The following is a 57,603-nucleotide window of genomic DNA, read 5'->3' on the forward strand; positions in this document are numbered from 1 at the left end:
AATGGCCATGATAATGCACTAATTAGTAGAGAGGGGCAAAGGCACATGTGCCTACCTGAGAAGTCAGCAGTAAGCGCTCCAACTTTACTCTTTGTGTCTTCTATTTCAAAAGGTTCCTCTTTACAATACTATTTTGTTTCTCTTGACCTTGCTGTACTGAACACTCCTATCTCATTTTAAGAATCTAGAGGTTTTTGTACTGATAGCCTGACACTTGGAGTTGTTATTGGTGGAGATGGGCAATCCTCTGAATCTGTCATTACTGCATTCAGAGAGTTCACAGGATCTAGCCAAGCACAAAGAGTTGTGTAAATACTGATACCTCATAGAGGGATGCATTGAAATAATGGAAAGTAGTTTCTTGAGTAAGCTGTAAGGCTGGAAGTAAAAGACAGAGGAATCACCATAGAAAATAGTTGGAGACTTGTTAAACTACATAGTACCTGATTTTGAACAAGAACATTGTTCTGACTTTTTTTTATAATAACATTGTTCTGATTGGCTCTGGGCAAAACCCATGCTGAAGTAGTTTTTATTTCTTTATCTGCATTGCTAAGTTCCCAAATCAACGATTTCAAGTCATCTGTCCAGTTTCCGACCTGCCAAAGCAGCAACCAAAAAGCGACAGTGAAGATGCCACGCACAGCAACCAACGAGTTAACAATTCGACTGATGTACATCGGTGGCATCAACCATTTTATTTAACATTATGCTAAATACAGTGCAGGCTAGGGAATATGTGAAAACTACTATGTTACTTAATCTGCTAAAGGGGATCATAAAAACCACAAAAATTAATCACCTACATCCATAAGTTGGTAACTGCCACCTTGCTTATGGATTCATGAATCATACAACCACATAGTCTAAATTTGAATCATAGTTAAATCAACCTGAGTTTGGAAATAATATTAAGACAGTAAGATGGTTTGGTGCACACAAAATAATTAGCTAATTAGACTGAAAGTCTCATAATACTAAGAAAGGTAGATCTTTTCTAACAATCAAATAATGTTTGACTACGAAAGGGTTAACAATAATAATTAAAGTTAATATCAACTAAAATATCTTGAATATGTTTAGCTTAAATATAGCTTGAATGAAAGCTTTCTAAAATCAGCAGCAAAAATGGTAGATTGCCTTCTGGATAAAGCTCTAATAAAATAAATCCCGCACCAAAATAGAATCAAAGCAATTCAAACATATATATATACAGGTACCGATTAGGATTCCAGATGCAGATCAACAAAGGAAAGACAATGGTATAGGCAATCATACCTATCTTCTGAAATTTGTGATTCCCCTTAATATGACTATATGAGTCAATCTGTTTGCAAAGGTAATAGACTGAATAGGCTAAGTACAGAATCTGAACTGAAACTACTTACATTTTGTACTAAAAAATAAGTAAGAGTGATAAAGTGTAATATGTTTAGTCTACTTACTTAGCTGAGTTATGAAATGAGCATGCAATTCCTGCAGGATCCATAATGACATATATATTGTCACCTATGAAAAAAAACTCCACCTCTGAAAATAAAGAAAATATAAGTAGGGGTCAGAGTATATGTGATAGGTTTCGGTATTGGCAAAAATGCATGACATTTGTAAATAGCTTTAGTATTTCCTTCAGTCTTCCCATAGTAAGATAGGTGTAAAATGCATCCCATGTGTATAACCCAAACCAGATTAGCAGTATGGAATCTGCAAGTTGAAAGTTCAGAACACGAAATAGAAAGCAACACAAATTCATATACTATTTCTCCAAGTAACATCTCACAACCTTATTTTTTTTAAGAGAAAATATCTGCAAGTGCCTCTCAAGTTTCAACAGCTCTGCAACAAGTTGATCTGCAAGAGCTTAAACAACTATCTGCATTTTCTATCATTTAAATGGCAATAGAACATGATTGGTTACTCATGAAGAAAAAGTTGAGAGCACATAGCTGTCACTCCAGTTTAGACCCCCAAACCAAAGGAAACAATGGAATCCACCTCAAATTCAATAAAAAATTGTCGAGAAACCACTACCTTAAGGGCATTTTTGCGAACACTGGTGGGCATCATCCATGTCAACCTGAGCCAATCGATGACTTCCTAATAGCAGTGCTCGAGGAAAAATCTCCTCAATTCCAAGCAGCGATCTAAATAGACAAGCAACTTGCAACCCATCCACGGAAGAAGCTGTGTGATACTGTGATATAAGTATCGGTCGATCTAATCCAGCCCTAGATTAGAACCTAAATGGATAATAAGAAACCTAAATGGATACCCCCATGAAGCATGGACTTGGATGGCCTGGACTAACCTGGATGCTGAAATCACCACCGAGGGAGTCCTTGTGGGATCCCTTGCCCGCAGCGAAGAAGTCCCATGTGGCAGCGTTGGTGGCACCGGGGCTTCGGGAGGCCTCGAGCATCACCGGGAGCTCCCTGGTCGAGGTCAACGGCAAGCCTGGTGAGATGTCGAACACAGAGAAGAAGGGGCCCTGTAGGGCGGTGTTGACGCGGTGCAAGGCGAAGAGCTTCCCCTCCTGCACCTTGCTGTACAGCAGCCCTTCCATTCTCATGGTTAATTCCTTCCTTTGTTGCTGCGCTGATCTGGGTGGGGGTAGTCGCGGCTCGGGCGGGCGAGGACGCGTACGTGGAGAAGGCCATCGGAGATCGAGAGGAGCGGGCACCGGCGCGGCCGCTCGGGCAGCGAGCTCGCGGCGGGGGGCGCGGCCACCGGCGTGCGCGCGACCAGCGGGCTCACGGTGGCGAAGGGGCGGCCACCGGTGTGTGCGCGGGCTAGCGACGGACGGAGCGCGGCCACCGGCGTAGGCGCGGCTCGCGGCGGGCGGCGGGGTGCGGCCTGTCTGCGGCCACTGGCATAGGCGCGGCTCGGGCAGCGGGCAGGCCGCAGCCAACGGCGTGCGCGCGGGGCGCGGCTCACGGCGGGGCGCGGCCGACAGCGCGTGGCGCGGCCACCGGCGTAGGCGTGGCTCGCGGCGGGCGGGGCGCAGCCTCCGGCGTGCGCCGCGGCGGGCGGATCCGGCGTGCCTGCAGCTGAGATGCATTTGGCTGAGATGCGTTTGGCGCAAGGCGCGGATCGAGAGGAGGAAGAGAGACCAGAAAGTGCGCGTGTTTCCTATAATATGCGGCGTGAGGCACGGGTCGCAGGTCAGGAGTGGCAGGCTGACGAAAACCAAAACCGCACCAAACAAATGTCCCAGTTTTAGTCTTTTTAGTTGTAGGAGATATGGCCTTTGATTTTAATGAAGATGATTTTTTGGGTACAATTTATTTGGTACATATAGTTGGACTCTTTCAGCGGGGGACGCAACATGAGGTGCACCAAGCATTGTTTTGAGTGTTCCATTATAGTAAAGATAATGACTTCCACGAATATTCTTATTTGATTTTAGTGATCAATTTTTTCTCCGTCTAGTTATGATTTATTTTTTTGTTTTTCATATGACCTCCAGGAATATTCTTATTTGGTTTTAGTTACCAAATTTATTCTCCTTGTAGTCATGACCACTAGGAATGTAATTCTTGAAAAGTAGTAGTAAATATGCTCAAGAAATTAAACTATTGTTCGTCCAATCATATCGTTTAAACACCATAAAAATGGTACACTATTATATGTTGTTTCTATTTCGGCCTTGTTTAGATTCAAAAAGTTTTTAGATTTTGACAATGTAGCACTTTCGTTTTCATTTGACAAACATTGTCCAATCATGGAGTAACTAAGCTTAAAAGATTTGTCTCGCGATTTACATGCAAATTGTGTAATTAGTTTTTTATTTTCATCTATATTTAATGTCCCATGCATGTGCCGCAATATTCAATGTAATGGAGAATCTTGAAAAGTTTTTGGTTTTGGCTAAACTAAACAACGCTGAAATATCATTTGTGTACGGGGGAGTTCAGCTAGGTCTTGTTTAGTTCATCCCAAAAACTAAAAATTTTTCAAGATTTTCCGTCACATCAAATCTTGCGGCACATACATGGAGCATTAAATATAAACGAAAACAAAAACTAATTACACAGTTTGCCTGTAAATCATGAGATGAATCTTTTGAGCTTAGTTAATATATGATTAGACAATATTTGCCAAATAAAAACGAAAATACTACATTACCCAAAACCAAAAAAATTTTGGAACTAAACAAGGCCCTACTCTAGTTATTATTATTGTTGTAGATATAATAGATAGGATAGCCCACGGAAAAGGTATAACAATCGGATATAAAATGATATTATGTTAGTTTTAGTGGAAGTTTTTTTATATATTTGATGAGATGAGATAACCCACGTACTAGAAAAGTAATGATATAATTTTATTTTATAATACCAACATTAAATACGTAGGACACGTTAGGTTTACGGTCGAATTACACCGCACATTTCACACCACAGTTTCCGCGTCCGTTTGGTTAGGTGCCGCACCTACGGTATGTCATGACATGAGCACAAGACCTATACCACACCTTATCAAAAAGCTCCATGAGAAAAATAGCCGCCACGGTCTTGCGCTGCCCCTGTTGTGGCTCGACGCGCTAGGCGCAGACTAAATTATAGTTATTCAGTCTTTTAGCGGTTCAACCGCCAGTTCGGTCGGGTCCTAATAACTGGGGGCTAAATAGGCTCGTAGACACGTGAAACTGAATAAAACTGTAAAACGTAAAGTCTTTGATTTACGTCACCGTCCAAATTCTAATCTAGCACCTGAAGATGTATTCATATATATCTAGCACCTGGAAGCTGGAATGGTACAATCTTTCTACTCCAGTGTCAGGCCGGGGAAGGCCCTACACGGACCGAGCTGCTGCCTCTGCCTGTATGCGGCAAACTTTTTTTTTTTTTTCCTTCGTCCATCAGACCATCACCGCCCCAGCGTTCTCTCGCTCGCTCGCTCTCGTGGGCCGTGGCGACGACTGGGCGGTCGTCGCCGCCGCCTAGGCCAGGTGCCCAGGTCTTCTCCGCCCCCTTCGCCGGCGAAGAGCACCACCTGGTACGTCCTCCCCTCGGTCTTCCCTTCCTGTTGCGCGAAACGGTGCACAACCCAAACCCTAACTTGGTATTCGTATTCGGATCTGATCTAGTTACGAGCGTATATGCATATATTACGGCTACGAACTTCGATTGCCTTGCAAAGAAATATGTATCCCCCTGTTTTCACCGGGGAGATGCTCTGAGATCACGTTGAAATGAGAAATATCATGCGAAGTGGAGTTCGGTTGGCAGAATGGCAGCACAAAGTGTGCTGTTCGTTGTATGATTGGCACCATTTTAGCCAGACCATTGGTTGAATCTACATCTGTTGGGAAACAGTTTTGATCCATCATGGGGAATAGGAATTATCTGTCAATGGAATTGGAAATGCATAGATGTGATCCTGATGATGGAACTGATCATAGTCTTGAACCTCTATTACCAACTTGTGAAGCAAAGGTTTATCCCTGCAGTCTTTTTTCGTTGGGGAAAACTTGCTTGGGACTTTCCTGCTTCTATGCAGATGTGGTGATTGGCTGATTGCATCGCTAACTTGGAGTTGGAGTAGAAATGGAAAGTGAAATAAAACTGCACTGAGAGATGCACACTAGCATACCTGATGGATGCTAAAATAACAAGTATTTGCTGTCCAAAAATGCTGATTTGTCCTTGATGTAGTCCAGTGATCTAAAATTGGAGATAAGGTTGGATCGGTTTAATATCTAACATGCGAGTGGTCAATAGTGCATTGTAAATGGTAGGGAGGGAGGCAAAGCATATTGATTGCGTACCATGCTTTGTTTCTTTTTTTTTTTTAATTTAGAACTTGTGAATTCAATATGCTTGTGCACCTTTTACTATTTCCGCCTTTAAGGTGAGTTTATTTTGATGCATGATCATTTAATATCCATCATGATAGCCCCGTACTGTTTTCCACTATGAATAACCCCCCCCCCCTTTTTTTTCCGCGCGTGGGGGTGTGGGGTGTATCATCTTCGTGATTCATAGAGCCTTGCATCTGTAGTACAGAGCATCTCCAGCAGCTCCCCAATACAATCCCTCATCCCCACAACCTGTCATATTGGGGGAGACGGGGTGATTTCATTGCTCCAACAGCTCACCTCAAATAGAGGGGGAGTTGCACCTCCCCCAATACTGTGGACCCCATGATAACTGTCACTTTTCTTGTTCCCTGCACACTGCCCACACCAGACCGCCATGGTCGCCGTCCTCCAAGCTACTCGGCAAACCAGGGGTTTGGACAACCGTGTGCGCCAGTATTGTATGCATGTGGCCAGCTCGTGGATCTGAACACTTCCTCGCCCGCGCCGCAGCTGGTGATGAGGACGCCTCCGCTCGACACCTTGTCTGCCGGCGACGGAGATAAGGCAGCAATGGCGATGAAGATAGGGCCGGTGTAGGGTGCGGGTGAGCAGGGAGCCAGCGGAGTCCGCGAGGACGAGGAGGTCCAGGGAGGGGAGGATGCGGAGGGCCACAAGCCGGAGGAGGAGAGTGCGAGGAGGGCTGGGCGGAGGAGAGCGGGGATCCCTGGGATGCAGCGGTGAAGTGGAGGAGGAGGGCGGCGGCCGAGGGCAGCGTGAGGGGCAGGAAAGTGCTAGCGGGGTGGGGAGCAGCAGGGAAGAAACACCCTGCCAGAGAGAAAGAGGAAAGAAAATAAAAAAATGTAATCTGACATGTGGGTCCTATATATATATTAGGCAAGAATATTGGTGATCTGCTGGACCATCTCCCCCAATATTCGAAAAAAGCAGTATTTGGTGACCATCGATACCATCCTATTGGGGATGAATTATTGGTGAGCTGCAGGAGATGCTCTTCGACTTCTATATCCGTTTCTGGAAGAAGTTTAATACTCTTTATTGCTTCATCAAAGTGGTGCATCCATAATGGTTTTGATGTTGGTTAGAACATGCCGGTGCGCATTTGATTCTGTATTTGTGTTCTACGTTTACTTTCAGTCATTTACGAATGAATTCACATAGCAGTACCAAATCCATTCCCTTATGATGTTAACTGCTCTAGTGGAAACTTTTATGTTGAACACTAAATGGCATATTTTTATTTCAGTACAATTTTGTATCAGCAAGCCAGTCTTTTTTTTGTTGCATAGTGATTACTGACCAAACCTTTACCTTGGACAGAATTGTAGATTGCATCCTTGGCATGGACTCTAACAATGATGATCTTGATAAGCAGAATGAAGCAATGGAAACTCAAATATTCATTCCTCAAGACGCCCAAGGGATTATCCTTGCTTTTCTTCCTGGCAGGGATGTTGTCAAGTCCCGCAGTGTATGCAAGTTCTGGCGAGACTGTGTTGAAGAACCTAGTTTTGTGGACCGTCACCTGAATAATGCTTGCCGCTTCCACCAGTCCATTGCTTGTTTCACCTCGCTTGATCATGGCCTAGTCCACATGTACACATTTGATCCTGCCACAATGAATTTCAGAAGCGTGGAGCTTGTATTCTCAAGTAGGTTTAACATGTCAGGCCCCTGCAATGGCTTGGTGTGTGCCTATGATATAAAAGGCGATGCTGAGGTCTTGAATCCCACAACAAGGAAGCATTTTAGGCTCCCAGATTCAGTACTCAAGGTACAGTCTCTTTACTCTGAATATTTTGTTGGATTTGTGCCCTCCACAAAAGAGTACAAGGTGGTCTCTATCCGCCACCATGTGCGGTTCTTGACATTTGAAATATGCACTATTGGTGCACTGTCGTGGAGGACATGGAGGACGATACATGAATCTGCAGAGCTCCTAAAGGCAACAAAGGCAGTTATTGTTAATGATGGCATGTATTGGCTACTTCTTAATGAGGCTTCCTCCCATTTGTGTCGAGAAATCCTGACGCTCAACCTGACAGATGAGAGGTTCTCAAAAATTCCCATCCCAGATGCTGTAAAAAACCATAATTTGGAACTGTTTGAAGGGGAAGGAAAGCTTCGTTTGTTGTCAACACATTCTGATGGATCTAACAATATAGTGTCGGATATTTGGGTGGCAGACTTGACTCGTCAAGACTGGATCCACTTGCAGACTATCATTCCTCGGATGCCTGTGGGCATAAGCCCAATTTTCCAGCTCAAGACTAAAATCTTCTTTGGCAACCAGAAGAGACTCCTCTGTGTAGATCTTCAGGATGGTACAGTTTCATACATCAACATGCCTTCTGGTGAGACTTTGATATCTTGTGGCATGTTTGTGGAGAGCTTTGCACCTGCTGTGACAGGTATGGTGAGCTCGACCGCATCATCGTATGGTATCCGTTCTTGTCTGGCTGAACCATCCTCAGCGGACCCTGGGCCATCTTTCCGTGGCGCAGGATCATCCTCTGCAAGCCGTGGGCGATCTTCTGGTCTCACTGGATGGTCCACAGCTGACCTTGAGCAATCCTTCAAGAGAACAAAGAGAACGACAAACATGCAGTGGAAGATATCAAAACATAGAGCAAGCTAGGAGCACCTGGCATGATCTATGGATTATCCTCTAGGCTATACAGCAGTTGGTTCCTTTTGCCCCATACAAGCTGCCATCTTTTGTGTAGAAGGTGCAATGCTGTATTTGCTCATTGCTATGGTACCATTGAAAGCAGCCGACAATGGGGCATAGTATACAAGAGGTAATCAATAAACATCAAGATCAAGTGACGTGGCTTTAACTATAATCTAATGCCTTTGGGCAGTGGTCTACTCCTGCTTTGTGGGGTTTATACAGTTGAAAAATGTTGAGGTTGTTGTTTGCTTTGTACTTGTATAAGTTGTAAACTGTATCTGTATGTATGTGTTGCATTTGTAAACAAACTGGACGAGTACAAGTGTTGCTTATACATGTAGGCCATTCAAACTGAAGGCTCTAAATTTGGAACACAATTTTGTTTCAGTAACATCATGCTGCTCACACAGTGGGCGACGACAGCGACGGCGGGAAGCCGAAGTATGGCCAGCAGCACTCGCCGGCAGCCCTGCCGGCGCACCGTGCCCGGCAGATCTTCTGGAACTCGAAACTCTTGACGTCGATCTTGAACAGCTCGGCGTCCCTGATGCGGTGGCTCGCCATGAACACCGGTTTTTCCTCGCTGACTTCGATGACGAGGCATCCGTTGGCCGTGCCCCGGAGGCAGAAAGGGCGGTGGTCTGTCTGCCACGGCAGCGGGATCGTCTTCTCCAGCTGCCACCGCCGCGCGCCCCCGCCGCCGGCTTCCGTGTCGTGCACGATCGTATAGTAGTGTAGATTGGCTTTGCCGCCGGGGTGGTGGAAGCCGTGCGCGAAGACGCCAAGCCTCCCGTCCGGGGCCTCCACGACGGCGACGTGCTCCTCCCAGTAGCCCGCCGGCGACGGGATGACCTCGAGGGAGAGCTCCATGGTGCGCGCGTCGAGCACGAGCCAGCGGCTGGTGAGGCAGTCCACCCAGTAGAAGCGGCCGTGCGCGTAGTGGCGGCGGTTCCAGACGGCGCTGATGGGGCAGCTGAACGGGGAGCGGTGCCTGCGCCAGACGAAGCAGTGCGGCGACTCGAGCGCGCGCCACCGGCCGTCGCGCGACGAGAAGGCGAAGGCGATCATTTTCCTCGGGGAGCGGGCCGTCCAGAACACGGTGAGGGGTGGGTCCGCGTCGGCGTCGGCCGCCTCGGCCTCGGCGGGCGCGAGGAAGGGCTCGCACGCGCGGCGGCCGCCGAAGACGGTGAGCACGCTGTGGACGGTGTCGGCGAGGTCGTCCGGGATGGGCGGGAGCAGGACGTAGCGGCGGGACAGCGGGTCGCAGACGGCGAGCTCGGTGAAGACGGTGCTCCCGGTGGCCGCCGGGACGCGGTCGAGGAGGAACCGGCCGTCGCGGTAGTCCCGGACCATCCACTCGGCGGCGGCGGCGGCGGCCTCAGCAGACCCAGCCGCGGCGGAGGGGTCCGCCGCCGCGGCCGGGAGGAACCCGAAGGAGAAGTCGGCCGCGGCGGCGACGGCGCTGGCGGCGGACGCCGCCGGGTGCGGCGGCTCGGCCGGGTGGAAGCCCGTGCTGTTGCCGTCGCCGCGCGCGCCGTCGGGGACGAGGGGGAAGGTGAAGACCCCGAGGAGCGAGCCGGGGTCCCGGTGCAGCGAGCGGTGGCGGCGGAGGAAGCGCGGGGAGTAGACGCGCGCGCGGAACGCGCAGCTCGCCGCCGCGGCGCGCGCCAGCGCGGAGCGCGACGGCAGGCGGAGCAGGATCTCGTCCGTGATGTCGTCGGGGATCTCGCGGGCCGGCTCCTCTCCCTCTCCGCCTCCGACTCCGCCGCAGTCGCCGCCTGCCTCGCGGCCGGCCATGCCCGCGCCCCTGGCTGAGCCGAGCTCCGAGGGGGTTGGGAGCTGTGCGCTGTGACTGGGACTTGGGTGAAAGAGAGAGAGAGAGAGAGGCGTGGCGTGAGCTGGAAGTGATGCGTGCGTGCTGCGCGGGCGAATAATTTATCCAGCGACATGTGTGGGGCGTGGTGGGCCGCGTGGCGAATCGCCGAAGTCGTGTTATGTGGGCCCATGGACAAATATAGAACTCGAAAGGCAACAGGGCTTGGCATCTCCGAAGCTTCAGCTACCAAAGCTCGTATTTTAGGCAACAGGGCTCGACACCAACAGGGCTTGCACTGCTGCTCCAGCTTCGCTCCATGTTTTTTAGCCAAACAGTTTCAGCTCAACGCACTCAGTTCGAAGAAAAAAAGTGTAGTTATGAGAGCACCTAAAGAGGTACTCTACAAACTCTAGTTTTTCGGGGAGCTGCTCCACGGCTGTGGAGCAGAGTTTGTGAAACAGTCCCAAACACCCTCTAATTAAAATATACTACTTCCAAATATAAGACGACCTCTTTATACTCTAAGAGCATCTCCAACAGTTTGCCAAATAAGGTTGCCATCTTTAAAAATTTGGTAAAACAATAAAATTTTATCTCCAACAGTTTGCTAAATGAGGTTGCTATTTTTAACAACTTGGTATTCCACCCCTCCGCGCGCGCATCTTTACGCGCGCGTATCTCACTTCGCATCGCGAGCTGCAGGCGTCTCACCGTCGGTACTGCTGTCAGGTGTCAGTTGATGCACAGCACCTTGCCGCCCTTGTGATGTTGCTGTCGGCTGTCAGGTGATGCACCACGCCTCGCCGTTGTCAGGTGTGCTGATGCTGCTGGTGGCCGGCAGTTTCTGCTTTGTTCCTGACGCGGATGCACTGATTTTGCTGCCTATTTATGAATGCGGATGCTCCTTGTTTCATGTTTCTGAATGCAAATCAAAATTTTCATAAGACAATAAACATTGTGGACATTTATTCTACTAAAAACTGAATGAAATATAAATCTAGATAATATGCAGGTTCTTTAAGTTGGGAACAGTAGGTCGTGGGCCTATTTTTTAAAAGTTTACTAAGTTAAAATAGCAAACTATTGGAGAGAGTCCGTTTTTTCACTTGCCATATATTTTAGGGAGTTGACAAATCACAATATTTGCTAAGTGAATTTTAGCAAACTGTTGGAGATGCTCTAAATAGGTTCTCTTTTGAGCTTAGGTCTTGTTTAGTTCACACAAAAAACCAAAATATTTTAAAGATTTTTCGTCACATCGAATTTTGTGACACATACATGAAACAACAAAATATAGTTAAAAACAAAAACTAATTATACAGTTTGCCCGTAAATCACGAGATGAATCTTTTGAGCCTAGTTAGTCCATGATTAGATAATAATTGATAAATAAAAATGAAAGTGCTACAATACACAAAACCAAAAAATTTTGAGAACTAAATAATGCATCATCGGTTAAATATGTTAGTCATTCAGTAGTATTTTTTCTCACAATAAATAATAGTACTTTCAGTCATGGTTTATTAGACAAACGAACATGCTCATAATCATGCTCTAGGTTCAAAAAATAATAATAATCGTACTCTAAATATTTGGTCATAAAATCCACTTAATTTTCCCCTGATCCGCACACAATGGACCCCAATCATAGCTTCAGTTTAGAATAATAATGTAACTCTAAATATTTCATCATAGACCCCATATTATTTTTAAAATATCATCGTTGAAATTGCTGGAGAGAGAAGTCGTTGGCCCGAGGTCGTGTTGAACCTCCTTTATTGACTTGGAGTCCCAATAATCAAATGCCAAATAGCGTGCCACATGTGTTGTCTGTTAGTATTACTCTATAAATTTAACTCATCATTTGCGGTGGAGATTGTACTCCCTCGCTAGACTTCATTTTTCAAGTTTAAAAATAGCAACAAAACTTATGACACTAAATTAATATTATTAATATGCTATAAAATATATTTTATATAATACGGCTATTAGAATAATGTACGTATTCAACTATTCATGCGTGATGGCAGATGGAGCATAATCTCGTCAATGCTAGTCAGCCTGATAGGCTGTGCTACTTCTGGTGGGCTGGTGGCTGCATTGTGGGGGCCGTGAGGTTTGGACAAATGCTATATCCACAGGAAAAAGTCTATCTTTTGTCTCTCACTTCACAAAAGTTTGTTTTTCCTCTCTCAACTCCAAAACCATACAAACAACCTCATCAACTTTTCAAATCATGCATTTTACCTCTCTGGAGCGGTTTCGAAAACGGTGTTGATACAGTGAATGGTGATTTTGCTACAGTGAGTCAGTGACAGTGGTTTTGTCTTTTTCTTTTTTTAATTATTTCACCTAAATCTTTGAAAAATCATAGTAAATCACAGACAAATTATAAAATGGAAAATCTATTTTTTTCACTCCACATAAGTAGATCTACACAGTAAACATATAATATGGTATCATTGAGTACAAAATTTTTGCAATAAAGGTTTTGTCTTTTTATTTTTTATTTTTTTGGCTGGACTTTGAAAAATCATAGTAAATCATAGAAAAAAAATCATAAAATAGAAAAATCTAATTTGTTGAACTCCACATGAGTATATATACACAATGAACATCTAACATGGGTATGCTTTAGGCTGACAGAATAATTATAGAAGCTACAACTATGAATTATTTCAATTAATTACAGAAAAACATAGATCTAAAGCTACAACAAAAAACTGTACTAAAGCATATGATATTACATATTTACTGTGTAGATATGCTCATGTGGAGTCTAACAAAATTTGATTTTCTATTTTATGATTTTTATGTCATTTGCTATGATTTTTTTTAAAATATTTAGTCAAAATAAACAAAGAAAAGACAAAACCTTTATAGCAAAAAACTTTATATTAAAGCATACCATATTATATGTTAATTTTGTAGATCTACTTACGTAGAGTCCAACAAAATTTAATTTTCTATTCTATGATTTTTTCTGTGATTTACTATGATTTTTCAAAGATTCAGCCAAATAAATATATAAAAAAAGATAAAACCACCATCACGGTAGCAAAACCACCGTTCACTATAGAAAACCGTCTTTCAAACCGCTCCAGGAAGGTAAAATGCACGGTTTAAAAATTTGAGAGATGTGATTTGCCTAGTTTTGGAGTTGGAGAAAAACGGACTTTTGTAAAAATTGGGGGAGAAAAAGTAGACTTCTTCCACCAAGATAATACTACTATCCCTAGTACTGTTATGATGAATACCTATTGCTCTTGCTGCTACATACCGTAGGAGTAGTACTACACAAATGTTTTTTTTTAAAAAAAAATTAAACTTTTATTGTATTGGAAACAAGTAACCGAGATGGAGATATGTTAGTGATATGCTCACGCCTAGGGATAGCGTGAGACAAGTCGTTGTGGCCCGATCTTCTCGTAGGATTCGCGAACTTGATAACTTGTCGCTGCGTGACCTGGTGAAGAGGCAGTGCACCGCGAGGCTGTCCACGCGACGAACTACCGAGACAATCACCCTTCCACGTACCGACGAACAGCCCACGCAATCACGCCGTATAGACGTGAAGGCACAAACTGGATGAACCGCAGTTCGGCGTTCTACAACTCCCTCAGGAATCGAAAGAACAAGTTTTGCAAGCCTCTCAAGACTCACGCATAAACAAAACTCCACGATTTTGTGTATTCTGAATTTTAACCAAGCAAGATGTGTCCTTTCATTGTCTAGTACAAGAGATATATATAGATAGGGGCGTTCAGCTTTGAATACATGACAGCATGCACATCCACTAGTGGATTTCGTGGCTGGTTCGCGCGTCTTCTCAGCTTCTGGCAGCAGTTACTAAAATGAGCATAACTCTTTATTGGGAAGTCTAAATAATGAACCGTTTGATGGGCTGCAACATAGACTTAAAGATGCTTTCATCCATCTGTAGAATGCCACGTAACTCCTTGTATTCTGTCCGTGGTGATGCTTGGAATTTGTACCATGGGTCAGCCATCTAGCTTCTGGTTGCCTTCTCATGCAGAAGTAATGAACCACCATTTTATTTATGCACACGATAGGCTTCTTGGTTCAGATGTCCAAAGGCTTGAATCCATCTTCATCCCATGCTGGTTCATACCCTCCATCATTCCTAAGGACATTGAAACAAGAACTCAAAAGTATAGGATCATTCAACATAAACTGATTATTAAACATAAGGTTAGCGTTCACCTGAGAATGAATTTCCTTCTCCAATTGTTTAGCTCTACTTCTTGTAATTGGACCACTTATATCAAGTGGAGTTTCATTTGAAGATGAATGAATGCTAGGGATGTCCTCATCAGCCTCCCCCTCTTGAGAAGGAGTCGTCCTCGACTCAGGCTCACCAACAAATGGAAGCAAGTCTTTGACATTGAATGTTGGACTAACATTGGAATATTCAGGTGGCAGCTCAATTTTGTATGCATTATCATTTATCTTTTTTAGAACCTTGAATGGACCATCACCTCTAGGTGATAACTTACTCTTACGTTGTTGGGGAAATCGATCCTTGCGTAGATGCAACCACACGAGGTCACCGGGCTGAAATGTAACCTTCTTCTTACCTTTGTTCGCTTGCTTTGCATATTGTGCTGATTTCTTCTCAATATTTCTTCTTGTCTCATCATGTAGCTTCTTGATAAAGTTGGATCTCTTCGCTGCATCCAAGTTAACTTGTTCCTGTAATGGTAAAGGCAAAAGATCCATGGGAGTATGTGGCTTAAAACCATAAACAATTTCAAATGGACAAAAATTTGTTGTGGAATGTAGTGCCCTATTATAAGCAAATTCGACATGTGGAAGACATTCTTCCCACTGCTTCAAATTCTTTTTTAGCACGGCACGCAGCATGGTGGACAGGGTACGGTTGACAACTTCAGTTTGCCCATCCGTTTGTGGGTGACAAGTGGTGGAAAATAACAACTTCGTGCCAAGTTTAGCCCATAATGTCTTCCAAAAATAGCTCAGGAATTTTGTATCTCGGTCTGAAACAATAGTCTTTGGCACTCCATGTAAACGAACAATCTCCCTGAAAAACAAATCAGCAACGTGTGAAGCATCATCGCTCTTGTGACATGGAATAAAATGTGCCATTTTTGAGAAGCGATCAATAATAACGAAGATAGAGTCCCTCCCCCTCTGAGACCTTGGTAATCCCAGAATAAAATCCATGGATATATCTTCCCAAGGTACAGTTGGGATTGGTAATGGAGTATAGAGACCATGGGGATTAAGGCGGGACTTAGCTTTCAAGCAGATTATGCAGCGCTCGACATGTCGTTGAACATCACGTCGCATATGTGGCCAAAAGAAATGATCAGAGAGCATGTCCAATGTCTTTTTGATGCCAAAATGACCAGCTAAGCCACCAGCATGTGCTTCCTGTAAAAGAACTTGACGAATCGAGCAGGCTGGAATGCATAGTTGTTAGTTCGAAATAAAAAATCATCATGTACATAATACTTGTCCCAGCCTTTTCTAGCAATGCAATGAGAGAAAGGTTCTTTAAAATCAGAATCAGTTGCATAGAGTGTTTTAATGGATTCCAAACCAAGCACTTTTGTATCTAATTGTGTAACCAAACCACACCTGCTTGACAAAGCATCTGCAACAATGTTATCTTTACCACGCTTATGTTTAACAACATACGGAAATGTTTCTATGAACTCGATCCATTTAGCATGTCTACGATTCAGTTTGCCTTGACTTTTTAAATATTTCAAAGCTTCATGATCAGAATGGATGACAAATTCTTTAGGTAACAAATAATGTTGCCAAACTTCCAAAACTCGAACTAAGGCATAAAGCTCTTTATCATAGACAGAATAATTCAGATGTGGACCATTTAACTTTTCAGAAAAGTAGGCAATAGGTTTACCTTCTTGAAGTAGCACACCTCCAATGCCAATACCACTTGCATCACATTCAATCTCAAAAGTCTTACCGAAGTTAGGTAGCTGCAGCAGTGGTGCTTCACAAAGCTTTCTTTTTAACTCTACAAAGGCTTGCTCTTGGTCATCTCCCCATTTGAATGGAACATCCTTCTTTGTCAAGTTGTTAAGTGGTGCAGCGATCGTGCTGAAATCTTTAACAAATCGTCGATAGAAACCTGCAAGACCATGGAAACTTCGAATTTGGCTCACATTTGTAGGAGTAGGCCAATCCTTTATTGCCTTAACCTTCTCTTCATCAACCTGGATGCCATCTGCAGTCACAACAAAACCAAGAAAAACAACACGATCTGTGCAAAATGTGCACTTAGCAATGTTGGCATACAATTTCTCTTCCCTCAAAACAGCAAGTACTTGATGGATATGATCAAGATGTTCATCAAATGATTTGCTATAGATCAGAATATCATCAAAATAAACAACTACAAACTTGCCAATGAAAGCTCGTAAAACATGATTCATTAAGCGCATAAAAGTTGAAGGAGCATTTGTCAAGCCAAAGGGCATCACAAGCCATTCATACAAGCCAAATTTGGTTGTAAATGCTGTCTTCCATTCATCACCAATTTTCATGCGAATTTGGTGATAGCCACTGCGTAAATCAATCTTGGTGAAAATAGTTGAGCCGCTCAATTCATCTAACATGTCATCAAGCCTAGGAATGGGATGGCGATATCGTACAGTTATAGCATTAATGGCACGACAATCGACACACATGCGCCAAGATCCATCTTTCTTAGGGACCAAAAGTACTGGAACAGCACAAGGTGATAGAGATTCACGAACATACCCTTTGTCCAAAAGCTCTTTTACCTGTCGCTGAATTTCTTTGGTTTCTTCAGGATTAGCACGGTAGGCTGGACGATTGGGAAGAGAAGCTCCAGGTACCAAATCGATTTGATGCTCAATACCACGGAGTGGAGGAAGGCCAGCTGGTACCTCATCAGGAAAAACATCTTCAAAGTCCTGTAAGAGATCAAGAACAGCACTAGGCAGCGATGAAGGTAAATCGTTAGTTGAAAGTAGGACCTCCTTGTGCAAGAGCACAAAGAATGGGGCTGTGGTGTTCCTCACTTCTCTCAAATCACTCCTGCTCACAAATAAGCACTCATTTTGGTGGTGTTGTTTTGTAGTGGAAAGAGGCTTTATGTGGCTAGATTGGTTAGAAGTCTCTCCCTTACTAGTGTTGGCAGCCTCACTCAATTTTCTTTTGTCAGATTCTTCTTTTTTCATGCGAGCCACATCTGAAGCATAGATCTCTTCTGGAGATAATGGAACAAGAACCACCTTCTTGTCGTTGTGGATGAAAGTATACTTGTTAGACCGCCCAAAGTGCACCGAATCCACATCAAACTGCCATGGACGACCCAACAGCAAATGGCATGCTTGCATGGGTACAATATCACAATCAACCTCACCATGATAGTCACCAATGGAGAAAGACAAACGAACCATGGATGAGACCTTCACTGTCCCTGAATTATTCAGCCACTGCATATGGTAAGGGTGTGGATGGCGGCGTGTTGGTAGGCCAAGCTTCTCAACAAGCAAGGCACTAACAATATTATTGCAGCTCCCACCATCTATGATGAAACGACACACTTGACCTTTCACTTTGCATCGGGACTGAAACAAATTATGACGTTGTCCTTGTTCAGCAGCAACAAACTGAGTGAAAAGAACTCTTCTAACCACCAAATAAGGAGATGATCTATTCATTTTAGAAGGCTCCAAATCAGGAAAAATCAGCAAGCAACTCATCAAAATCAGCACTAGTAATCTCATTAGAATATGGAGAAATAACATCTTCTATCATGTCACTGGGAGCAAAAGTTAGAATAGGTTGAATAGCTAAACAATTCAGACCTAGCTCAAAAGTACCATCCTCAGCTGAATACTCACAAGTGTCAAGAGTATGATCTGCAAAGACATTGTGAAACTTGTCCTCCTCTTCACTTTGTGAATCATATGAACCATCAGCAAGGGCAATAATCGTACGACGATTGGGACATTCAGCTTGCTTATGCCCATGACCACCACACTTAAAACACTCAATCTTGCTTGTATGCCTTGGGGCTGCAGTAGCAGAGGAGCTGGACTGAGTAGAGCTTACAGCTTTGCCTTTGGAATCAAAATGTTTGGAAGAAGTTGCACGAGATGTAGGTGTGTGCACCCCTGACCCGTGCTGCTGTGACTGGCGCCATGAAGTAGCACTATTATGAGCTGAAAATGAAGCACGATCTTTATAAGATCCAGCAAGTTGTCGTTCTGCCCTTTTTGCAAAATGTACCAACTCAGTGAGACATGTGTAGTTTGTCATATCCACTTTATCAGTAATGGGCTTATTGAGGCCAACCAGAAATCGAGCCATTGTGGATTCCTCATCTTCAGTTATCCCTGTACGAAGTAAACACATTTCCAATTCTTGAAAATATTCATCAACAGTACGAGTACCTTGCACAAGACGTTTTAGCTTCAAATGTAGATCACGAGAGTAATATGCAGGAACAAAACGACGTCGCATTTCCCTCTTCATGTCTTCCCAAGTAATACGATCATGTCCAGCGCGTCGGAGTTCAGTACACACTTGATTCCACCAAGTGATTGCATAGCCTGAAAACTCAATTGCAGCAAGCTTTGCTTTCTTGACAGGAGGATAAGGATACAAATCAAAGATCTGTTCAACCTTAGTCTCCCACTCAAAATAATCATCAGCACTTTCTTTTCCATTAAATTTTGGAATAGACACTTTCACTTTGCTTAAACCATCATCATCAAGGCGACGGTGGCGGTCACGATAACCACGATGGCCACCATGGCGATGATCATCCATGTCAGACAACATATCATCATCACCATCATAATCTCGTCCACCTCGAACAGGAATGCGCCGAGCACGACCAAAATTAAGAAGACCATGACCACGCCCGCCACGTCCACGACCAGCGGGACGACGCGGTGGCTCATCCTCCTCGTCAATATCATCATCCTCATTTGGTGGCGGTTCTCGACGTGGTATGTTCAATTGGAGAGTTTGGAGCTGCTGCACCAAATCATTCATTTGTGTACGCAACTCCTGAAATTCCTCCACCGAAACAGCGGCACCATCTCCACGTCCTGCCATGTTAGTAGAGGAAAAAAAAGGACAATATATATGTGGAATCACTCCCTCACCACTTACAAAACAAGTTCTTTCTCTCCCTGAAAAGAGCAAGAACCGGGGCTGCGATCTGTAGGGAAGAGTGATTGTAACAGCGACGACGGTGCAACAACTCACGGTGCTTTAAGTGGAGCTTGGTGGGGTAATATGTTAGTGGAATGCACTGAAATGTAGTGATGCAAAACCAAATAATAATCCAAGAACAGAAGTCTAAGTTGTTGAATATAAAGGAAAGGATGCACAAAGAAAGGAATGAGATGTAGTAAGTGGATAGATGATCACCAATTTGCACCAACCGAAAACTTGTTGCTGCCCAAACCCCTTTTTGGTGTGCTGCACACAGTTCTCTTTTTGTTTTTCTTTTTTTTTTCTTTCTTGCTTTTCTTTTTTTTTCTCTTTTTTTTGGAACAAAAACTCGTTTTCAGTCCTTCTTTTGACCCATAGACATCTTTTCTTTTAACCTCTGTGTCAAACGCAGCACAACTTTCAACTAAAGGGGATCACTAAGATGGATGGTGCAGCACAAAAACAAAAAACTGCGGTGGGGAATATGTGGCGGTTAGAAAACAAGGGTGGGATGGGTGGGTATTTTTTTTTGTTTATATATACGCAGCAAGCAATGATGATCAGATCAAGGGTGGGATGGATGGGTACATGCAGCAAGCAATTTGATGATTAGAACAAAGATAATAACTAGAACAATGTGGAAAAGAAAAATTCAGCAACTAGACAAATATTAAAGGATTAAAACTCGATAAAGCAAACTACAAAATCAGTAGCACATATGAATTTGGGCTGTAGGTTTTCTTTTTGGCTCTCAGTGGACAGTAGGTATTTAAACTCTATCCTACCAAAATCAAGAACAATCCTACCGAGGAAACGAAGGCTTTGATACCAGATGATATGCTCACGCCTAGGGATAGCGTGAGACAAGTCGTTGTGGCCCGATCTTCTCGTAGGATTCGCGAACTTGATAACTTGTCGCTGCGTGACCTGGTGAAGAGGCAGTGCACCGCGAGGCTGTCCACGCGACGAACTACCGAGACAATCACCCTTCCACGTACCGACGAACAGCCCACGCAATCACGCCGTATAGACGTGAAGGCACAAACTGGATGAACCGCAGTTCGGCGTTCTACAACTCCCTCAGGAATCGAAAGAACAAGTTTTGCAAGCCTCTCAAGACTCACGCATAAACAAAACTCCACGAGTTTGTGTATTCTGAATTTTAACCAAGCAAGATGTGTCCTTTCATTGTCTAGTACAAGAGATATATATAGATAGGGGCGTTCAGCTTTGAATACATGACAGCATGCACATCCACTAGTGGATTTCGTGGCTGGTTCGCGCGTCTTCTCAGCTTCTGGCAGCAGTTACTAAAATGAGCATAACTCTTTATTGGGAAGTCTAAATAATGAACCGTTTGATGGGCTGCAACATAGACTTAAAGATGCTTTCATCCATCTGTAGAATGCCACGTAACTCCTTGTATTCTGTCCGTGGTGATGCTTGGAATTTGTACCATGGGTCAGCCATCTAGCTTCTGGTTGCCTTCTCATGCAGAAGTAATGAACCACCATTTTATTTATGCACACGATAGGCTTCTTGGTTCAGATGTCCAAAGGCTTGAATCCATCTTCATCCCATGCTGGTTCATACCCTCCATCATTCCTAAGGACATTGAAACAAGAACTCAAAAGTATAGGATCATTCAACATAAACTGATTATTAAACATAAGGTTAGCGTTCACCTGAGAATGAATTTCCTTCTCCAATTGTTTAGCTCTACTTCTTGTAATTGGACCACTTATATCAAGTGGAGTTTCATTTGAAGATGAATGAATGCTAGGGATGTCCTCATCAGTTAGCGACATCGAAGTTTGTAGCACATGCTTGATATTATAGACTGAAGAATGAGCAAGTGCCTAGGAAGGGGAAAAATACATACATGCCTTGTTCGTTGGCGGAAAGTACTGTTGACAGATTTATTATGAGAGAAAAATACTGCTGAATGGTTGTCAGATTCAGCTGATAAGCCCAAGCGAACAAAGACAACCGGATATTTAACCATCTTGCCTTTTTAGCAAGAGGTACCATCATCTATCTTTTTTTTCTCTATATATCTTGAATTCTTGATTATCGAGTAGCTTCTTGTTTGCTTAATGTCCTGCACTTCAACATGCATTGACCAATATCCAAGATGAGTGCGTGGCAATCTAGAAATTGTCAGTTAGCAGAGTTGAATCTCGGAGATCAGTGTAATACCTAGCTTAGCACCAAAAAGGAGGGCGTGGGCTTCATCCTCCGAGTGTTCCAAAACCTTAGCAATAACTACATGAAAGAAGAAACATGGGAAATACTTCTAACAGCTAAGTGAGAGTGAGAACTACAATTCCACTTTAGGTTTGGATTTTAAGAGTCTAGGTGTAAAAAAAATCTATAACCCTCATGAATTTGCATGGTACTCAATCCATTCCAAATTATAAGACGTTTGTCTTTTTTGACACCAAGTTTAACCACTCGTCTTATTTAAAAATTTATACAAAATATTATTTCTTTTGTCATGGCTTGGTTTATTAATTAAAGTTTTTCAAGAATGACTTAAATTTGACTATATTTGTATAATTTTTTTTTAATAAGACGAGCAGTCAAATTTGAAATTAAAAAAGTGAAACGTCTTATTATAATTGGGGAAGAAGGGAGTACCAAAAAGAGAAGCACCCACAATATATAGTACAGTAAAAGTTGCAGTAGCATGTGCAATAGGCTCAGGTCTAGTACTACCTTCAGTTTCTATATTGTGAACACCATCAATACTCAATAGGCTCGTGTAACATTCTTGCAACCGCACACACCATTTGTTGAGCATGTGCGCGGCACGTGTGGTCGTGCTGGAACTTGGAAGAAGAACTACCACACCGTGACAGATGAGATGCGATATTTTTAAGTTAATATATTTTATTCATAACCTCGCTTATTCAGGTTAGGAAATAAATAAAGCCTTCAGGGCGCGTCGTCGTACTCGTACGTACCACAAGTTGGACGATGGAGACAAAAATGTTTGCTTCAATTTGCATTTCCGTCGTCGTGAGCGACGGGTTTTGCTTCAAATTAATCACCTTAGCTTGAATATTAAGGGCTTGTTTGGTTCCTTTTGCTAAATTTTAGCTAGCTAAAATTATTTTAGCTACTCTTGAGTGACTAATGGAACTAAACTATTTAAGCTTATTTTAATCAATGTGTTTGGAACTTTAGCTACTAAAGTGACTAAAGTTTAACTAGCTAAAATTTAGTAGGTGGAACCAAACAAAGCCGAAGTTTGAGAATGTCGCCAAAATATCAACCAATGCAAGTGCTTTTCACCAATATAATGAAGTATCAAGTATAGTTGCTGCCAAAGTTCTTATTATACGGAGTATCATGTATAGAATCCGCGAGGCATCGCAGCGAAGAAAAATGACAATAGGAGTACTAGTGTGGTAGAGTAACAAGAATATCTATATATTTATATATGGCCTGCCTGGCTTCTGTGGACTGTAATGGGCCTTTTAGCTATTTGCTTGGTGCAGCTCTATTAGCTTGTTCCAAGAGCCACGTATGTATATACGATTTGGAGTTGTTAGGGTATAAAACAAAATGGTTTATGTGTATATATTTTTCGTTACATATAAGTTTTTAATAATCAAATTTAGCCTATAAGATATATTTTTTTTAGAAAAGATGGCTAAAGCTTTGCCACAAATTTTTTAGATGGAGTGTTCGGCCTACTTTTCTTTGTTGGTCAACCCTGAACTTTGGAACACTGTCCAAATAACTAACAACTTTGTCCCACGACTTGCTCGATCCTGAACTAACTTGGTCGAAAGGAAAAAAAAACCTTTAATTAGCAACTCTACAACACGTTTGAGCTTATCAGCCGATTCAGACAGTCATTCAATAGTATTTTTCTCTCACAAATGAACGATTTGTTTTGATTGCCCCTCTTCTTCTTGTTGTTTTGCTGCCCTGCTTCGATTAGCACCGTGAGGACATCCATCTTTATCTTGGTGAGTGGACGCTCGAAATGTTGTGCATAAAATGCAAATTGGACAGATTCCTGTGTTGTTGGTGGCAATAAGTCTTCTAATTTTTTGACAAGCAACTGGGATTGCTCCTTTTCCTTTTGTGGTTTCGGATTTCTTGGCTAATCTGGCTAATCTAATGCTTTTACGTTGTGGGGTAAAGACAGAGGGTCTTGGAGGTGTGGTTCAGATGTGTTTCCCATTTCAATGTCATTGGGTTCTTCTTCAGCAATTGCTTCTGGCATTTGTGGGATTAGAGGAGCTAGAATAGATTTAGAAATTGAACCTATAAACCCATCAATTGTAATTGCCTTAGCTATCGCAGTTGGGTCTTGTGGCGAAGTGGAATCGAACTCTTTCTCAACAAAATTAGAAGGAAACTGAGGGATAACCGGCTCCTGCAGTCTAGGAGAGATGGTATTATGATCATTGACAGTTTCCCCAGCATTACCATGTAATAGATCAGTGTGTACCAGGTCAACAACCAACTTCGGTTTTCCAATCTCTGGAGGTAAGCCTTCCAAACTAGCACCAAGTGTTGATGCCTAATTACCATTAGCAACCTCAAGTGGTGGAGCTAGAGCAAATATTAGGGGGTGCGCTTGCCTTGTGGGTGCGTATAATTTTACTATGTGGGTGCGAATATGGTGAAAATTTAACCACAATCACTGTTTTTTGATATATTTGTGGGTGCGGCTGCACCCATTAGGGCACTCACAATACAGACTCTATCATAGAGTCTAAAGTTATTTATTACCTCGAACAATGTGGACTTAAAGACTAAATAAGACTTGAAGTCTTATTTTTTTTCTACCTCTTTCTTCAATAAATATGCTGCCACATCAGCAAAATATCATAAATAATATATAATTAATTGTCTTAGACTCTATGATAGAGTCTTGCATTTTGAGTGCCCTTACGGTCTATATAGATCCGCCGATGGCAACCTCCGCATCCTCCCTTAAATTCTGCATTGGTTGATTTGGTTCTACTGCGGAACATGATGGTCACTGTTCCACCTTGTAGGATTTTTGTCGGTGCCTCTATTGGTGGGTCCTAATCTTTATGATGGTATTACCATCTCCATTAATCGTGAGTTTGCATCAAGGGATGCAAGGGAGTAGGATGTTGGGCAGCTTGCAGAGATTTACAGGGCGAGATTCAAACAACATGGGATCACAAATGTAGATACTTTCATTAAAAAGAGGGATAGAACCCAACAGGATGAGACGCCCATCATCAGCAATAGCAGGTGTCTTTCCCCCATGATATGAGAAATAGGCGTAGCGAAGGATACCTTATGGTGTCTATTGCTCCTACTACTAAGGCTTTGTTTTTTTTTCTTTTTTGCCAACATAGCCTTGTTTAGTTGCACCTAAAATTTAAAAACTTTTCAAAATTCTTCATCACATCGAATCTTGCGGTACATACATGGAGCAATAAATATAGATAAAAAAATAACTAATTGTACAGTTTGTCTGTAATTACGAGACAAATCTTTTGAACCTAGTTAGTCAATAGTTGAATAATAATTGTCAAATATAAACAAAAATATTACAGTACATAGAAAATTTTCACCTAGGTAACTAAACAACGCCAACATGAGCCTCAACCTTCTTTGAACCAATGACATGGTGATTCCTGTCCAGATCTTTACTGCATTTGCAATCGAAACCCCTTCGCATTCCCTTGGATGAACATGAGAATTGACTCTCTTCTCTCTCCCAATGTTGTGGTAGAAACTGAGAGTGGAAGCCACTCTGAAGGGACGAATGAAATCTGGGTTGGTGAGGTACAATGTACTCTGGAGACAGGTTAGAGAAAGTCTAAACTTGGAAAAAGCTTCCCTGTTCCTAACAACTCCAGCAGCGAGAGTATACATTGGGTCAGGTCAAATATTTGAGACACATGTAGTACATGTTTGCGGAGTCCAAATTAAACATGTTTTGGTCTGTGCAGATATGTCCTCAGCTTGCGTGCAACTTGTGGTATATGTGGAGTGCGCAAGGTGGGGTGTCTGGTCGAAGGTATTAAAGTTTAACGGTTGTAGCATTTTTGTTTTATTTAGCGATTAGTGTCTAATTATAACTAGGCTTAAAAGATTTGTTTTGTAAATTACTCTCTAATTGTGTTTTTAGCTCCGTAAATAGTTTATATTTAATATTTCATGCATGTGTCCAAATATTTAATGTGACAGTAGTTAAATTTTACCAGGCCTAAATTCGGTGCACGCATGTTCAAATTCAAAAGGTCTAGTCACATCAACTAAGGCCGAATCAATTTGCATACAGTCAGCGGCGGCCTTGTTCAGTTCCAATTTTTTTTTAAAAAAATAACATTTTTTTCCGTTTATATTTGACAAATATTATCTAATTATAAGTTAATTAATCTCAAAAGATTCATCTCACCAATTACAGACAAACTCTATAATTAGTCTAGTCACATCAACTAAGGCCGAATCAATTTGCATACAGTCAGCGGCGGCCTTGTTCAGTTCCAATTTTTTTTAAAAAAATAACATTTTTTTTCGTTTATATTTGACAAATATTATCTAATTATAAGTTAATTAATCTTAAAAGATTCATCTCACCAATTACAGACAAACTCTATAATTAGTTATTTTTTAATCTATATTTAATGCTTCATGCATGTGCCGCAAGATTCGATGTGACGGAGAATCTGCAAAATTTCCTGGGATCCAATGTGCATACAGTACAACATTGGCTGAATAAAGATGAGCATGTTTATTTTGTTCTGGTTCGGTCTGGGATTATGTTTTTGTGATTTTCTAATTTAAAAGGGTGTTGGCCGGACTATAGTTTGAATTCAGTTTAAGGCTTTTTACCGCAATACTAAGACCCATTACACTATATAAATATGAAAGATCACGACCGGCTGGACCATCCTTATTGAATCAAACAAATCTACTATTATCTTTTTATATCATATCACATGTATGTATCGTCATATTCTACTTTTGTTTTATGTTCTCCATTGTTCTAATGATTTAAATTTATCAGCTTGGTTTATCAGCATTTGTACAATTTTTTCTTTCATAATAAATCAGTGAAGTATCAGCATAAGCTAAATTTTAGCAAAACAAACAGGGTTGTGCTAAGTCACCTAATTAGATCGTTAAACGTGGCCACAACTCTAGCGTGATGCCCGTCTTCCCGGATGGTGTGGACGTGGATGTGATGAGATTTCTGTCTCGATGTTTTCCGACTGGGTAGTGTCGTGTCGTCGTTGCCAAATTGATTGCAGACAAAAACTGGTGGCTGCGCGCGGTTGGACCCCACCCGTCACTTTCATCAACGTGAAAAAACGGTGAGCCTGTTCCTCCGTCCAAAAAAGACAAATCATCACTTTTTTAAGAAATTAAATAATTTTAAATTTAACTAAATCTATATAAAATGCTATTAAAATTTATAATACTGAATCATAGAATATATTTTTACTCTAAATCTATTCAGAGCCATAAATATCGACACCATTTTATATAAATTTAGTTAAACTAAAAAAATAATTCGATTCAATTCTAGAATTGCACTTTTCAGGATGGAGTGTGTCCCAATTTTTTTGGGGATATACATAAACACAAATTTGAAAACATTGCTGCGTAAAGTCTATATATAAGTATATAGGTTTTTCTTTGTTAATGTATTTTTTTCTATAAAATTGAACTGATTTTTTTTAATAAAATACCTATATGATTTCTATAAATAAATTCTTGTGGTTTTGGTGGAGCCAAATCCCATTCATCTAATCTGTATGTCGTAGAACGAAGAAGCAGTGGTCCAAAATTAATAAAGCTCGTGGTGTGTCCTATTCACGCACCTATCCTACGAGCGTGACAGGTTTTGGTGTCACCCATTGTGCTGCACTGCTTCTAAAAATATATTCCCTCCATCTTAAATTGGAAGTCATTCCAAAAATCTTAGAGAGTCAAAGCATTTTCATGTTTGACCAAAATTATAGAGAAAAATACTAAAATTTGTAACGTAAAGTGAGTATACTATAAAAATATAATTAAAAAAGAATCTAATGATACTTAGTTAGTACCATAATAATTATTATTTTATAATATAAATTTGGTCAAAATTAGAAAAGTTTGACTCTCTAAGATTTTTGGAATGACTTACAATTTGAAGGAAGTATTTTTTTTTTACGAAGAGATGATGAGGAACATTTTTAGTTTAAATTTTGATTTTGATGGGACGTGACAAAATGTACGTCTACCTGAACCGCTAGATGACGTAGAAAGATCGAATAGAGGGCTGTGTGGTCGTCTGAAAAGCAAGGATACACGTGTAATTATGTTTATTAGGTCAGCAAACTACTAATTAGTAGGGTCAAATAACAGTGCTACCTACCCTACTCGGGCGCACAATATTATTCTTCACCGCCGTTTTCATTATTGATGATGACAACTTGTGCTGAGCCAGGAAGAGAGAGGTCCCGATCATTGTGTGGATGCGGGTTAACGGAGAGGAATGCATGCTTTCGTGGAGATGAAATCCTTGAAAGTGCAAGCAAATAAATGGGATGTCACCAGAAGCACTAAGCTTCTTGGAGATCGCCGGTGAAGAACTCAGGATGCTGGGCGTTTGAATGAAACCGAGCTTCTAATGGCAGTTGTCATGTTTTTATTTCCGGTCTAGGTTGGTCATCGATCCCGGCCTGTGTTATATTTTCTGTCTAGGTTGGTCATCGATCCCTATATACCATGACCTGGTAACAACGACTTCTGTCCATCTTTTAGAAGATGGTTTGGTTAGAGCAACTCCAACTGTCTTTCTTAATTAAATGTAATTTTCAAATCATATTTAATGAGTTTTTTTATCTCTTTACTCTCTTAAACTTCTCTATATATTGTTCCACACTCTGGAGAGTTAGCTCTGCTCTCTAGCTTTGGTGAATGAGGCACTGCTTAGTTGTTAGGGTGAAAAGTTTTTGCGCACTGTAGCATTTTTGTTTGTATTTAACAATTATTGTCCTACCATGAACTAATTAGGCTCAAAAGTTTCGTTCCGCAAATTACAGGCAAACTGTGCAATTAGTTATTTTTTTATTAATACTCTATGCATGTGCCATAAGATTTAATGTGATAGAAAATCTTGAAAAGTTTTTGACTTTTGATTAGAACTAAACAAGTCCTGAGAAACCAGGTATAAAGTTTGGAAATATTTTGGAGATCTAATTGAAAAATTTGTTGGAGGAGAGAAAAATATATAATTAAGTGAAATGAGCAACATTAGATACATTAGCTAGGTATGTATTTTCATAACACATAACTTTTTTGTACAATAGATGTTATTACTCTTTTATATAAATTAAGTTAAGTTTAAGATAGTTATTTATAATAAAATACAGTCTCTCAAAATTTCAAGTCGAAAAGACTACTACACATCCAATTTGACCCATTTATCTCGGTTATTATAGCTCTTTTTTATGTTTTGTTTTTTATCCTTCCATATATAGCTAATCATGTTTACTAGATTTTGTTTTTTACACCTATACATTAAACATTGTTTTAAACTTGCTTCGACGATCTATATATTGATGTACGTACTCAATGTAAACTTTGGCTTGCCCAAAAATTGGCATCCAAAAATTGGTCTTACCAAGCAGGCTGAACATATCTAAAACGTTGAAAAGCCATACATTCCGAACTATCCATCGATGGTAGCATGGATCTCAAACACCGAAAGGTATGTAAGTTCAAAATCTCCAGAAAATTATATTTTTTTAGGGGATCCAGGAACGGTACATCTAGCGCCTGGACGTCCGGCGCGTGAGTGCGTCCGGACGCCGGTCCGTTACGAATCCCACTCGCCTCTGATGTACGAGCCGGTCCGTTACGAATCCTACCCGTCCCTCCCGCGCACGGTAGCCTGTCTACCCCCCCCCCCCCCCCCGCACATGGTAAGAAATAGAACAGAACCAGTGTCCTCCGCTCCCCACTGCACCCTTGTTCTTAGTTCTCTAACGTAACTTGTCCCCCACCGCACCCCTATCCCCAGATCTCTAACGCAGCTCGTTCCCCCACCACGTTCTTGTCCAAAAAAATACATAAAACATTTCAATTGCAATATTGTAAAAATATATGAAAAAACTATATGGTGCAACATTGGATTGTAATTATTGCAATATCGCAAAAAAAATGTATTGAAACATTGAAAAACATGCACTGCAACATCAAAAAAAATATACTGCAACAACAAAAAATATGTAGTGCAACATCGAAAAAACAAGTACTGCAACATCGAAAAAACAAAGTACTGCAACATTAAAAAAAATGTACTACAACATAAAAAATTATATGCTGCAACATCGAAAAAATTTTACTACATCTCAAGCAGTTCTACTGCAACATCACAAGAATATTTGTTGCAACAACCCAAAAATCCCTCTGCAACATTCAAAAATCATCTACGCAACATCACAACAAACCTATTGCAACATAGGAGAAACAACAAAAAAAATTGTACGAAAAACAGCCTCTGGATGAACTCACCGGAAGAGAGGAAGAAATAGAAGCCATAGCTCGCCGGAACCTTAAGCACCGCCACATCCCTCAGATCCAGAGAAGGAGGTGGAGGAGGATGAGAAGAAGGACTCAGATCCAGAGAGGAGGAGGAGCACTCAGATCTAGAGGAGGAGGAGGGCTTAGATCTAGAGAAGGGCTGACCTACCTCGTTGGAGCCGCCATCATCGTCCTCATCTCCAGTGGGAGACCGGATCCGCCTCACAATAGAGCTCGCTGGAGAGGGGAGGAAGGGAGGAAGGAAGCGCGGGACGGCAGCAACTGTTGGACACGGAGCGCGGCTTTTTTCGTGGAGAGCTCGTGCGTCCGACTGCGACAGCGAGTGACCAGAGACACGTGATAGAGAACGAAGATGACGAGGGACGGAGGAATTGAAGCTGCACTTCTTTTCTTAGGTGAGGCATACCGATGGTTTTAGTTGGGCTGCAGGCCCAGGTGCGCGGCGTCCGGATGCGACGGACGCCCGCACAGTATCATTACCGATCCAGGAAATCCAGTTAACCCAGCCTAGCCTAATGCTTTCTTGTAAAGCGGGCTAAAGAATCATGGGCCGGGCTCAACTCTTGGGCTGAACCTCGCTTTTCCGCATATATGACAGGCCCAAAATAGAAGCCACTATCGGTCCGAGCTGACAACCAACGCTAAGCAAACGGCTAAACCCCACGACCCATTTCCAAACCCCTCCTCGAACCTCTCCTCCTCCCTTCCCCTCTCCGCCGCCGCCGCCACCATGCTCCGCGCCGCCCTCACCTCCGGCGGCGGCCGCCTCACCGCCGTCGTACCCCGCCACATCGGTCGCCTCTTCTCCTCCTCTTCCTCGTCATCATCCACCATCGCCGCCCTCTTCTCCGACCCCACCCCGCCCGCTGACCCGGCCGCCGCGATCCAGTCCGCCGGCGTAGACCTCTCCCACCCGGACACCGTCCCCGCGCTCCTCCTCGACCCGGGGCTCGCGGGAAACTACCCCGCGGCCTCGCGGTTCTTCTCCTGGGCCGCCTCCGACCCCGCCGCCAAGGCCGCCCTCAACTCCCGGTCCTTCAACTCCATGCTCCAGCTCGCCGCCGCGCACGGCGATGCCGAGCGCTTCTGGTCCCTCGTCACCTCCATGCGGTCCAAGGGCTACGGAATCTCCAAACCCGCCTTCCGTGCCGCCTCCGAGAGCTTCCGGGCCAAGGACATGGCCAGGGACGCTGACCTTCTCCAGGACGCCTTCGCCGCGCACGGCAGGAACGCGGCGGCGGCCGAGGTATGCAAAATTCTCCGGGCGCCGGGCAAGGACGACTCATCAAATCTGGCCATGCTGAGTGAATCGCGCGTTGAGGTGACTGAGGAGTTGGTGGCATTGGTGGTGGAGAAGGTCGGCCAGTTCCCGCGGCAGGCGATGGTGTTCTTCCAGTGGGTGGAGAAGTCAGCTGGGTCAGGAATTTGTTGGGGCAAGGTTTACAATCCAATGGCAAAGGTTCTTGGCCGTGAGGACTGCATCGAGGAGTTCCGCGAGGTCTTGCGGAAGATGAGGGGTAAAGGGCTTGAGATGGATCGGGATGTGTATGTTACTGTCACCGACAGGTTCTTCAAGAGGAAGATGGTTGAAGATGCAGTGGACCTGTTCCGATTCATGGCAAGCAGGCCAGAGAAGCTCTCGAAGGAGGATTTTGTCGTCTTCCTCAAGAAGGTTGTGGTGACTGGTGATTTGGATCTTAAGTTGGTAACAAGGGTCGTGAGTTACTATCAACATGCGGGCAATGAGGTCAAAGCCTTGGCCTTTGATTCTGTTCTCAAGTCATTGAGGAGTGTGGCGAGGCTTGGGGAGAGTGGTAGAGTGCTCATGGCGATGAAGGAAGGTGGTTTTGCACCACATACTGTTGATCATGAGAAAGCTATTCTTGCAATGTGTGATGCTGGCAATCTTGAAGAAGCACACAAGTATATGGCTGATGTGGAAGAGTCAGGTCATAAGTTGGGTTCAAAGGTATGGTCTTCTTTAGTTCAGAAGTATTCTCTTGGTGAAAATGTTGACACAGCAGTGTCATGTTTCCATGAAATGCTGGAAAGAAGCGGCAATGACAACGAGAATGTGGGTTCTGCTCTTGAGGCACTGGTTTCTGGATTATGTAAGAAGAAAGGGGCAAAGGAAGCATTCAAAGTTCTGAAGAACCTGGTGTCCAAAAAGATTGTAGTTCCTTGGCAAACAACCTACAAGTATTTGATCCACAATTTGATCCGCCAAGGGCATCTAAAACAAGCATTTGAAGTGCTAGGTTTGATGAAAAGTCACGGCTATCCATCATTTATTGATCCTTGTATCACACATATTTCGAAGTCTGGGACTGTGGATGATGCCCTGGGCCTGCTCAACGCAACCTCATCAAAAGGGTTGCCGTCAAGAACAGCTCATTTGCGCTTGTTTCAAGCTTTGTTGAAAGAAGATAGGCATGAAGTTGCACAGCAGCTGCTTTCCCAGTCTCCTGCTAGCATCCAAAACCATGCTGATGTTCGTGATATTTTCAGTAGGATTAAGGTGGAAGAACCCATTCCAGCGGCATTGGCAGATGGCTGATACGTAGCCTAATTCAGCTTTTGATGGCCATATTTTGAATGACACTCTGAATTTGCCCTTTTGATGTTGTAGTGCTTTGAGCTGAGATCAGAAGTTCGTATGTTAGAAACTTCTTTCCTGAACAGTTTGCACAATTTCTCCAAAGAAATAAGTTACGGGTTTTAAATTTCTTTGCCGCTTCGTCATGTTTGATCCATCATATTTCCATACCTTCTGTAGGCAGTTAGCTGTCGTGTGAGTCAATAGCTTGTAAGTACCTTTTTGCTGCTTTGTTATTCCGAGATACAAGTTTGGTTCTTATCCAATTTAACGTGCACGTGTACAACTATTATCTGGATAGTGTATAATAGGTGTATAGTAAAAACTATGTATCTAGAAAAATCAAAATGTTATATCATTTGGAATGAAGGGAGTATGGCATTAGTATCTGATGTTTGCAGGTCGTTTTAACGCTGGCCGATTAGGGCGTGTTTAAGTATACATGACTAAGTACTAGTTAGAACTAGAAAATTAGCCTAAATCGACTAGCTGGTTTCGAATTCAGAGGGAGAGATGTATAAAAGGAAACCCGCCGCGGCCGCACTGCGGCACCGAACCGACCGCATCCACTCCCTGCGTGCCGGACGAGGCGGCGGTCGGCAAACGTCCGGCCGGTGACGATGAAGAAGTCGGCGTGGACCACGGCGTTCAAGGCGATGGTGCAGGCAGTTTTGGGGCCCTGGATGGCTGGATTCTCCTGTATCTGTATCTGCCTGAAATTCTTTGCTGTCCTTTGATCCCTCGGTTGTCTTTGTTCTGAACTTCTGATTTGTAACAGATTTCCATACAGACTGAACTTGCGATGTCGGGTAGGATAGAGAGGTGACTAATCTAGTAAAGCAGCTACTAGCTACCAGGAAGCAAGGAAAGTTTTGATCGATGTTCATGCATTTGTTGCCTTTCAATTCCTGAGACTGCATTACAAACTTTTTTGCTCAAACAATCGTTTGCGGTATTCCCCAAAGAAATGAGTTACACTTTGTCGCCTCTTTATGTTTGACTCACTATATTTCCATAGCTTCTGTTGGCAGTTAGCTGTCATGTGAATCTTGTGCTGCTTTGTTATTCGAAGATGGTACAAGTTTGGTTCTTATTTCAGTGGTAGGCAACGTGCCCGTCGACAGCGAGACGCTTCGTCAATTTCAAGATTTACCGGTCTGTCCACTCGGTTCTTCGGAGGTGCTCATAGAGGTAGGGTACGCATGCGTGTGTTCATAAGAGTGAGTGTGCGCTCGTGTTTGTGAGTGTCTGTATCTATAACTGGGTCTCGTAAAAAAAATTAACATGTGCGTGTACAACTATCTGTAGGCTATGACACGATATATGGATTCTTTCATCTTAGCTCCTTCAAACCTTGTGATAATTTTTTAGTGTATATACACAACTCTACTTAAACTAACACTGAACTAATTAAGTGTGAGGACATATCTAGGGCTATCTGTGCAAAAACTCTTTTCACATTGGTTAGTCATCTGTGCAGAAGTTGGCCACCAGCAGTAATGGTAATAGCTGAAACAAACTGGCGCTAACGGACTATTTCTGACCATGTCCACAGCTGATAATTGCTATCATCTTTTAATCTACCTGAGTCAATCCATGTTCACCTTACGCCAGTTAGCTTGAACCTGGATTTGCATTTCACAAATACGAGTCATTATTAGTGTTGAACCAGATCAGAGACATTAAATTGCATTACTTGGGTGAGATGAAGTTCCTCTGAGCATTTTATCGTTTGTTTCTTGAACTTGCTTCAGCAATTTATTTAGTCGTATGAGGAATCAGTTGGTTTTCAAAAGGGTTACCTTTCCTTGATGTGACCTCCTTCTCAACTTCTGAAAAGATCTCCCTCAGCCTGTTGGCGGAATTCATCATGACATTCTTTGCAGCCTTCTTCTGATGTTTAGTGCCTTTCAACCAGGCAATCCCTAACAACACCTTGATTCTGCAGCTGTTTGGTCTCAAGGGTGTGCTAGTCATGTGGTACTTCAATTGGATCTGCAATTTCAGCAAGCACCAACTGTTACCTGACAATTTGAGTAAAACATCCTAGTGCTTTCATCGAGCTTTGCTTTCATGATCTTACACTGGAGTAGTCTTCATGTTGGACACCTTGGAGGGTCATCACCTCCTCGACAATCCATTCATTTTGGTTCGTTAAGTTATACTTTTGCTGAGTTGTCGTTGCTTCTCCTCCATATTTTGACAAGCTTTTGTCAAACCGAAAGCTTATACGACGTTGGTATACATTACGGTTTAGCAGCTCCCATTCTGTAGCTGAGTAGTCAACACAACCGGCTCTCTCCATCACTTTGTGTTCCAGTGGACCTCCAGAGAACATCTCCATTAAGGCACTGACCTGCAAATACATAGTTCATTGAGATTTTAGCATAAGCATTTGCGACTACATTTATCAGGTTTCAGACCACAAGACTCACATCGACAGAAAGAACTGCCGAATAAACTTCTGACATTTTTACATCTTCATTGGCCAATAGAGAACCTTCTTCATACGGGTTCTCTTTCAGTTCAGGTTCTTTATCGATCATCTCACCTTTTTGTTCCAGACCTGGTGACCGCATTTTCCAAATTGCCATAATAATTCTGTCAAAGAGTTGTTTGATACGTTAACATAACTATTTGGCAAGAGAAGCTTATATTGCAATAACAATGGAAGAATGGGACCAAACAATATATAACAAGCTACCACTAAGGGATCTTAATAATATAAAATAAATTATTATTAATACGCTATTTTTGTTGGCAAGGCCTACAAGCGCCGCAACATAGGATGACTCGATTTCGTTTGTTCAATTGTGTATGAACGTTCATTTACTTTAGAGAGAAGTATTTATGTTGTGGAGCTTATTTCAAGATAGGCTTCCTTAAATATTCCTTTGAAGACACACAAAAGAGAGGCATTTCTAACAACTAATTTCTTATGTAACGACTATAACCGTGGAAATTTGAAAATCCTGAAAAGTTTTGATGTAACTTCAAATGCCTTCATCAAAGAACCAAGAAAAACACCAAGCTCACAGATATGAAAGAATCCCTGGTTAGAGCATGGCTCTTTCTCATTGCTCTAGAATGATCCTGCCCTTTAAACCCAAAGACCCTAGCCACATCGTTTTATGTTAATGTAATGGGAACAGATTGCTCAGTTCACCAATTCTAGTTTCTAGCATGAACATTGAGACAAATTGTAACCAATCTGTCTACCAGAAAATTGCTTCAAATTTCTGTTCGCTGGGTCCAATCTGGGAAATCAACTTAGTTGCTTGTTACCACTGAAAAGCCAGGTCCTGGGTTGGATATTGGATATGTACTAAATTTTGTTTAAGTACTCACCTGAAGAAATTTTAGTTTCCTTTTAAAACTATTATTTATGTTTCTTTTACATAGGATGACATCCACAGGAAACTATTATATTTAGATAGGAGACTATTTCAGTCAATGCATCAGAAAGACAGCAAGCTCTATAGAGAAGAGGCCGGAAACTGGGTTGTAGGCCATCATACTATGCTAAGCAAACACCAGTTATTACCTTAAATACCCTATACTCAATGATGAAGAAATTCGAGATATCTTTTTTTCCTGCCATGTTTTTATTTATGTCATGTCAAAGTGTATTGATTGTTGAAGATATTCTGTCAGGACTCAGGGACTCAGGAAACAAAATTTCCATAAAGCATTAATGGCAATCCTTATTTAAAGGCACTTTATCTATTGGTGCGATATAATGATAAATAAAGCATATCTTTAAAACTTTAACCTGTCATAATCTTAAACAAATGTACAGCATGGAATGAAAATAAAGGGGGTAAAAGAATGATACCTCATACCTGTGAGCATCATTGAATGAAACAAATGTCTGAAAATGGAACTTCAGTCTCCCTTGAGGATCCAGTGCTTTGGCGCCATGCCTGGCTTCAAGACCTCTGTCCTTGCGAAGGATGATCATCAATGATGGACTGCCGACTGTTGCTAGTTTCGGTGGAACAACCTGGATGTCATCGACATCTTCCCAAAGGAAGAAAAACTTGGTTTTCCGGCCAAATATATTGGAATAGAATCCAGTTATTCTTGGGGAAAGAAAGAGGCGCCCCTATGAAAAATGGTAACTACCTCAGTTCTTGATTAGTCTGACCAAATCTAGACGCAAAAGATAAATAAGATAACAAATTGTGGCGAGTACCAGTGTGCAACACATCATCAAAAGTGTTTGTGCAACATATCATCAAATTCAAAAGTGTTCACCATGAACCATGATAAAACAGAGCACAACTCTTATGTTGTTTTTCTTTTAATTTTTAATGGAGGTTCCAGTGAGACAAAGAAAGGAACTTCATATGCATGATCTACATTGGTTTATTCCAAATACGCAAGGTATCAGGTATGACACTGTATGTTGGACGATGAACATAAAGGAACATATTTCAGAATACTATTAACTATTCTGAGTAAAATTTCAGTAGTACCATGACCAAATGAATCAGTGACAAGTCAAGACATTCTAAGTTAGAACATGTAGTCAAGCCTGATTACCTGAAGTGGCATTTTCCGTTTTAGATGGCAGGTGAAATCGTCAATGAGAAATTCTTCAGGAGGAAGGCTGAAGAGCTTACGGAATGCAGAATTTGTCTGAGATGAGCGCAATTGCATCTGAACATTCAGTTATGCAAGTTCAGTAAAAGAATGCATTGTGCGACCATTAAAAGAAATTCACAGAACCTTTCCCCAGATCAAATTTTGGACAACTCCTACCTTCTTGCCAACTTCTTTCCCCATTTTTTCCAGATAATCCATAACAACTTCAGTCCCCCGTGAATTGTTCAAAAAGATACGCAGATGCAATTTAGGCTGGTGCCCTTGGGGAAACCTTCCATCAAGAGGAAGCCACATGTCACCCAAATCTGACAAATTGTTTTTCACAAAGTTGACTTCTGTTTGACCAATAGGAGTTTCATTGCTTGGTCCATCTGAATCATGCACAACCACGTCCAATCTCGCTGGCGGGTCATCCATCGCATCAAATTCAAATATTTCTGTAGAGTTGAAAAATCAAAGAATCAGGCAAATGTCAGAGGTCAAGAGGATGAAAGTGTTTCCAGCATGCCATTTCCAGCTCTCCTTTTTAACTTGTGGGATGAAATAAACTTGTAATGTAGAAGCAGCACTTACCATTCCATTTTGGTTCAGAAGTGTGGTATTTGACTGAGCTGGTTTTCCTCTTTCCGTTGCACATAAAAACTACGTACGGATCAGGAAAACCAGGTGTACCTGCACTTACTACACCGCTTCCCTCAATAAGTGCAATAGTCAACAACCAACCGTCTCCATGAGCTTTGACCCCATGATCACTACCTAATGTTGAGAGAAGAAAAACGCGAATTAGATGCCTGTCCATAGGGAATGGATAATTTTGCAAGTTACAGTGAAAATGAATGATAATAGCTTTAAAGATGAATATTTTTTTCTCGTAAAGTCATTTAGAGGAGTAAGGCAATCTCACAAGGACTAGATAGAGAGTAGTGAGAAGAAAATATTTGCTTCATTTTGGATTAACTCATTAACATTTACAGGATAACCTAGATCGGACATCAGAAAGACATGTAAATATCAGTCATCACACAGAGATGATTACTGGCTTACCACGTTGTTTCCAGGCTTGCAAAAAACGTCGCCCTACTTTGATGATATTATGCCCCTGAATGATCAAAATAAGACAAAATACAATCTCTCCAACGGAATCTGGAAGATCAATACCAAAATATTCAAGACCGCCATGCACCACATTAGGCTTTGCTAGATGAAGATGTGTCATGATATACAGTGCTGTACTGAGAGAGCATATGAATGCAAAGCTTCCAAGGAAGCGGGCAACCAGCTTCCAGTTTGATTCTTTCTGCGTCTGCAGTGATGCTAAAATCTTATCTTTGGAATTAGCATCGTCAAGTTCAGCTACTTTAATTTTCCGGGACAGTACCTCAGAGAAATGTGAATAACCCTCTGCAAGGCCTTGTTTCGCTCCATTCTCTATCATTCCTTTCAGCATCGTACTCTGAACAAAGTTCAGACGCCAACTTACAGTAAGTTGTGTGGCCTGTTCCTCTAATGGCAGCTGGGAACCAGATACTATACGATACAATATCTCCACCTTGAAACAATTACCACAAGGAACATCAGGAGTGCTAACGCTAGACAAAACTGCAAAAGAACTTCCATTTGCCTTCAAGTATTTCTGCTCTTCTGTGGCTTTTACAGATTTAACTAATTTGCTAGCAGCTTTTGTATAAGATATTGTTCTTTTTAAACAATTCTCACTATTGTCATGCCTCCAGGGCTCAATTTGAAATCCACTTGTTCCTTGAAGTTCAGAAACTTCTGGCCAGAAATCTGAAGTTCCAGAAAACAACAATGAATTCAGTTCTGCTGGTGCAATAATGTAAGATTGGTCCACTAGTACACCACCAGGCAAGTTTGCCGGCATTTCACAAGCTTGGTCTTTGGACTCCATACTTTTCAGTAGTTCATCAAGACTGACCTCAGGCAGTGTGCAACCCTCGCCATTTTCACGACACTCGGAATTCATTTGTGTGTTTCGAAACTGGTCTGTGGAAACAGGATCTGATGCTACAGAATGTGTAGTGTCAGCAGTTTTCCGGAAGTATCGAGACATGACCTCCACTACTGTGGATGTATCAGCACTACCATCATCTTCTTCAGGCTCTAGAAGAATGGATTGCTCTGTGCTGACACAAGATGGTGGCCCTGTGCTTATAGGGCCTCGGACCTCCATTATGCTTTGGTTGAAGCCATCCAAACTTTTGAGGGATGCTCGATCAATGCTGGCACAGGCTGACATATCCAGGCTACTAGCAGTAGCTGATAATGAGGAGTCATTAGTTTCAATTGACCTGTGTGAGCTGCATGATATATCATCAATAAGTTGCTGTGGAGCTTGATGTGCGTCATCACAAAGGGTGGCCCTAACCGATAAGTATACTCTCAGGCAAATTTCACCTGCAACGAAATATGGTTGAACAGTGAATAATGCTAGCTTCAGTAACCACAGCATTCTACACTGCAGGAATTTGAAATGATCTTCTCAACAGTAAAGCATTCATCAGAATGGGGATAAAAGAAACTGCTGAGGATTGGGGACAAAGACTTGTGATATGGAAAATCACTCAATTAAAGAGGCATTGCCGCATTGCTATGGAAAGTAGAAAAATCATGACTACGTTGATCAAGGCGTTATGATTTTATTTCCCTGAAGAGGTAGAATAACTATCATGAGGTGGAATCCATGTGTAGAGCAAGCATCCATTCTCCTACCCACATCTCCTTGCTATCTGTTTCGACTGCATATCATGACCGATGAAGCATTGATCGATTTCCATGGCATGCAAGAGGAAAAAATCGGATGCAAGCAGGGAGTACCGCGCCTTTTCTTCCTGAACTTGGCGCCGCCGCCGGTCCTGGGCTGGAGCTGGTACCACCTGGTGCCAAGCGAGAGGTCGTCCGTCTCCATGATGGCGGTGAGGGGCACCCTCACCCGGCCCAGGAACTCGGCGCCGAAGAAGCGGTCCTCGTTGAGCACGGAGACGACGAGCTCCTCGGCGACGTCGCCGACGAGGAACCCGAACTCCTCGTCCCACACGGGGCTGAGGCTGCGCTTCACCACCGTGGTGGCCCGCGGGCGGCGCCGCCCCAGCTGCAGCCGCACGTAGGGGTCGCTGGAACCGTTGAGGTAGATGGCCGGCAGGCCCCGCGCCTCGATCACGTGCACGCGCAGCAGCATCGGCGCGTCGTGGCGACCGGGCTCCGGGGGACCACCCGGCGGGCCCGATGATGGCCTCGCCATCCGGCCGGGGCCTCGGAGGGGGACGGACGAGCGCTGCGACGGTGAGACGAGGAGGGGAGGAAGAGATCGAGCAGCAATGGCGGGTCCGCAACCTCCGTGGAATTGGGGATTTGCCGATTTGGATGAGGCGAGAGGGTGGGGGGATTTGCCCGCGGTCGTTTGAATTCGGGAGATGTTTATCCCGTGGCGCATTTCTCACCTCATGATTCGTGCTCGTGGGGGGAGGCATTTCCTGAGCCGTTGGATCCGAGGGAAGGGGGTGGTTACAGCCTAACACGTGGAGCCTGCTCCGATAGGCTCGGGACGCCTCAGGTTTATCTAAACTCAATACCAAAAAAAAAAGAAAAAACAATTCCAGAACAGTGTCATATTTTAGTAATACTACTGACCAATTATTGTATATAAAAAATATAAACAACTAAATTCAAAAGGAGACAATATAGCATTCAAATAATCCAAACTACTTAGAACATGATTTTAGACAAAAAAAAATTACGAGCTAAAACAAATAATCTATAGATTTTCTAAGATTAATCAGATTTTATAATTTTTAGTCATAACTTTCTTAAACATACTGTATAAACATCTCCAAGAGTCCATATTCTTTCCCCATCTATGTTTTTTTTTTGGGGGAGGGGGGGGGGGGAAGAGAACAACTTATCTCTAAGAGTACCTCGTATCCTTTTCTCATCTACTAGCAATTGGCAAATAGGCTAGCATCATGCATAAAAATGCACGCAGCCTTTATTGCGAGCATGGCTCTTCTCTTCCCTGCACGGAAGGATGTGAGAAAGAATAGAGAATAAAAAAGATTTCTTGATGCAAATGTACAAGAGAAAAAATATATAAAAGCGGTTATCATAATTTAGAAAGAGTATGAAAATTTCTGATGTAAAATTATTTTCTATATTTTAGAAATGGATTATTGGAAATTTTTAGAGATGGCCTTCTTTTTTTCTACCAATGCCTTTTTGGAAGTTGTAAAACAGAGGAAGAAATAAATACTACTCTTGGAGATGCTCTAACTTTGGAAATTCATCTCAATAATTTTTTGAGTCTATTTGAACACTTAGACTCTCAACATGATTCGATTTACCTCTTCATGAGTGACCGTAAGGCTCGTGAAAAATCCCTGCCGGAGTTTAAAGTCTTGAGTGAAATTTTTGTACCATTTGTTTGGCAGCGGATGACACGGGCCATTAGGCGAGGCGATGTCGATACTGTAGCATTTTTTTTATTTGACAAACATTGTCTAATAGTAACTAGATTTAAAATATTCATCTCACGATTTACAAACAAACTGTATGGTATTGTTTAGATGCATCCAAAACTTTACAATATTTCCCATCACATCGAATCTTGCGGCACTTGCATGGAACATTAAATATATATAAAAAAGATAACTATTTACACAGTTTACCTGTAAATCACGATACGAATCTTTTAAGCCTAGTTATTCCCAATATTTGTCAAATAAAAACGAAAGTGCTACAGTGTCAAAATCCAAAAAGTTTTTGATCTAAACAAGGCCACAATTAATTTTTATTTTTATCTATATTTAATGCTCCATACATGTACTGTAAGATTCAATATGACAAAAAATCTTGAAAAATGATTTACATGCAAACTGTACAATTAGTTTTTGTTTTTATCTATGTTTAACCTGTAAGATTCAATGTGACGGAAAATCTTGAAAAGTTTTTAGTTTTGAAGTGACCTAATCAAGGCATGAGTCTAGCTTGTGCAGTAATTGTGGCGTAAATAGTGCAGATGAGGGGAAATCGTAGTTCAGGATGAATACAAATTGTTCTTTTTCCACACTGTCCAAAGTACATGGAAAACAGAACAGCTCGGACCAGAGTTATTACCAGACTAACACGCACGAAAGCAGATAGCGTATGATTTACAGAAGCAAAGAGCATCTGGTGCAAAACTACTAAATTCTCGAATGGTTTCTCCCACTGGTCAGCTTGACAATCCTCCTCACTAAAATTGTGAATATCAGAAAAAGAGGAGCTGCCTGGAGCCTGAACATAAATAGCTGGTTTCTTTCTCCCTTTTGCATCGCATCTGACTGAGCTCCCTGATGATACACGCCATATGCAGTTGTCCATGGCATCAGCATCATACATTACTCCTTGCCAAAATCTGCACTGTAATGTGCACTCGATTCCAGCTTTTTTGCATCATTTAGCTTCCGCACAGCCTGAAATGAAAGATGTGGGGATTTTGAGTGTTAATGTGTAACCACCGCTATGCAAAGGTGCACAAGATTGGAGTCCAAGATAGTGCACCTTCATGAAGTCTTCGTGGACTACATAATCTCTCTCTGCACGAATTGCAGCCATACCAGCTTCAGTGCACACGTTCCGAAGATCAGCCCCATTGAAACCCTAAAACCAGGAGAGTAAGGTGATACTATACAGTGGGATTAGAGGTTACATATGATAATAAAACTAACTCACTTCAGCTAGTTTCACAACTGCTTCATAATCAATTTCCCCATGTTTGGCGATACCAGCTGCATGGATTTTTAGAACTTCCATTCTTGATTGCTCGTTGGGTAGCGGAATTTCAATCTTCCTGTCTAAACGTCCAGGACGCAGGAGCGCAGGGTCCAGAACATCAGGTCGGTTCGTGGCCATGATCATCTTTACCTGTTCAAGCCAAACTATCCTTGTCAAACTGAATTCATACAGAAACAACAAGATACAAGCTGCTCTATGTAACAGTCATAGAAAATGCAAGGTAAATAGAGTATCATGAGTATTGTGCCAAGCAAGTAGAAAAATCAATATTGAAGCTAGGATTTTGAAAAGTGGAATCATGTTACTAGTAATTGTAACCTTTTTTTACACGTTGCTACCTTTATAGAGTATGTAGACTCTGGAAAAACAAGAACATTTTTGTGAAAATTATACACCGATTACATGATTAGGAGAGTGCGGCAAAATAACATTTTAAACAGTTAAACCTGCCTCAGTTCTAAAACCCCGAAAATCAGAGTTTACACAAATGATAAAGCAGCAACATAAAGGTATTTGCCATCCAGTATACCAATTATTCAAAAATAGTTTCATTATTATACTACAAATTCTATCAGTAAACAAGCATTTGCTCAACAGTATACTATCAAATGGAGCTTGCAAAATCGAGAATTAAAACAGTAAATCACATGGTAGTGATCTTCCAAGTGTTATATATCCAATAAATGTGGAGTGCATAAATTTGGTTAGATCAACTTCCATTTACAGATAGCATTATCGTTGTACTTAGAAAATATGAGTTATCTAAATAACAGATTTACCTTTCCTAGCTCGTCAAATCCGTCTAATTGGTTAAGGAGCTCCATCAATGTCCGCTGGATCTCACGATCAGCACTAGTTCCCTCACTAAATCTTCGCCCACCAATGGCATCAATTTCGTCCATGAAGATGATGCATGGCTAGATAAGAACAATTGGACATGAAAAGAACAAATATCATGAGTGCTGGAACTAAAATGAACGATGATGCAAGTCAGGTAAGGGAATTGCATTATTGATTTGGTAGTGCCCCAACAGGAATTCAAATGAAAGAATTGATCCGAGTGATTTTTCTCATGCAAAGATGATAGTTTGGGAAGTATTTCTTCTCATGCAACACTAACAAGATCACACGCCAAGTGACGATCAGTTTTATTAGCAAAGCACATCTTCCATATTGCATTGGTGGGAAATATTTTTATGACATTATGTCCATCAAATAAACTATTGTAGTGTTGTATAGCTGCTTTAGACACACAGCTTTTAGGGAATATATCAATATACCATGGTAGTGTCTTCCAGATAAATGAAAGATCAGTTCAGACCCATTAGGTTTGCAGGAATTAAAAATGAGTGACATCAAAACTCTGATACTTACTTGGTGATCACGTGCATAGCCAAACATTTCTCTAATCAAACGAGCACTTTCTCCAATGTATTTGTCAATAATAGCACTTGAAACAATCTGTTTTTAGACATTATGTAAGCAACATATTTGAAGTATAAGGAATACCGAATGCCATCAATGAAGTGAAAAGACACACACCTTCAAAAAGTTGGCATCAATGTTACTTGCGATAGCCCTTGCCAATAGGGTCTTCCCAGTTCCTGGTGGACCGTAGAGTAGAACACCCTGGATGAGTAAAACAAGCATATTGATATCCAGTCAGAACATTGAACATTTATCTCTTTCACCTCATATGCATAATTATGTGTTTACCTTAGGAGGCTTAATTCCCACCCGAAGAAAGAGTTCAGGGTTCATAAGTGGTAACTCAATGGATTCCCTGAGCTCTCTAATCTGATCAGACAAACCGCCTACAGCGGAGTAACTGACATTTCCTGGATCTTCATGAAGCATGTTATATACCACAGGATCCACCTGAAGGATTTTCATTCCACATCATCAAAATACATTTTTCCACTGAAAACATTTGTTCTTCAAAAACCAAGAGTAGACGAAGAAAAATACATCAAATGACTGATAAACAGACATACCTCCCGTGGAAGAGTCCGCATTATTGTCAAGGTCGTCATGTCAAGTACAACACGAGTTCCAGATGTTAACTTCTCCTTGTCCACTTTACTTCGGCAACCGACCACATATCGGGGACCACTGCTGGCCTTCACAATAACTGAAGAGACAGGTGTTTCAGTGTTCAGATTTATACCGTTGATAAATTATAAATATAAAACAGGAACTAAAAGTGATAGTACAGTCAAAAGTACTAAAAGTGATACTTCATGTAGAGTTGTAGACATGCCAAAGAAAATGGACAGTTGGTGACTATAGATTAACAGCAGTTTTCTCATTTCTTGCTACCAAGGAGAAAGGAACAACCAAAACAGATATGGGTTCCTTTATAGTGAGGAAAAAGAATTAACTCTGAAGCCTGTAAACTGTGTACATGAATACAGATCAAAAGATACAGGAAATGCACTGGACTTACAGCGCTCATTATCAAGAGGCCGGAGAACCTCTCCAATTATTTGCCCCACGCTCTGCAGAGACTTCAAGTCATCTTCAGTCTTGGTAAAATCCTTCTTTGCATTTTTAAGGCTTTCTCTCACTGCATGCAAGGGGACAAGCAAATTATACTAGTTAAATTGGGACGAGACCGAGATTTTCAGAAAACAAGCAAACAATGTATTTTGGCAATTCTTAGATTATGCCATAAGAACAAAAGCTATTGTGGACCACCAATGCTGATAGTTTTGGCTGTGCATCAAATTTACAAATGAAAAATAATAATAACTGAGTAAGTAGGCTCGTGCCTCATAGCAACAAATAGCTCCTGTAGATTTACTTATATAAGACTAACAGAGAAGCACCAAAGCTTGCGATGGGAAGGAATTTAAATCAGGGAACTGGGGGGCAATACAAGCTTATAAGAATTTATTAAATATAACCATATGACTCTTGGTACACAACATATTAATCCCTTAGCTGTTAGCTGTCAATAAAACACCTTTACCGATAATCAGATACAGAGAACAAATAGGAGCATTTGTACCATACGATTTTCTTAAACAGCCATCATGCAGTTAGGATGCTGAGAACTGGGATAACTGTTGGATTGCGGCAGCTGTAACCAAGCTCAAGCTAAATGCTACATTTGCCATAGAATTTCATACCCCTCAAGACTGAAATCAATCCAAATAAAATGTAAAGGACCCACGCACAAAAACCTCTAAGAAAATTGAAGCTTCTCACTTCAAATAGAAAATAAAAGAATTACCGGTGTCTAATTGATGCCCCCAACAAGTATTTAATTGTTTAACTGCAAAAGGTTCAACTACCAAACAAGCAAAGTTACTGAGTGATCAACAAATACTACACAGATCAACCAGGGTGAGAGGGAAATATAGGGGCCAATTATCCTAGGAACAGCTACCAAGATTAACCACACTAAACATTAAGTCACCTCGTATTTGCAGAACTTCAGATCCACATACATAAAACCAGTCCACAGATCACCAGATTCAGCGCTCCAACGCCAAATCTACTGAATCAACAGCTGCCAGGACCCAACGCCACAGGTTCCGATCTAGCACCGAAGGAGCCCCGAAGAAAATCATCACCAACCCCCTAGTAAAGCCTCGAAATCACCGAGCACGCCGCGCCACGGCCAGCGAATCTACACAAAAACTACTCGACATCCAAACCTCCAGCTAGATCCCGCGCACACAGCCACGAACCCCCTAGCGAGACACGGGAATCGGCCCCTCCGAACCCTAGCGAGACTGGAGTCGAGCAAGGTGAGGTCAAGGGGTATGGGGAGCGGGAGCGGGATGACAAACCGGTGCCGACGCGCGACTCGAGCTCCCTGCAGTTGAGCAGCTTCTTGCGGTAGTCGGTTATGGCGGCCCGGCGGCGCGCGGCGGCGGCGTCCTCCCCGTCGGCCATCTCGTCGTCCCGCAGTCGTCTGCCTGTCTCTCTCTCTCTCGCGCAGGTTTTGCTTCCGTCGCAAGAAGAGAATCGCGCAGGTCACGTAAACTAGCCTAGTGCGCTTACGGCTTATCTACTGGACTGCAGAGCTCACGATGCCGCCTTCTATGAACTGAACACGGTGACATCTATTCGGCCCGCAAAGTTTTTTTTAGCAACTTTCGGCCCATAAAGTGTTTTAAGAAACAATGGTGGGCCGTGTTTCTTTCGGCCACTGGGCCGGAGTGGGCTATTAATTATTTCAAGGAATCAGGAACACTGTTTTCTTTTACCAAAATGGCAAGATGCTACCATGTGATGTGAACTTGTTAAGAAAAAGTTGCGAATATGTGAGGTTGTTAATATGCTTCCATGTGATCTGGTTTGTACTACGGAAAACATGATTACTCTCTCCTCTGTCTCTAAACAACTATCATTCTTGCTTTCCAAGAAACAACTTTGACTAATTTCATATGAAATATATTAATATTTATGATACATAATTAATATCGTTAGATAGATCGTTGAATCTATTTTTACAATAAATATATGTGAATATACAAATAATGTATGTAATCTCTACAAATCTATTCAAACTTAGAAACTTAAGACGACAGATATTTAGAGATGGGGAAATGCGTTTAAAGATAGGGCATGTCTTTATCCAGTTCATGTGAATTTATGCCATTGCCCCAAGCAATATTGCGAGTCTATGCTATTGAAACATGCTTCCGTCATTCTTACATGTTCGATGCTTATTAATATTACTGCACCTTTTTTTCTTCTTTCCATCACTCTCATCTATACTTATTTCAGAGAATGAAGGCTCAAGAAGTCAAGATCCATAGATAATTTCACACACACATCATCTTTTGCCCGACAGCACTATCAGGTCAGTCTCAATAGACAGTGTCACTGCACGGTTTCACATACCAATACGTCATCAAGATTGAAATGAAACCATCAAATAACCCCAGCAATGAAGCATTTCACTTTGTTGTTTCCAAAGCTAAGCAAAGCATTTAATTACTGCAAAATGATTGGATCACATACAAGATGATGAAACGATTTAGCCCTCAGTGGGGATTTCATCCCGTTTCACCGTGTGGGAAACAACTTCCGCAGGGTTTCACCATGGTGAAACTACTTCCTTCTCTCTCCTCTTCGTTTTATGCAAAAAGTACAGTTTTACTGACATGGCACTCTAATAAATGTGCATGATATCCTAGTGAAACACCACTTACACTGACCTTAAGGCCAGTCTCAGTGGGGGTTTCACCAGGATGTCATGCACATTTATTAGAGCGCTATGTCAGCAAAACTGCACTTTTTGCATGAAACGAAGAGGAGAGAGAAGGAAGTAGTTTCACCATGGTGAAACCCCGCGGGCGTTGTTTCCCACGCGGTGAAACGGGATGAAATTTCCACTGAGGGCTAAACCGTTTGATCATCTTGCATGTGATCCAATCATTTTGCAGTAATTAAATGCTTTGCCCAACCTAGGAAACGTCAAGGTGAAACTCATGCATTGTGGAGGTTGTTTCATTATTCATTTCATTGATGCCCTGTCAGCGGATTTGTTTTGGAAACAATGCATTGAAACGGGCCATTGAGACTGGCCTAATGGTGTGGTGGTAGAGGCATGCTGCATATATTTAAATCTCAGTGTGCATATATTTTGATGTTCGTGAAGTTTAATGGTTGCATGTCCATCTTTCTATTAGTTTAAGATTCTTTTTTTTTTGTTGTTGTTGAATGAAGTCCATTGCTCCATTTCAAACATCAAAGTACCAACTACAAAGCGACTGTTTTGTGTTATGATTTGAAAGCATTTTAATGTTAACTGTTGAGCGCTATAGGTTAGTATTATAGGCGCATTTATTATTCTATTTTCTAGGCCAATAAAGTTTTTACAGTTTGGAACAGACCCGAATTTTATCGGCACGCCGTGAAACTTGGCATTTGTTTTTTCAAAGGTGGAAACTTGTACAACCAACATGCCAACATCATCTTTTATTAGCTGTCGCTCTTGAATTGGCACCACAGCATTTGGGATGGGAATATATTCATATAATATGCTAGCAGCTGAAAATGATAAGAGCTGAAAGACTGCTAGCCAACCTAATATTACAAGGACAATTAGCCAGAGAAACAACAAATGTCAACCGAGAACAAAGAGAGCATTCGCAAAACCCGAATGCCCTTTCTTGGGTATTAGTGAACAATCAAATAAATGCATACAATTGTATTGACAACAAAATATTATATGTTCAAAGTATTTTGAATATGTTGTACAGTACATTAATTGTAAATGGGTTAAAACCTGTAACACCCAAAATTTGATTTCGAATTAATAGGATTTAATTTGATTTATACAAGTATTTTTTTGTGAGCATTTAATTTAGCATGTATAAATTTTATTGAAATTAAAATCCATCATAAGGTTAGGAACATATTTGTGCATACATGCTGCTTTATTTATTTTGTATTGATTTCCTTGTTTCAGAACTCAGAAGAAGATTAAAAGTCTTTTTGAAATAGCTTTGGAAAAATTCATTTTTTTTGGCCTGCTGGCTTTTGTTAATTTCCTGCCGTGGCCACCTTCATGCTTGTGGCAGCAGCCCCTGCCGCTTCCAGCGTGTGCGTCAATAAACTAAGCAGCACAGGACCAGCAATCTTCCTCCCGTGCACGAGTCGAACACTCGTCCAGGAAACCGGCACCTGCCGAGTCCATATCTTTTGCCGATTTGGAGTGAAGCCTATATGCTATAAAGACCGAGCCTCATACATGTGTCGCACTTTTCCAACCCTAATCCAAGCAGCCGCCTCGCATCAAGTCTGTCGCATCGCCGCTGAAACCCTCGCTGCTGCGGCCGCGTGCCGACCCGCTCATCTGCAGTTTTGTTGTTGTTCTCAACTTCGTGCCGTAGCCCAAGCCCTAGCTGCGCTCTCCATCTTGGTTTGTGCCTCGCCGAGAAGCTACGCCGCCGTAAGCGCCGTATCCATCTGTTGTTTCTCTGACGATCAAATATATCATAGATCAATTCCAGCATGCCGACATCCTGCCGAATCGAGCAGTCCACCATCGCTTTTGGGCTCCAGTCCGTGGATTCGCTCTAGGTGAAAACTACTTTGACGATCTCCTCTTTGGCTCGCTTCTTCGTGACCTGTTGGGCATTGTCGGCAGACAAGAAGGTCGATAATGGCCTGTGTTTTGCTAGCTTGATGATGTAAGGATGATGTCGTGATGACATCACACAGATTTATGACCGTTTTTCTTTACAGAAATAAATCTAGAAATACAAAGAAAATACACTTGCTTGTTTAGGTCATATTTTCTTCATTTTAACTCCGTTTTTGTCCATTCAAATTTCGTTAGATTCGTAATTATGAGATCTACATGTTAAAAGTATTAAATCTCTGTTTTGAAACTTTTTATTTTCGCAGTAGCATTTAATTAATTATTTATCTATAGGAAATCTTAGAAAATTCATAACTTCTACGTTTTAATTCCGATTTTCGTGAACTTTATGTTTGTGTGATCGTAGCGCTGCGTAGAATATTTTGATAAACTTTTATATTTGTTTTACCACTGTTTGGAGTATTGTTCTAATTATAGTTTGTTTGCTTCGTGTATGATTGTATAATTTGGATTGCGTGTTGTTGATTGATGATCGGGTATAGACGGTGAGCGATACGTTGGTGATCAAGATCAAGCTTTTGACGACCAGCAGCAGGCTCAGGAGAGCTTTGATCAAGGCAAGTATAACTGGGGACTATCCTTGCTACCTATACACAATTAATATAGCATTTATCATTTGCATGTGTCCACCTTGATGACCTTAGCAAAATCATAGATGATTGTTATCCTGAATTCCTTGTTACCTATTTTGGATATGCATTTGGGTAGTTCTTGCTAGTGCTTGATTATTAATCCATGATCTTGTAACATGAATATTGAATATGCAATAAACGATAAAATAAGCTTTATAGCAACTTGAATATAAAGGGTGGAAAGAACTCTGGCTTTTGCTGGATTGATCTTGACCCTCCATAAGGACTTATCCCTTGGCAAAAGCTGGGACAACTCGTACAACCATGAGGGCTATATGGCTCTGGCTTTAGTCAAGTATGAGTAAGCTTTTCTAGCTTGTTAGAGGTTACCCGAAAGGGCGGAGGGGCTGAACCGTTTTGGGTATAGTGCGAGCCCCTGTCCCTATGTGTATAGGCTGCGCGTCATTGTGCCATTCGGAAGGGGGGTATCTATATCTGCGCGCAAAGGAAACCTTGCGGCCCTAACATGTTAGACGAACCTTTGAAAGACTTCATAGTGAACCCTGCCAACCTTCCTTGGTAGTGGGTTAAGAGGCTGATCACCTCGGGCAAAAGGGTAAATCACGACTCATGGGTAAAGATGTACAACCTCTGCAGAGTGTTAAATCTGGTATACTAGCCGTGCCCACGGATACGGGCGGCCCGGAAAACTGACGGAATAGATGGACACTGATGAATGTGAATAATGATAATAAATGATGGTTTATTATGTTGTTTATATGTGTTATTCTTAATTCTTGTATACATTGATCATGTGGTTATGGGATTATTTATGCTACCTTGATATTTGCTATCCAATGATTAAACATGCTATCAACTACTAAAAGCGAAATGCAGTCAAACCAGTGTCAGCTATTTGAGCCTCATGAACCCCTAGTTATACTTGTTGAGTACGATATGTGCTCACTCTTGCAATTTCCCCCACACCTCAGGATAAGTTTTGGGCTTGTGATCAACCAGTCAGTTGGATCCTGTGGAGAGAAGTTAATACCCGAAGTTGAAGTTGTCTATCCGCTGTTTGCTATTAAAGGTTATCTCTTTTATATTATGTACGTTATATATTTTTGCATTGTCTTTTGATATTACCCCTTATTTGTAGCTATATGTGAGAATTGACTTCTAAGACTCACATATGGTGCATATCTGGTTTTGTTCTTAAAATCGGGTATTACAAAGTGGTATCAGAGCAATGCTGACTGTAGGACGCAGGCCTAGTTAGAAATCGGTCGTCTTAAGGTTTTGGAATTGTCATAAAATCCTTGCTCTATAAACCTTGGTATTTTCATCCATACTACATCCCTATCCTTGCTATTTGTCTCTACCTTGTTGCTTGTTTTAAAAGTACTTGTTCTCACCTTCACTCCTTGATTTGGTATGCTTTTAGAACCTTTTCTTACCACCTTCTTGCGTCTTTGAAATATAAGTTTTAGGATCTTTACCCTTAACAGGAAGAGAACGATAGTATCGCAAGTTGAGTCAATGTTTGAAGTATGAAACTTTAATGTCTTGTTGGTTTGTCATTATATTTATGCTTGATTTGGATCTTTGTAATGAGTGCAATGATCTTGTGGGATTTCCTCACAATTTCATTAGTTCATAGGTCTAAGGCATAAGGATTAATGAAATAAGTAGTTGGGTTTGGTTATATTCTGTTTCTGTCCTTTGCTGTCTTCTGGAGCAGTCTGCAATAATCATGGTGTACATCAAGATCTGATCGTGCAAATTTTACCAAATATTTCTGGAAACAACTAGACTTCAAGTTCTTTCCTTGACCGCAAGTATCACCCTCATAGCTATTATGGTTTGGAAGTTACAAAAATCACAAGATGATACAGATGTGCTGTCCAGAATCTGGACCAGTTTCGGGAACTTGCTGTTTTAGACATATATAACTATAGAATTTGGAAAAGTATTCTATAGAAAAGTTGTAGAAAATTTTCTATTCTTTCCAACGGTATAAGCTGGAACTTATTTGGATAAGTAGAACCTGAGATATGATATTTACAATTGGATGTTTCTGTTCTGTATCAAAGTCTGGACAGTTTTGGTATTCCCTATTTTCGGTCAAGTTAAAGACAGAATCTAGGAAAACATGGTATACGAAAGTTGTAGAGGATTTCCTAAGCTTTTCAAAAATGTAAGGATCATCTCCAGATGAGTTAAGTAGCTCGAGATATAATTTCTGGAATTTACTGCACCTTTGCTGAGACATTATCAGAAAGGATATTATGTTTAGTTTTTTTTACCTATGCTTAAAGACAGAACCTAAGGAGGACTTCTACATGAAAGTTGTAGGGAATTTCATAAGTTTTCTAACGATATAATCTGCAACTCTATTGGATTAACAGAATAAGGGTTATACCTGTTTTACTACGCCGGTATTTTTCATATCGCGAGGAAATTTCAGGATACCTATTTGCTCCACTGCACATAAGTTCTTTGGGATGTCAGAGGTTCTCAATGTTAAGTTAACCTGTCTGGAAAGTATGGAAGCTACCTTTCTTGGTCCCTTAGTTGACTTTTCTTAAGGGGGGTAGCCTAATTAAAGAACTATAAGGAGAAGAAGTGGTTAATAACTCGAACATCTACGAGGACATCAAGTGGTATGTTGGTTTGTTTCAAGATATCATCCTACTTAGAGAATATTAATGGAGATATATGTCATTGCTGATACTCACGGATTGAGAGTTGTATTTATGAGGATCAGATGACACTAAAATCTACAAAGTTATATATACAATATGAGAGTGAAGCAACTTAACTGTGATAATGGTACTGATAATTGGAACTTAGTGATGAAAGTAACCTTGGATTAAGAGACTTGGTACCAGCGAATTTAAAAGACTATGATGTGCAGCGTCCAAAAAAAAATTGATTATCAAGGTGGTCCACTCCTACCCGAGTAGGCATATCCATGCTAAGTTATCATGTCCTCGAGTTGTAAAAGATAAAAGGTTGGTAGTCAAGATGGACCTTGAACAATTACGAATAATAGACATTTTATGGAAGTTTTGTTCACAAGATATGACTATAAGACATAAGTGTTTATCTTTGGAGTGCAAGTTGTGAAGTTGAAAGAGTTATCAAGATCTTTAATTTGTGTTCTCTCAGAGGATCCGTGTCTCTTCCGAATCTCGAGGACGAGATTCATTTTAAGGGGGGTAGAATTTGTAACACCCAAAATTTGATTTCGAATTAATAGGATTTAATTTGATTTATACAAGTATTTTTTTGTGAGCATTTAATTTAGCATGTATAAATTTTATTGAAATTAAAATCCATCATAAGGTTAGGAACATATTTGTGCATACATGCTGCTTTATTTATTTTGTATTGATTTTCTTGTTTCAGAACTCAGAAGAAGATTAAAAGTCTTTTTGAAATAGCTTTGGAAAAATTCATTTTTTTTGGCCTGCTGGCTTTTGTTAATTTCCTGCCGTGGCCACCTTCATGCTTGTGGCAGCAGCCCCTGCCGCTTCTAGCGTGTGCGTCAATAAACTAAGCAGCACAGGACCAGCAATCTTCCTCCCGTGCACGAGTCGAACACTCGTCCAGGAAACCGGCACCTGCCGAGTCCATATCTTTTGCCGATTTGGAGTGAAGCCTATATGCTATAAAGACCGAGCCTCATACATGTGTCGCACTTTTCCAACCCTAATCCAAGCAGCCGCCTCGCATCAAGTCTGTCGCATCGCCGCTGAAACCCTCGCTGCTGCGGCCGCGTGCCGACCCGCTCATCTGCAGTTTTGTTGTTGTTCTCAACTTCGTGCCGTAGCCCAAGCCCTAGCTGCGCTCTCCATCTTGGTTTGTGCCTCGCCGAGAAGCTACGCCGCCGTAAGCGCCGTATCCATCTGTTGTTTCTCTGACGATCAAATATATCATAGATCAATTCCAGCATGCCGACATCCTGCCGAATCGAGCAGTCCACCATCGCTTTTGGGCTCCAGTCCGTGGATTCGCTCTAGGTGAAAACTACTTTGACGATCTCCTCTTTGGCTCGCTTCTTCGTGACCTGTTGGGCATTGTCGGCAGACAAGAAGGTCGATAATGGCCTGTGTTTTGCTAGCTTGATGATGTAAGGATGATGTCGTGATGACATCACACAGATTTATGACCGTTTTTCTTTACAGAAATAAATCTAGAAATACAAAGAAAATACACTTGCTTGTTTAGGTCATATTTTCTTCATTTTAACTCCGTTTTTGTCCATTCAAATTTCGTTAGATTCGTAATTATAAGATCTACATGTTAAAAGTATTAAATCTCTGTTTTGAAACTTTTTATTTTCGCAGTAGCATTTAATTAATTATTTATCTATAGGAAATCTTAGAAAATTCATAACTTCTACGTTTTAATTCCGATTTTCGTGAACTTTATGTTTGTGTGATCGTAGCGCTGCGTAGAATATTTTGATAAACTTTTATATTTGTTTTACCACTGTTTGGAGTATTGTTCTAATTATAGTTTGTTTGCTTCGTGTATGATTGTATAATTTGGATTGCGTGTTGTTGATTGATGATCGGGTATAGACGGTGAGCGATACGTTGGTGATCAAGATCAAGCTTTTGACGACCAGCAGCAGGCTCAGGAGAGCTTTGATCAAGGCAAGTATAACTGGGGACTATCCTTGCTACCTATACACAATTAATATAGCATTTATCATTTGCATGTGTCCACCTTGATGACCTTAGCAAAATCATAGATGATTGTTATCCTGAATTCCTTGTTACCTATTTTGGATATGCATTTGGGTAGTTCTTGCTAGTGCTTGATTATTAATCCATGATCTTGTAACATGAATATTGAATATGCAATAAACGATAAAATAAGCTTTATAGCGACTTGAATATAAAGGGTGGAAAGAACTCTGGCTTTTGCTGGATTGATCTTGACCCTCCATAAGGACTTATCCCTTGGCAAAAGCTGGGACAACTCGTACAACCATGAGGGCTATATGGCTCTGGCTTTAGTCAAGTATGAGTAAGCTTTTCTAGCTTGTTAGAGGTTACCCGAAAGGGCGGAGGGGCTGAACCGTTTTGGGTATAGTGCGAGCCCCTGTCCCTATGTGTATAGGCTGCGCGTCATTGTGCCATTCGGAAGGGGGTATCTATATCTGCGCGCAAAGGAAACCTTGCGGCCCTAACATGTTAGACGAACCTTTGAAAGACTTCATAGTGAACCCTGCCAACCTTCCTTGGTAGTGGGTTAAGAGGCTGATCACCTCGGGCAAAAGGGTAAATCACGACTCATGGGTAAAGATGTACAACCTCTGCAGAGTGTTAAATCTGGTATACTAGCCGTGCCCACGGATACGGGCGGCCCGGAAAACTGACGGAATAGATGGACACTGATGAATGTGAATAATGATAATAAATGATGGTTTATTATGTTGTTTATATGTGTTATTCTTAATTCTTGTATACATTGATCATGTGGTTATGGGATTATTTATGCTACCTTGATATTTGCTATCCAATGATTAAACATGCTATCAACTACTAAAAGCGAAATGCAGTCAAACCAGTGTCAGCTATTTGAGCCTCATGAACCCCTGGTTATACTTGTTGAGTACGATATGTGCTCACTCTTGCAATTTCCCCCACACCTCAGGATAAGTTTTGGGCTTGTGATCAACCAGTCAGTTGGATCCTGTGGAGAGAAGTTAATACCCGAAGTTGAAGTTGTCTATCCGCTGTTTGCTATTAAAGGTTATCTCTTTTATATTATGTACGTTATATATTTTTGCATTGTCTTTTGATATTACCCCTTATTTGTAGCTATATGTGAGAATTGACTTCTAAGACTCACATATGGTGCATATCTGGTTTTGTTCTTAAAATCGGGTATTACAAAACCACTCACTGCGTATGGAGGATTTTTTTAGAAAGGATGACAAGAGATTTGGGGTGATTTTAATAGACAAAAAATATGAAATAAATAAAGAATACAACTAGACGTACCTCCAACATTCATCATATCTCCCCAACTAATCAGAACCATTACAATAAGCACAACCCTCCTCAGTCATCGACGCAGTTTGCTCAACCCCCACGTAATCACCTTTCGGTTTTGTAGGAACCTAGCCAGGAACGACTACCATTTCAACAGGAAGGACTGGACACCCCAACAGGTTCATCATGCAGTCCAAGCCTATATGACTTACAATGAGCACAACCCTCCTCAGTCATCGACGCAGTTTGCTCAACCCCTAGGTAATCACCTTTCGGTTTTGCACGTACCTACTCAAATCCAAGAACCCCCCACGCACTCCTGCCCCTACCCTGCAAGCCTCCAAGGCTCAAGATGTTATGTTGATGTGGCGGTGGTTCCAGACAATCAGAACATAAACACTAACAATGCAGGCCTAGGCATTTTTATTCTCAATTTTCAGGTTCAGCCACTCCAAGCCGTCTATGTCAAAGCGCAACTACACAATTGTCAATCTGTGCTCATGGGCGAAGCGGCACCCCTCGCTCTTGGAGCAACTATTGTCAAAGCCCTCCAAATACAGTCCTGCAACTTTCTTTCAGATTCCCAGCAGCTGGTGCACTTCCTTCATCAGGAGCAACAACAGAACCCGCCCCAGTGGAGAATCAAACCTTTTACACAGGTTTACTCCAACACTGCAGCCAGTCTTCAAGCCCAGCTCTTCAAGATCAACGGAACACAAAACACAACAGCAGACACTTTGGCCAAACAGGCTCGAAATTCCACGCTCACAAGTCACAACACGGAAATGTAATTGTAACAGGTCCCTTTGCGGACCTATTTGCTCTTTGTTTCAGGCTCTA

The 57,603-nt window shown here is 41.8% G+C and overlaps 6 protein-coding genes across 9 annotated transcripts; 2 read left to right on the forward strand and 4 right to left on the reverse strand.

Annotated features, from left to right (window-relative positions):
* Positions 4,766-8,851, forward strand: LOC8082912 (putative F-box protein At1g32420). The gene is made up of 2 exons (XM_021459408.1): positions 4,766-4,998; positions 7,197-8,851. The coding sequence occupies exon 2, from the start codon at positions 7,206-7,208 to the stop codon at positions 8,457-8,459; it is 1,254 nt and encodes a 417-aa protein (XP_021315083.1). The 5' UTR covers positions 4,766-4,998; positions 7,197-7,205; the 3' UTR covers positions 8,460-8,851.
* Positions 8,761-10,481, reverse strand: LOC8071645. Its single transcript, XM_002453448.2, has one exon. It carries the CDS (start codon positions 10,290-10,292, stop codon positions 8,898-8,900), a length of 1,395 nt encoding a protein of 464 aa, XP_002453493.2. The 5' UTR covers positions 10,293-10,481; the 3' UTR covers positions 8,761-8,897.
* Positions 18,031-19,423, reverse strand: LOC110434720. Its single transcript, XM_021459428.1, has one exon. It carries the CDS (start codon positions 19,417-19,419, stop codon positions 18,031-18,033), a length of 1,389 nt encoding a protein of 462 aa, XP_021315103.1. The 5' UTR covers positions 19,420-19,423.
* LOC8082913 (pentatricopeptide repeat-containing protein At3g02490, mitochondrial) lies at positions 30,703-32,792 on the forward strand. The gene has a single exon (XM_002451687.2). The coding sequence runs from the start codon at positions 30,794-30,796 to the stop codon at positions 32,618-32,620; it is 1,827 nt and encodes a 608-aa protein (XP_002451732.1). The 5' UTR covers positions 30,703-30,793; the 3' UTR covers positions 32,621-32,792.
* Positions 33,963-40,849, reverse strand: LOC8071646 (C2 and GRAM domain-containing protein At1g03370). 4 transcript variants are annotated; one of them, XM_021459930.1, is made up of 10 exons: positions 40,103-40,844; positions 38,312-39,682; positions 37,841-38,023; positions 37,424-37,704; positions 37,205-37,321; positions 36,502-36,764; positions 35,095-35,260; positions 34,743-35,015; positions 34,462-34,654; positions 33,963-34,284 (listed from the first exon to the last, which is right to left on the reverse strand). In XM_021459930.1, exons 1-10 carry the CDS (start codon positions 40,716-40,718, stop codon positions 34,274-34,276), a joined length of 3,474 nt encoding a protein of 1,157 aa, XP_021315605.1. In that variant the 5' UTR covers positions 40,719-40,844; the 3' UTR covers positions 33,963-34,273. The 4 variants fall into 4 exon arrangements, 3 of the variants coding, with proteins under 3 accessions (XP_021315605.1, XP_021315606.1, XP_021315608.1); XM_021459931.1 differs by lacking the exons at positions 33,963-34,284; positions 34,462-34,654 and having other exon boundaries at positions 34,800-35,015; positions 35,211-35,260; positions 40,103-40,849; XM_021459933.1 differs by lacking the exons at positions 33,963-34,284; positions 34,462-34,654 and having other exon boundaries at positions 34,862-35,015; positions 35,211-35,260; positions 36,495-36,764; positions 40,103-40,849.
* On the reverse strand, positions 42,298-47,077 carry LOC8082914 (26S protease regulatory subunit S10B homolog B). The gene is made up of 10 exons (XM_002453450.2): positions 46,852-47,077; positions 45,501-45,620; positions 45,049-45,185; positions 44,771-44,932; positions 44,597-44,683; positions 44,429-44,515; positions 43,834-43,971; positions 42,992-43,183; positions 42,821-42,919; positions 42,298-42,732 (listed from the first exon to the last, which is right to left on the reverse strand). The coding sequence occupies exons 1-10, from the start codon at positions 46,955-46,957 to the stop codon at positions 42,658-42,660; spliced, it is 1,203 nt and encodes a 400-aa protein (XP_002453495.1). The 5' UTR covers positions 46,958-47,077; the 3' UTR covers positions 42,298-42,657.

Source organism: Sorghum bicolor, chromosome 4 (assembly GCF_000003195.3).
Source record: "Sorghum bicolor cultivar BTx623 chromosome 4, Sorghum_bicolor_NCBIv3, whole genome shotgun sequence".
Classification (NCBI taxonomy): domain Eukaryota; kingdom Viridiplantae; phylum Streptophyta; class Magnoliopsida; order Poales; family Poaceae; genus Sorghum; species Sorghum bicolor.

Bases quoted from the DNA above. Each gene is read 5' to 3' on its own strand.
- LOC8082912 (XM_021459408.1), top strand. From the start codon at position 7,206: ATGGAAACTCAAATATTCATTCCTCAAGACGCCCAAGGGATTATCCTT.
- LOC8071645 (XM_002453448.2), bottom strand. From the start codon at position 10,292: ATGGCCGGCCGCGAGGCAGGCGGCGACTGCGGCGGAGTCGGAGGCGGA.
- LOC110434720 (XM_021459428.1), bottom strand. From the start codon at position 19,419: ATGGCAGGACGTGGAGATGGTGCCGCTGTTTCGGTGGAGGAATTTCAG.
- LOC8082913 (XM_002451687.2), top strand. From the start codon at position 30,794: ATGCTCCGCGCCGCCCTCACCTCCGGCGGCGGCCGCCTCACCGCCGTC.
- LOC8071646 (XM_021459930.1), bottom strand. From the start codon at position 40,718: ATGCGCCACGGGATAAACATCTCCCGAATTCAAACGACCGCGGGCAAA. The intron at 38,024-38,311 runs GTAAGCCAGTAA...TCTCAACATTAG, and splicing joins GCAAGCCTGGAAACAACGTG to GTAGTGATCATGGGGTCAAA. The intron at 37,322-37,423 runs GTAGGAGTTGTC...CTGAATGTTCAG, and splicing joins GGAAAGAAGTTGGCAAGAAG to ATGCAATTGCGCTCATCTCA.
- LOC8082914 (XM_002453450.2), bottom strand. From the start codon at position 46,957: ATGGCCGACGGGGAGGACGCCGCCGCCGCGCGCCGCCGGGCCGCCATA. The intron at 44,684-44,770 runs GTAAACACATAA...TTACTCATCCAG, and splicing joins TGGGAATTAAGCCTCCTAAG to GGTGTTCTACTCTACGGTCC. The intron at 43,184-43,833 runs GTAAATCTGTTA...TGGCTTGAACAG, and splicing joins GATTTGACGAGCTAGGAAAG to GTAAAGATGATCATGGCCAC.